The following is a 62,337-nucleotide window of genomic DNA, read 5'->3' as shown; positions in this document are numbered from 1 at the left end:
AATTTGTCTTTGAAATGTCTTTCCACATATGGTATCATGTTACAGTTGCCTGGCTTTACCTCGTATTTAAATGATGTACAGATGAATAGAAACCGGATTGTGCCGGGGTACTCACAGACCAGCACAAACGAGCACTTATTTGTTTCTACAAAGTGTATCTCCTTGTCACAGTGCCTAAGCTCTTGGCCTGTATTCACAGAGCCTCAGAGTTGGTGTGCTGATATACAGTAGCATTAGTTTTAGATTATGTAGAAAGAGAGCGCTGATCTAAGATCAGGTCCTCTTCTCCAATATGCTTTTTGGATGTGGGCCCTGGTATGAGTTAACAACTCCAGATCTTCACGAAGTGTCGTGAATGAATACCAATGAATCTTAATGTCCTGTGTCACGAAACATTGTTACACCAGTGTAATGCATCATGCATTGTTACACCAGTGTAATGCATCATGCATTGTTACACCAGTGTAATGCATCATGCATTGTTACACCAGTGTAATGCATCATGCATTGTTACACCAGTGTAATGCATCATGCATTGTTACACCAGTGTAATGCATCATGCATTGTTACACCAGTGTAATGCATCATGCATTGTTACACCAGTGTAATGCATCATGCATTGTTACACCAGTGTAATGCATCATGCATTGTTACACCAGTGTAATGCATCATGCATTGTTACACCAGTGTAATGCATCATGCATTGTTACACCAGTGTAATGCATCATGCATTGTTACACCAGTGTAATGCATCATGCATTGTTACACCAGTGTAATGCATCATGCATTGTTACACCAGTGTAATGCATCATGCATTGTTACACCAGTGTAATGCATCATGCATTGTTACACCAGTGTAATGCATCATGCATTGTTACACCAGTGTAATGCATCATGCATTGTTACACCAGTGTAATGCATCATGCATTGTTACACCAGTGTAATGCATCATGCATTGTTACACCAGTGTAATGCATCATGCATTGTTACACCAGTGTAATGCATCATGCATTGTTACACCAGTGTAATGCATCATGCATTGTTACACCAGTGTAATGCATCATGCATTGTTACACCAGTGTAATGCATCATGCATTGTTACACCAGTGTAATGCATCATGCATTGTTACACCAGTGTAATGCATCATGCATTGTTACACCAGTGTAATGCATCATGCATTGTTACACCAGTGTAATGCATCATGCATTGTTCAGTGTAATGCATCATGCATTGTTACACCAGTGTAATGCATCATGCATTGTTACACCAGTGTAATGCATCATGCATTGTTACACCAGTGTAATGCATCATGCATTGTTACACCAGTGTAATGCATCATGCATTGTTACACCAGTGTAATGCATCATGCATTGTTACACCAGTGTAATGCATCATGCATTGTTACACCAGTGTAATGCATCATGCATTGTTACACCAGTGTAATGCATCATGCATTGTTACACCAGTGTAATGCATCATGCATTGTTACACCAGTGTAATGCATCATGCATTGTTACACCAGTGTAATGCATCATGCATTGTTACACCAGTGTAATGCATCATGCATTGTTACACCAGTGTAATGCATCATGCATTGTTACACCAGTGTAATGCATCATGCATTGTTACACCAGTGTAATGCATCATGCATTGTTACACCAGTGTAATGCATCATGCATTGTTACACCAGTGTAATGCATCATGCATTGTTACACCAGTGTAATGCATCATGCATTGTTACACCAGTGTAATGCATCATGCATTGTTACACCAGTGTAATGCATCATGCATTGTTACACCAGTGTAATGCATCATGCATTGTTACACCAGTGTAATGCATCTAATTGTTACACCAGTGTAATGCATCATGCATTGTTACACCAGTGTAATGCATCATGCATTGTTACACCAGTGTAATGCATCATGCATTGTTACACCAGTGTAATGCATCATGCATTGTTACACCAGTGTAATGCATCATGCATTGTTACACCAGTGTAATGCATCATGCATTGTTACACCAGTGTAATGCATCTAATTGTAATGCAAATATTTTCTTTGGTTCATGTTCCCTTCTCATTTACATTTTTTTTTTTCTTCACTGCGTTTCAAACTATTTGTTCATCTTTTCTCGAGGAAAAAGGTCTTCATTACTGTGTTCGTAATCCTAACTAGAGGCCCGAAGCACTCACTTTGGGTTTGAATAAATACATGTTTTTGGATCACAACAGCGTCTACGTGATCTCTAACGTCAGACTTGATAAAGGTCTTCATTACTGTGTTCGTAATCCTGTAGCAGATGCTAGGCTTGGGCGATATATCAGGTATTTTGAAAAACTAATGGAGTTTCAATATCATTTAAGCTGTTAGAGGAGTTGATCCTGGTTCGATAACACTGTCTTCCTTGAGCTCGGTAATAGTAGAATGTTAATATGTTAATATCTGAAGATGGCAGAAAGGCTTGTCTCTTTTTGGCAAATGACAGGGAGTGGAATGTTAGCTAAGAAGACTGGTACCCAAACAAGACAGTCAATCCACTCCTGGATCAAGATCCCCGTTGCCTAAAATTGTGTGCTTCCAGTAATACCGTTTACCCCAGTATTGTACAGAAATGCTACGACTATTAAATTCTGGATACTGCCCAACCCTATCAGATGCCATAATGTGATTTTAGTGACCCATTGTGGGGTTAGGTTATGGGCAGACATTGAACGTTGCTACGTTGAAGAGGAGTGGGACAACATTCCACAGGCCGCAATTAACAGCCTAATCAACTCCATGCAAAGGAGATGTCAAATCAAATTGTATTTGTCACATACACATGGTTAGCAGATGTTAATGTGAGTGTAGCGAAATGCTTGTGCTTCTAGTTCTGACAATGCAGTGATAACCAACAAGTAATCTAACTAACAATTCCAAAACTACTGTCTTATACACAGTGTAAGGGGATAAAGAATATGTACATAAGGATATATGAATGAGTGATGGTACAGGGCAGCATACAGTAGATGGTATCGAGTACAGTATATACATATGAGATGAGTATGTGGACAAAGTAAACAGAGTGGCATAGTTAAAGTGGCTAGTGATACATGTATTACATAAGGATGCAGTCTATGATATAGAGTACAGTATATACGTATGCATATGAGCTGAATAATGTAGGGTAAGTAACATTATATAAGGTAGCATTGTTTAAAGTGGCTAGTGATATATTTACATTTCCCATCAATTCCCATTATTAAAGTGGCTGGAGTTGGGTCAGTGTCAATGACAGTGTGTTGGCAGCAGCCACTCAATGTTAGTGGTGGCTGTTTAACAGTCTGATGGCCTTGATAGAAGCTGTTTTTCAGTCTCTCGGTCCCAGCTTTGATGCACCTGTACTGACCTCGCCTTCTGGATGATAGCGGGGTGAACAGGCAGTGGCTCGGGTGGTTGATGTCCTTGATGATCTTTATGGCCTTCCTGTAACATCAGGTCCTGGAGGGCAGGTAGTTTGCAGGTAGTTTACCTCACTACCCTCTGGAGAGCCTTACGGTTGAGGGCGGAGCAGTTGCCGTACCAGGCGGTGATACAGCCCGCCAGGATGCTCTCGATTGTGCATCTGTAGAAGTTTGAGTGCTTTTGGTGACAAGCCGAATTTCTTCAGCCTCCTGAGGTTGAATAGGCGCTGCTGCGCCTTCTTCACGACGCTGTCAGTGTGAGTGGACCAATTCAGTTTGTCTGTGATGTGTATGCCGAGGAACATAAAACTAGCTACCCTCTCCACTACTGTTCCATCAATGTGGATAGGGGGGTGTTCCCTCTGCTGTTTCCTGAAGTCCACAATCATCTCCTTAGTTTTGTTGACGTTGAGTGTGAGGTTATTTTCCTGACACCACACTCCGAGGGCCCTCACCACCCCCTGTAGGCCGTCTTGTCGTTGTTGGTAATCAAGCCTACCACTGTTGTGTCGTCCGCAAACTTGATGATTGAGTTGGAGGCGTGCGTGGCCACGCAGTCGTGGGTGAACAGGGAGTACAGGAGAGGGCTCAGAACGCACCCTTGTGGGGCCCCCGTGTTGAGGATCTGTGGGGAGGAGATGTTGTTGCCTACCCTCACCACCTGTGGGAGGCCCGTCAGGAAGTCCAGTACCCAGTTGCACAGGGCGGGGTCGAGACCCAGGGTCTCGAGCTTGATGACGAGCTTGGAGGGTACTATGGTGTTGAATGCCGAGCTGTAGTCGATGAACAGCATTCTCACATAGGTATTCCTCTTGTCCAGGTGGGTTAGGGCAGTGTGCAGTGTGGTTGAGATTGCATCGTCTGTGGACCTATTTGGGCGGTAAGCAAATTGGTGGGTGTAGGGTGGAGGTAATATGGTCCTTGACTAGTCTCTCAAAGCACTTCATGATGACGGAAGTGAGTGCTACGGGGCGGTAGTCGTTTAGATCAGTTAACTTAGCTTTCTTGGGAACAGGAACAATGGTGGCCCTCTTGAAGCATGTGGGAACAGCAGACTGGTATAGGGATTGATTGAATATGTCCGTAAACACACCGTCCAGCTGGTCTGCGCATGCTCTGAGGGCTCGGCTGGGGATGCCGTCTGGGCCTGCAGCCTTGCGAGGGTTAACACGTTTAAATGTTTTCCTCACCTCGGCTGCAGTGAAGGAGAGACCACATGTTTTCATTGCAGGCCGTGTCAATGGCACTGTATTGTCCTCAAAGCGGGCAAAAAAGTTATTTAGTCTGCGTGGGAGCAAGACATCCTGGTCCGTGACTGGGCTGGGTTTCTTCTTGTAGTCCGTGATTGACTGTAGACCCTGCCACATGCCTCTTGTGTCTGAGCCGTTGAATTGAGATTCTACTTTGTCTCTGTACTGACGCATAGCTTGTTTAATAGCCTTGCGGAGGGAATAGCTGCATTGTTTATATTCGGTCATGTTACCAGACACCTTGCCCTGATTAAAATTAGTGGTTCGCGCTTTCAGTTTCACGCGAATGCTGCCATCAATCCACGGTTTCTGGTTAGGGAATGTTTTTATCGTTGGTATGGGAACGACATCTTCAACGCACGTTCTAATGAACTCGCACACCGAATCAGCGTATTCGTCAATATTTTTATCTGACGCAATACGAAACATGTCCCAGTCCACGTGATGGAAGCAGTCTTGGAGTGTGGAGTCAGCTTCGTCGGACCAGCGTTGGACAGACCTCAGCGTGGGAGCCTCTTTTTTAAAAGTTTCTGTCTGTAGGCAGGGATCAACAAAATGGAGTCGTGGTCAGCTTTTCCGAAAGGGGGGCGGGGCAGGGCCTTATATGCGTCGCGGAAGTTAGAGTAACAATGATCCAAGGTTTTACCACCCCTGGTTGCGCAATCGATATGCTGATAAAATTTAGGGAGTCTTGTTTTCAGATTAGCTTTGTTAAAATCCCCAGCTACAATGAATGCAGCCTCCGGATAAATGGTTTCCAGTTTGCAAAGAGTTAAATAAAGTTTGTTCAGAGCCATCGATGTGTCTGCTTGGGGGGGATATATACGGCTGTGATTATAATCGAAGAGAATTCTCTTGGTAGATAATGCGGTCTACATTTGATTGTGAGGAATTCTAAATCAGGTGAACAGAAGGATTTGAGTTCCTGTATGTTCCTTTCATCACACCATGTCTCGTTAGTCATGAGGCATACGCCCCCGCCACTCTTCTTAACAGAAAGATGTTTGTTTCTGTCGGCGCGATGCGTGGAGAAACCCATTGGCTGCACCGCCCCGGATAGCGTCTTCCCAGTGAGCCATGTTTCCGTGAAGCAGAGAACGTTAGTCTCTGATGTCCCTCTGGAATGCTACCCTTGCTCGGATTTCATCAACCTTGTCAAGAGACTGGACATTGGCAAGAAGAATGCTGGGGAGTGGTGCGCGATGTGCCCGTGTCCTGAGTCTGACCAGAAGACCGCTACGTTTCCCTCTTTTACGAAGTCGTTTTTTTGGGGGGTCGCTGCATGCGATCCATTCCGTTGACCTGTTTGTAAGGCAGAACACAGGATCCGCGTCGCGGAAAACATATTCTTGGTCGTACTGATGGTGAGTTGACGCTGATCTTATATTCAGTAGTTCTTCTCGACTGTATGTAATGAAACCTAAGATGACCTGGGGTACTAATGTAAGAAATAACACGTAAAAAAACAAACTGCATAGTTTCCTAGGAACGCGAAGCGAGGCGGCCATCTCTGTCGGCGCCGGAAGTTACGCTGCATGAGGCAAATGGTGTTCTGAGCCCTTACCTTTTTTTAAAGGTATTTTTAAGGTATCTGTGACCAACTGATGCATATCTGTCTTCCTCGTCATGTGAATTCCATAGGTTAGGGCCTAAAGCATTTCAATTGGCTGACTGACTTAAGAGCAAAATATTTGACATTTTTGCATATTGTGATTTTGTTTTTTGTGCAGTATACTTATGCATAAGTACTCTGTATAGTGATTTACTCCGACAAAGAGCACATTGAATAAGAGAACTGTAGTGCTTTGAAGAAACTAGGGACTTCAAATGCTACTTTGTCAAAAGGTTGTATTTAATTTTGCATTGGCATTCGGGTTACTATATCTTAATAGAGGTTTCATTGATTGGTTCCCTCACAATGACTTTGCTTGAGACATTGTAGCGGCATTGAATTTTCCCTTCCCACAAGTCCCAGAGATTAAAGACAAGGCAGGAAGGAAGCGGTCTACATGTATCCTATTGTGTGTATTTCACAAGGCAAGACATTGAGATATAAATTAATTTTGTAGAACATGGTTTTCTGTCATGAAGAGTAGACAACCTTGTTGTTAAATTATTATTATTATTTTTTAAATATTTGATTTAACTGGGCAAGTCAGTTAAGAACAAATTCTTATTTTCAATGACAGCCTAGGAACAGCGGGGGCAGTTCAGGGGCAGAATGACAGATTTTTATCGTGTCAGCTCGGGGATTTGATCTCACAACCTTTCGGTTACAAGTCAAACGCTCTAACCACTAGGCTACCCGCTGCCCCTACATGTTATTTCTATCTGCAAAGTCCTGAACATTTTGCCTCACTGAATACACCCATGGTGTTCTGTTCTCGTTCCTCAACTGAGAATTAGCGAGTACTCTTCGGGGTGGTTACAAACGGGGGATAAGGGCTCTCTACAGAGTTCCTCTGTAGAGACGGGAGAATCTTCCAGAAGAATAACCATCCCTGCAGAACTCTACCAATCAGGCCTTTATGGTAGAGGGGCCAGACTGAAGCCAATCCTCAGTAAAACGCACATGACTGCCCGCTTGGAGTTTGCCAAAAGGCACCTAAACGACTCTCAGACCAGGAGAAACAAGATTCTCTGGTCTGGTGAAACCAAGATTGAACCATGGCCTGAATGCCAAGTGTCACGTTTGGAGGAAACCTGGCACCATCCCTACGGTGAAGCATGGTGGTGGCAGCATCATCCTGTGGGGATGTTTTTCGTTGCCAGGGACCGAGACTAGTCCGGATCAAAGGCAAGATGAACAAAGCGCCGAGAGATCCTTGATGAAAACCTGCTCCAGAGCCCTCAGGACCTCAGACTGGGGCGAAGGTTCACCTTCCAACAGGATAACGACCCTAAGCACACAGCCAAGACAAGGGAGGAGTGGCTTCGGGACAGGTATCTATTTGTCCTTGAGTGGCCCAGCCAGGGCCCGACTTAAACCCGATCTAACATCTCTGGAGAGACCTAAAAATTACTGCATACTTATGTAAATGTGATATTTCCATTTGAATTTTTTTATAAATTAGCAAAGAAAAATCTAAAACCTGTGTTTTGGTTTGCCGTTATGAGGTATTTATTGTGTGTAGATTTATGAGGGGGAAAAACGATAATGTATTTTAGAATAAGGCTGTAACGTAACAAAATATGGATAAAGTCAAGGGGTCTGAATACTTTCTGAATGCACTGTAGGTGGTGGGCTGTAACAAGCTATCTGCTATAGTTTTTCAGATTGATCTCGGTCAAGGGAGGAGCTTGTTTTTACATATAGTGTATTTATTTCTTCTGAACATACTTCTATTTGTTGGCCATGTCGATTCTTGCAAATCTTTTCAAAATACTTACTTTTATGGCGAACGCCGCCGAGTACTCGACTGTAAACCAATTAAATCTTGTGTACTATCCTCTCTGCTGATCACGACTGATAATCACGTTATCCGTATCTAAGGTAGTAGACAGCTGGTGACATCTCGAGAGGGATCTCCGTCCAACAAAATACTATCAAGTTAAGAGATTTATCACTAGCTACTATATCATTCCGGGAAAAGAAGCATTTTAGCTTTGTTTATTCCAAGTAATAATTTAAGACGACAAAAATGTATAGGACAAGTAGTGTAAATGTGATAGTCATCAAGGCAGGGCCCAAACATTTCAGTTCCTACTGACAAATGAGAAATGCCACATTATCCCTGTCAATAGTTGAGCACCCTGCCTCTAGCTCGCAAACCACATTCCTTTTGCTCAGCTCTCCGGTGTCCTGCTCCCAGAGATCAACTAAGTGCTATTAACCAATAATGGGCTGATTCACTCACCTGTGAGGAGAACCATCCTACTGCAGTGTGAACTAGCCCATCTTGTCTCTTTTTAGACATTGGGACCACATTTGCATTAGCCTGTTTTTCATTTTCTGGATTTGATCTTACACAGTCTAGTGCATTTTAGAGTTGAAGAGCACCCACTACAGATACACATGCTTGATTGAGCATCCTTATTCGTTGTCTCTCACTTTTGTCTCCAATGACCTATTCACCAAGTCCTGCAGTTTGAACTAGCCCTTACCTCCCTATTTAGACATAGAGACCACATACAATACCTTCAGAAAGTATTCACACCCCTTGACTTTTCCCAAATTCGGGAATGCTGTCATTGGCAAAAACCTAGGGAGTTTTAAAAATTTAAATAAATGGAATAGAGCTAAGCATAGGCAAAATCTTAGAGTAAAACCTGGTTCCGTCTGCTTTCCGTCTGCTTTCCACCAGACACTGGGAAACAAATGCACCTTTCAGCAGGACAATAACCTAAAACCCCAAAAGGCCAAATATATTCTGGAATTGCTGACCAAGATGATGGTGAATGTTCCTGAGTGGCCAAGTTACAGTTTAAATGAAGGTGACTCAATGCATTCTGAAGATGAGACATTGAGGATTATAATAAATGCAAGGCTCTGTTCCGAACACAACTACAAGTGTAATAATAATAATAGTGTACTTAAGGCACAGCTAGGAGAGCTATAGTTGAAGACTTCATACGCTGATTAAAACGGCTGTTTTTCTGAGCATTCTTTCAAATTATTAGGACACGTAAACAGTTTAATCGACATTTCAGGGGTGTATTTGATCTGTGCATTTGCTAGCACCGGTTGCGCAAGCCTCCATCTCTTTGTTGTGAGTTCTGAAAGTATGCATCTTAGAGTTTTCACATACAAACTTTATATGTTTCGATCTCCAAATCAAATAGGCTTTGCAAAAATAACATGGTCACTCACTGTGGTAGAACATTTATTTCGATTGGTGATTTTCTGCATTTATCAAGTCTCATCAGGTAGCCTGATTTCAGATGTATCCATGTAAACAGGATTATTAGGGAAATCGTCAAATAGCATAGCTAAACAGGGCTGGTCTTGGTTAACCCTGGATGGGAGGCCAAAGGGTATCTGTAGATCAATTATTTCAGTAAGAGGTGCTGCCCAGCCTATAGTTTTTTTTCTGATAGTGGTTATAACGTTGAAGATCTGATGTTTGTAAGTTACAAATTCAACATATTTATACAAGGTTTGTCTATGTTGACATAATTCTGTAGTTGAAAATTCACCCCCAAACAACAGTTGATTACTTTTCTCAAATATGAAACAGGAAGTACCCGCAATTCACTCCATTGAGAAATGGTCACCAGAATCAGAGGGTATGCTATAGGACTGCTTGGCTGGCGCTGATTAGAATATGTTAAGAGACTCCCGCCAAAAACATTGATTAGCTAACCACCTCCGTCACCGGCTTCATTAGAAAATACATTGGCGACGTTGTACCCACGGTGAGGGTTTCCTGCTTCCCCAATCAAAAGCCCTGGATTAACACAGAGGTTGGTAATAAACTAAAGAACAGGTATGGGACAATACCGGAATAAGTACAAGAAGTCCTGCTATGGATCTGCCCGATGATGCCTCTACCAGACAAACTCAATGCATTTTATGCTATGCCAACAACATCGAGCCTGCATTTCAAATAACAGGTGTGCCTTGTTAAGTTTATTTGTGGAATATCTTTCCTTAATGCGTTTGAGCCAATCAGTTTGGTATATAAAAAAATAGCCCTATTTCGTAAAAGACCAAGTCCATATTAGGGCAAGGACAGCTCAAATAAGCAGAGAGAAACGACAGTCCATCATTACTTTTGGACATGAAGGTCAGTCAGTCTGTAAAATTTCAAGAACTTTTAAAGTTTCTTCAAGTGCAGTCGCAAAAACCATGAAGCGCTATGATGAAACTGGCTCTCATGAGGACCATGAAAGGAAGACCCAGAGTTACCTCTGCTGTAGAGGAAAAGTTCATTAGAGTTACCAGCCTCAGAAAACTGCAATTAACTGCACCTCCGATTGCAGACCAAATAAATGCATCACATTGTTCAAGTAATAGACACATCTCAACATGAATTGTGAATGTTGTGAACTGTGAATGTTGACCTGTCTAAAGGTCTTACTCACGCTCTCTGCAGCCGATGTAAGTCCTATAGACATCAACATTCACAATGCCGCATGGCCATACGCATTACCAGGATGTGTACTGTGAGTATGCGCTGACCAACTGGCAAATGTCTTCACTGACATTTTCAAACTCTCCCTGTCAGAGTCTATAATACCAACATGTTTTAAGCAGACCACCATATTCCCTGTGCCCAAGAACACTAAGGTAACCTGCCTAAATGACTACCGACCTGTAGCACTCACGTCTGTAGTCATGAAATGCTTTGAAAGGCTGGTCAAGGCTCACATCTACACCATCATCCCAGAAACCCTAGACCAATTCCAATCTCTATTGCACTCCACGCTGCCCTTTCCCACCTGGACAAAAGGAAAACCTATGTGAGAATGCTATTCATTGACTACAGCTGGTGGTGAGGGTAGGTAGCAACACTCTGATCCTCAACACTGGAGCTCCCCAGGGGTGCTTGCTCAGTCCTCTCCTGTACTCCCTGTTCACCCACGATTGGGAGTGGGCCTCCACAATCACCTGACCTCAACACAATTGAGATGGTTTGGGATGAGTTGGACTGCAGAGTAAAGGAAAAGCAGCCAACAAGTGCTCGCATTATGTGGGAACTCCTTCAAGACTGTTGGAAAAGCATTCCAGGTGACTACCTTATGAAGTAGGTTGAGAGAATGCCAAGAATGTGCTAAGCTTTCATCAAGGCAAATGGTGGCTACTTTGAAGAATCTAAAATGTAAAATGACACTTTTTTTGGTTACTACATGATTCCATATGTGTTATTTTATAGTTTTGATGTCTTCACTATAATTTTACAATGTAGAAAATAGTACAAATAAATAAAAACCCTTGAATGAGTATTAAGTATCCAAACGTTTAACTGTTTTGTACAGATAATTATCAGACTTGGGTTGTAAACACTCAAATACATTTCGTTAAAAACAATCGACAAAAGTAGTGCATTGGGCCTTTACTAATCTTTTAGTAGAGGACCAATTTACATGTCTTCAAGGCAATCGTTATTTTATCGTTGCAATGTTTAGAATCCTGTTGACCTTGAACGTGGAGATTCATTTCCGGGTTATGTTTTTTAATGGCCTTCAAAATAAATGCCCTCTAATTGAAAACTTGTATTTATTCAATAAATAGGCTAAAATATTTGTATGATGAATAATGTTATTGTAACTATAAGGTAGAAATGCATTTTGTGTGGTTGATCGCTTTTTAATTTGATTTCCGGAAGTAACTTTTTTTTCTGCCTCAAACTTCCGACGAATTGTTTACCGCTTTTGTCAAATTCACGTCAGAGTTGATTTTTCGTCGCAAAAAAAAAAAGGCAAACTTACGAAGCAGTTTATGAAAATTAACATAGCAGGTTAGCGTATTGACATTGTTGTGCTTTTTACTTACATTTTCCAATAACTGAATCCCTTCTAACCATTACCAACTGTTTTGTTTTTATATATGATATGGCGCTACCGGCTGTCAATCGTGCGCTTTTTGCTAATAGGAGTCAAATACAACTATTTAGTTCAGAGGTCTTACGCAACCTGTCATTAAGTAGCCGATTCAATTTTAAGACACAATCATTGCGATGTCTGAAAACGGTGACTTCTCAATCTAATGCTGTTACGGTGCACAGAAGGTCACAGCTATACCGGCGGATATGCGAAAGCAATGGGGATGAAAATAGTCGTGCTACGAGTAACTGGACTTATGCAATGTGGAGTGCAATTGGTAAGTAAGTTATTGTCATGTTAGATATCAAATCAAATGTATTTATATAGCCCTTCGTACATCAGCTGATATCTCAAAGTGCTGTACAGAAACCCAGCCTAAAACCCCCAAACAGCAAGCAATGCAGTACTCTTCCTTAGTGTAACTGGACTTATGCAATGTGGAGTGCAATTGGTAAGTAAGTTATTGTCATGTTAGATATGTTACAGTACTCTTCCTTCGTGGGTGTCATTGTCAGTATTTTAACTTGCAGTCAAAAGGCTATCATCAATTATCTTTTCCATTGCTGTGCATATGATTAGTTATGAGTGCTTCATGAAATGCAATTACAAGAACATGTATTTGTATTTCTACATGTGAATAACCGGCCATTTACGTCATTAAGTGTTTTATAATGCATCTCTCCCTCTCCTTCGTAATAGCGTTTTCTCTCTTCAGCAAAGCTGAGGAGGATACCAGAACTGAGGCTCAGAAGAAAGAAGATGAGATCATTTTACTTTTGAAGAGAGCCAAGGTAGTTAATTGTCATCGCTGTAGGCAACTCCTCAATTTAGTTTTTTTAGCAGTCATCTAAACGAGAGGGCTACAGTAGCACGTAGCCCTTGATCACGACTCTGTTAAATTACATTACACACAAGTCATTGGACTAAGGTGTCTTATGTATGAGGGAGTTATGTTAAGATCCCAGACGCTCAATCTGAACATTAACACACGCCGCTTGCGGTACGGTTTTGGGAGCATAAGGACCTTATAAAAAAAAAATACCCAAAGGTTAAATTGATACACTCCTTGGTAGTGTCAAATCAAATCAAATTTTATTTGTCACATACACATGGTTAGCAGATGTTAATGCGAGTGTAGCGAAATGCTTGTGCTTCTAGTTCTGACAATGCAGTGATAACCAACAAGTGTTCTCCATGTTACTTGTTCATGAAAACAGACATAAGATGAGGTAACCACCTGTACTAATTAGCTATCTAGCTTGCTCCGAACATTTGTCTGTAAGCCAACTCGGGAAGTGTAGTGGAAATGTACACTGAACAAAAATATAAACCCAACATGTAAAGTGTTGCACCCGTGTTTCATGAGCTGAAATAAGAGATCCCCGAAATGTTCCATGCGCACAAAAAGCTCATTTCTCTAAAATGTTGTGCACAAACTTGTTTGTATCCATGTTAGTATTTCTCCTTTGTCAAGATAACCCATTCACCTGACAGGTGTGCAATAGATGTCTCAAGTTTTTAGGGAGTGTGCAATTGGCATGGTGGCTGCAGGAATGTCCACCAGAGCTGTTGCCAGAGAATTTTTGTTTCTCTACCATAAGCCGCCTCGTCGTTGTTTTAGAGAATTTGGAAGTATGTCCAACTGGCCTCGCAACTGTAGACCACGTGTATGGCACCATGTGGGCGAGTGGTTTGCTAATGTCAACCTTTGTGAATAGTGTGCCCCATGTTGGCGGTGGGTTTATGGTATGGGCAGGCATAAGCTACGGACAACGAACACAATTGCATGTTATCGATGGCAATTTTAAAGCATTAAAAATACAGTGATGAGATCCTGAGGCCCTTTTTTTTGTTTTATTTATACACGGTATTTTTGAGTATCAGATGCATATCTGTAATCACGGCATTATGAAATCCATAGATTAGGGCCTAATGAAATAATTTCAATTGAGTAATTTCCTCATATAAACTGTAACTCCGTAAAATCAATTAAATTGTTGTGTGTTGCGTTTTTATATTTTTGTTCGGTGTAGTTTCCTCAGATGGAGGCAACCATAGCTATATGGACCTGTGCAAAACTGCAATAGTAAGTGTATTTTTTATTTTAATTGAAGGATTCTTTCTCACTGATGAAAGATAAGGACCATATGTTTCGAAAGCTGTATCGCAAGCGATTTTATCATTGATGTTTCTAAATGTTAAAACACAGATTCAGAATTGTAGTTCACATGAGCCAGTTGTGGGGGACGCTAATGGCTGAAATGCCACCTAGAGTTTGAGAGCTGCACTACCGGTCAAAAGTTTTAGAACACCTACTCATTCAAGAGTTTTTCTTTAGCTTTACTATTCTCTACATTGTAAAATAATAGTGAAGACATCACAACTATGGAATCACGTAATAACCAAAAAAGTGTTAAACAAATCAAGATATTTGAGATTCTTCAAATTTGTCTTTAAACCTTTTTTTACTAGGCAAGTCAGTTAAGAACAAATTCTTATTTTCAATGACTGCCTAGGAACAGTGGGTTAACTGCCTGTTCGGGGGCAGAAGGACAGATTTGTACCTTGTCAGCTCGGGGATTCGAACTTGCAACCTTTCGGTTACTAGTCCAATACTCTAACCACTAGGCTACTCTGCCGCTGTCTTGATGACAGCTTTGCACACTCTTGGCATTCTCTCAACCTGCTTTGAGGTAGTCACCTGGAATACATTTCAATTAAAATATGTGTGCCTTGTTAAAAGTTAATTTGTGGAATTTCATTCCTCCTTAATGCGTTTGAGCCAATAAGTTGTGCTGTGACAAGGTAGGGGGAGTATACAGAAGATGGCTCTATTTGGTAAAAGACCAAGTCCATATTATGGCAAGAACAGCTCAAATAAGCAAAGAGAAACGACAGTCCATCATTACTTTAAGACATGAAGGTCAGTCAATTTCAAGAACTTTGAAAGTTTCTTCAAGTGCAGTCGCAAAAACCATCAAGCGCTATGATGAAACTGTTTCTCATGAGGACCGCCACAGGAATGGAAGACCCAGAGTTACCTCTGCTGCAGAGGATAAGTTCATTAGAGTTACCAGCCTCAGAAATTGCAGCCCAAATAAATGCTTCAGAGTTCAAATAACAGATACATGTCAACATCTGTTCAGAGGAGACTGTGGATCAGGCCTTCATGGTTTAATTGCTGCGAAGAAACCACTACTCAAGGACACCAATAATAAGAAGAGACTTGCTTGGGCCAAGAAACACGAGCAATGGACATTAGACTGGTGGAAATTAATAGATTTTTGGTTCCAACCGCCCGTGTCTTTGTGAGACACAGTGTGGGTGAATGGATGACCTCCGCATGTGTATTTCCCACTGTGAAGCATGGAGGAGGAGGTGTTCTGGTGTAGGGGTGCTTTGCTGGTGACACTGTCTTTGACTTATTTAGAATTCAAGGCACACTTAACCAGCATGGCTACCACAGCATTCTGCAACGATACGCCATCCCATCTGGTTTGGGCTTAGTGGGACTATCATTTGTTTTTCAACAGGACAATGACCCAACACACCTCCAGGCTGTATAAGGGCTATTTGACCAAGAAGGAGAGGGATGGAGTGCTGCATCAGATGACCTGGCCTCCACAATCACCCAACCCTGACCAAATTGAGATGATTTGGGATGAGTCGGACCACAGAGTGAAGGAAATGCAGCCATAAATGGCTCAGCGTATGTGGGAACTCCTTCAAAACTGTTGGAAAAGCATTCCAGGTGAAGCTGGTTGAGAGAATGCCAAGAATGTTCAATGCTGTCAAGGCAAAGGGTGACTTTTTGAAGAATCTCAAATATAACCTATAGTTTGATTTTGTATAGCACTTTTGTTTACTACATGATTCCATATGTGTTATTTCATAGTTTTGATGTCTTCACTATTCTACAATGTAGAAAATAGTCAAACTAAAGAAAACCCCTTGAATGAATAGGTGTTCTAAAACTTTTGACCGGTAGTGTATGAAGCATGATACTCTTTGCCAAAAGATGATATGCAATCTCATGAACCAAAAGTGTCAAGTCAATGACATAATTTTTATTGCATCAATTCAGAGTGAACTGTTTATTTGTCAATGGCATTTGTATAATGTCTTTCTTTACATTATGTCCGAGTAACATTGATGTGTCTTCTGTCCCAGCTCAGTATAATGCGTGGGCAGCTGCATGGAGCCAATGGATTCCTTCACCAGGCAATTGCGCTGGCCCACCAGTCTCGCAATACACAAGCAATCATCTACACCTACAGCCTGGTAAAGCCTTGATGATAAAAACAAATGTTTTTAAAGTCTCTTCTGTGCTCATGTTGTCAAGATGGAATAAGGTGTATTTTGCTTACGGAGGAATTTTTGTAAGGGTTTTTAAATTGTCATAGCAAAAAGGTTTGCATGAAAACTCTGCAGTAGATAATTTTATTTTCCCCTGTCTCTACAGATGGCAAACCTTGCCTATGTCCAAGGTGAGCTGGATAATGTAAGTAATAGCAGAGGTTGCCATCTTTCTCGTTTCAGTGCACTATTTGCTCTCCCACTTTTGGTATTTACTTTGAAAGGCAATATAACGATGTCAGTCACTGCATGGTAACTTCCTGCTGGTCGAAATCAACAACAAAGTTTTTAAATCTGGCAAGAAGACTGTCACTATTTGCGCTTCCCTGTGTATTTATGCTTCAAAGGAGGGCAGAAATTAAGAGCCAATAGAGGAAGTCTTGGAATTTATGTGTTGTCGATGTCTGTTAGCTAGAGGTCAAGGTGATGTCATATTGCGGAGTCTACCGTAAAAATAAATACGAATACATTTATTTTATATACAGTTGAGGTCGGAAGTTTACGTACACTTAGTTTGGAGTCATTAACTTGTTTTTCAACCACTCCACAAATTTCTTGTTAACAAACTATTGTTTTGGCAAGTCGGTTAGGACATCTACTTTGTGCAGGACACAAGTCATTTTTCCAACAATTGTTTACAGACAGATTATTTCATTTGTAATTCACTGTATCACAATTCCAATGGGTCAGAAGTTTACATACACTAAGTTGACTGTGCCTTTAAACAGCTTGGAAAATTCCAGAAAATGTTGTGGCTTTAATAGGCTAATAATTGACATCATTTGAGTCAATTGGAGGTGTACCTGTGGATGTATTTCTAGGCCTACCTTCAAACTCAGTTCCTCTTTGCTTGACATCATGAGAAAATCAAAAGTAATCAGCCAAGACCTCAGAAAAACAAATTCTAGACCTCCACAAGTCTGGTTCATCCTTGAGAGCAATTTCCAAATGCCTGAAGGTACCATGTTCATCTGTACAAACAATAGTACACCATGGGACCACGCAGCCGTCATTCCGCTCAGGAAGGAGCGGTGTTCTGTGAACTGAACGTACTTTGGTGCGAAAAGTGCAAATCAATCCCAGAACAACAGCAAAGGACCTTGTGAAGATGCTGGAGGACACTGGTACAAACGTTTCTATATCCACAGAAACAAGTCCAATATCAACATAACCTGAAAAGCCGCTCGGCAAGGAAGAAGCCCCTCTTCCAAAACCACCATAAAAAGCCAGACTAAGGTTTGCAGTTGCACATGGGGACAAAGATTGTACTTTTTGGAGAAATCAGCTCTGAAACCAGATTGCATAGCGGAGAAGGTATGGTCGGTAATCTGTTTGTTGACTTGGCTTTCGAAGACCTTAGAAAGGCAGTGTAGGATAGATATAGGTCTGTAGCAGTTTGGGTCAAGAGTGTATCACCCTTTGAAGAGGGGGATGACCGCAGCTGCTTTCCAATCTTTGGGAATCTCAGACGACACGAAAGAGAGGTTGAACAGGCTAGTAATAGGGGTTGCAACAATTTCTGCAGATAATTTTAGAGAGAAAGGGTCCAGATTGTCTAGCCTGGCTGATTTGTAGGGATCCAGATTTTGTAGCTCTTTCAGAACATCAGCTGACTGGATTTGGGAGAAGAAGAAATGGTGAAGGCTTGGGCGAGTTGCTGTGGGGGGTGCAGTGCTGTTGACCGGGGTAGGGGTAGCCAGGTGGAAAGCATGGCCAGCCGTAGAAATATGCTTATTGAAATTCTCAATTATAGTGGTGACAGTGTTTCCTATCCTCAGTGCAGTGGGCAGCTGGGAGGAGGTGTTCTTATTTTCCATGGACTTCAGTGTCCCATAACTTTTTTGAGTTTGTGATGCAGGAAGCAAATTTCTGCTTGAAAAGGCTAGCCTTGGCTTTTCTAACTGCCTGTGTATAATGGTTTCTAGCTTCCCCTGAAAAGTTGCATATCACGGGGGCTGTTCGATGCTAATGCAGAACACCATAGGGTGTTTTTGTGTTGGTTAAGGGCAGTCATGTCTAGAGAGAACCAAGGGCTATATCTGTTCCTGGTTCTCAATATCTTGAATGGGGCATGCTTATTTAAGATGGTGAGGAAGGTATTTTTTTTTTTTTTAGCCAGGCATCCTCTACTGACTGGATGAGATCAGGATACCCCGGCCAGGTCGATTAGAAAAGCCTGCTCGCTGAAGTGTTTCAGGGAGCGTTTGATAGTGATGAGTGGAGGTCGTTTGACCGCTGACCCATTACGAATGCAGGCAATGAGGCAGTGATCGCTGAGATCTTGGTTGAAAACAGCAGTGGTGTATTTAGAGGGCAAGTTGGTTAGGATGATATCTATGAGGGTGCCCGTGTTTACGACTTTGGGGTGGTACCTGGTAGGTTCATTGATAATTTGTGCGAGATTGAGGGCATTAACCTTAGATTGTAGGATGGCCGGGGTGTTAAGCATGTTCTAGTTTAGGTCGCCTAGCAACACAAGCTCTGAAGATAGATGGAGGCAATCAGTTCACATATGGTGTCCAGAGCACAGCTGGGTGCAGAGGGTGGTCTATAGCAGGCGGCAACGGTGAGAGACTTGTTTTTAGAAAGGTGGATTTTTAAAAGTATAAGTTTAAATTGTTTGGGTACAGACCTGGATAGTAGGACTGAACTCTGAACTCAGAATTTAAAGGCAATGCTACCAAAAACTAATTGAATGTATGTAAACTTCTGACCCACTGGGAATGTGATGAAAGAAATAAAAGCTGAAATCACTCTATTATTCTGACATTTCACCTTCTTAAAAAAGTTGTGATCATAACTGACCTAAGACAGGGAATTATTAGGATTAAATGTCAAGAATTGTGAAAAACATTTTAAAATGTATTTGGCTAAGGTGTATGTAAACTTCCGACTTCAACTGTAGCTCTTTTCATTACAAACAATAATGTCAAAGTCGCTTGAAAAACAAACATATGTATGGGTTTGGCAGTTCATAGTTGGTCTTCCACAGCTTCAGATGTCTAGGCAGTTTGGAAAGGCATTAAGTCAGTTGGTGGCTTGAGTGGAGGGAGCATCGATGATACAGACGGGTAGGGAGACAACGTCAGTCAGATAATGGTAGACGGGCCCAGAGCTCTTCATCAGGCACCTTGTCTCCTTTTCCAGAAGTAGGCTCGGTCATCCACTAGCGTAGCACCCACCTGGGTAATGTTTTGGCGACTGTAAAAGCGGCAGAAAAGACCACCACACTTAGTCTGGAACAGGCAAGCCTCTGCCATTGCCTCGCATCACAGTCCCCCACATTCTTCCAGGAACAGGTGGAACAAAAAGCCAGTGATGTGAAGCCATTCAGTTTTACTAAGCTCATAATGCATTAAATATATTCTTAAATAATCAATGGTATATAATTAATTGAAATGACCATTGAGCAGAGGTAAATATGCTAGATTGTACCGTTTTGCCTACTTCCAGTGGTCACCCCTGTGCTCTTCTCCCCCAGGCAGAGAAACTGTTCAAAGCGGCCATGAGTTTCATGTTGTCCGGAGGAACACCAGAGGTGAGGGTTGGTCATGTGTTTAAGTAATAGGTTAATAGAAGAGGAATGTTCTGACAACTGGACAGTAGAGTCACTGGGTACTGTGGCATCTTTCTGATTTTGAAATGAAGAGGATAATCTGTCATTTTACATATTTTGTCAATCTGAAGAAAGGAAGACTGTCTGGAATAAATAGGCTTTAGCTCATTCTGTTTCAAAACCATTGGTGTTGTTGTGGTGTATGTTGCGTTGTTGTCTAGACACTCAAAGCTACTTCAGTTTTTTTTCCTGTTCCTTCTTTTCAAAGGACGACAATGGGGTCATTGAGATGTCCTTGAAGCTTGCTACCATATATGCCGGCCAGAATAAGTAAGTGGACTTCGAAAGTGGAGCAATTGAATCAATTTCGTTCTTTTACAACCAAACGTTCAAAAGTTTGGGGTCACTTAGAAATGTCCCTGTTTTCCATGAAAACATACACGAAATTAGTTGCAAAATTATTAGGAAATATAGTCATGATGTTGACAAGTTTATAAATAATATTTTTTTTATTGAAATAATAATTGCTTCCTTCAAACAGCAGTTACAGCCTTGTAGACCTTTGGCATTCTAGTTGTCCATTTGTTGAGGTGATCTGAAGACATTTCACCCCGTGCTTCCTGAAGCACCTTCCACAAGTTGGATTGGCTTGATGGGCACTTCTTACGTACCGTACCATAAGGTCAAGCTGCTCCCACAACCGCTCAATAGGGTTGAGATGCAGTGACTGCTGGCCACGCCATTATACACACCAGCTGACTGCTTCTTCCCTAAATACTTCTTGCATAGTTGAGCTGTGCTTTGGGTCATTGTCCTGTTGTAGGAGGAAATTGGCTCCAATTAAGCGCCGTCCATAGGGTATGGTATGGCGTGGCAAAATGGAGTGATAGCCTTCCTCCTTCAAGATCCCTTTTACTCTGTACAAATCTCCTACTTTACCACCCCCAGACCATCACATTGCCTTCACCATGCTTGTCAGATGGCGTCAAGCACTTCTCCAGTATCTTTTAATTTTTTCTGCGTCTCACGAATGTTCTTCCTTTGTCCAGTGTCTGTTATTTTGTCCATCTTAATCTTTTATTTTTATTGGCCAGGCTGAGATATGACTTTTTCTTTGCAACTCTGCCTAGAGGGTCAACATCCCAGAGTCGCCTCTTTACTGTTGATGTTGAGACTGGTGTTTTGCAGGTACTATTTAATGAGGCTGCCAGTTGAGGACTTGTGATGCGCCTGTTTCTCAAACTAGACACTCTAATGTACTTGTCCTCTTGCTCATTTGTGCACCGGGGCCTCCCACTCTTTCTATTCTGGTTAGTCAGTTTGCGCTGTTCTGTGAAGGGAGTAGTACACAGCGTTGTACGAGATCTTCAGTTTCTTGGCAATTTCTCGCATGGAATAGTCTTCATTTCTCAGAATAAGAATAGACTGATGAGTTTCAGAAGAAATTCTTTGTTTCTGAGCCTGTAATCAAACCCACAAATGCTGATGCTCCAGATACTCAACTAGTCTAAAGAAGGCCAGTTTAATTGCTTCTTTAATCAGAATGACAGTTTTCAGCTGTGCTAACATAATTGCAAAAGGGTTTTCTAATGATCAATTAGCCTTTTAAAATGATAAACGTGGATTAGCTAACACAACGCGCCATTGGAACACAGGAGTGATGGTTGTTGATAATGGTTACAACATTAACAATGTCTACACTGTATTTCTGATCAATTTGATGTTATTTTAATGGACATAAAATGAGCTTTCTTTCAAGAACAAGGACATTTCTCAGTGACCCCAAACTTTTGAACGGTAGTGTATATATTTTGTAAATGGAAGGTTTTGTGTCCAGACACTTTTGTTGTTGTTGATGTCACTTGTTTTTGACCAACTTATTGGCAACCAGCGATTCACTTCCTCATCCTCGTTGTGCAGTACGGGGGCTCGGAAAAACCCTGAACAAACGCGCCACAAAACACCCAAATACATCCTTTTAGAAAATCAACATTTCTTCATACATTGATACAGGTATTTACATATGAAATGGTGTCATTCTGAACTTTATCCGCAACGTTATATTTCATTTTGTGGCACCCGGAGTTATACCTTTCCGTCTATTCTAGCAGCAGGCTACACGGATAATGAAATAGCTGGATAGGGAAAACCCCTTGAGTTGTGCCCAAATTGAACATTAGGAGGTACATTTGCTTCAAATTCCATTTAATAGATGTAAATACGTTTTGGATAGTAGCTAGCTAGCTTAGTTGAAGAGTGCCGTATACACCATTAAATAGGCTTTCAAGCCAAAGCCAAGCTTTTAAGTTGAGAAATCATTTTCTGTGGTTGGCTATAGTCAGATGGGCAGTATTTCTATTGTATGTATTTGAAATAATTATTTGAATTACTTCTGAGTATTTTGTATGTTGTATTACACTGGAATTAACTATACTCAAATGTATTTTGTAACAAGATACTTTCGAAAGCTTTAATTTGCTTTTTCAAAATAGTTGTATTTTCTCTTTTTTTTTTTTTTTTTATAGTGGTTCTCAATTTTGTGGCCCCCTTTCACCCTACATTGGTATCGAAAGTCTGATGGCATGATGCTGTGTGTGGTAAGAGAATCTGCTAAATGAACTCAATTTAAGGACTATCCATTGCGCACTACAAATGAAGGTAATTTACATTTGAGCTGACATGGGCAGCGTTTACCGTGTGCTTTGCAGTTGATCTATTTTTTGGGTCATTTAGCAGACACTCTTATCCAGAGTGACAGTGAAAGACGTTTATGTAACCGTTACTGAGAACGTTGCTGCTGTTCGGCCGGCAACTTGCAAATGTATTTTAAAATACTTAAATACATGTATTTTAAATACAATACTTTTTCAAAATTATTGTATTTATTAAAAATATTTTATTTTGATAAATTGGTCATTTGGGTATTTTGTAGTTGTATTTTGTCATTTTATGCCCATCCCTGGTTATAGTCCTGTAGTAGTATAATTATAATATGACTACATTTCACCCCAAATTCTACATATCACAGTTCACCATGTATGATGTGTAACATTAAATGTATGTTTTTCTTTCTTCTCAGGAATGACCTGGCAGAGACTGGTTTCCAGTTTTGCACTGAATCCCTTGAAGCCAAGTTAGAGAAATTCAAGGCACTTCCCGCTGAGGAACAGTCAGGTATCTAATGACCATCAATTTGTTGTTTTTTGCTGTAGTAGCATAAGATTCTGTGTGTGTGTGGCACAACTTCCTAATGGTCCGCCACACTGATCCTCAACAGGGGGGCCCCACAGGGTAGCGTGCTCAGCCACCTCCTGTACTCCCTGTTCACCCACATCTCCAACTCGATCATCAAGTTTGCTGACAATACAACAGTGATACGCCTGATTTACCGACAATGACGAGACAGCCTACGGGGAGGTGGTGAGAGCCCTGGCGGAGTGGTGCCAGGAAAATAACCTGCACCTTCAAGACTGCTGTCTTATCTACATAGTCATTGAACACTGGTCACTTTAATAATGTTTACATGCAGTTTTACCCACTTTGTGTAAATGCTGTATTCTAGTCATGGCTCATCCTATATATACACTACTGCTACTATTCACGTACTGTCCATACTGTATACTCACATTTACATAAGTACTCAGACCCTTTACTCAGTACTCAGTACTTTGTTGTACCACCTTTGGCAGTGATTACAGCCTCAAGTCTTCTTGGTATGACGCTATAAGCTTGGCACCTGTAGTTGGGGAGTTTCTCCCATTCTTCTCTGCAGATCCTCTCAAGCTCTGTCAGGTTGGATGGGGAGCGTTGTTGCACAGCTATTTTCAGGTCTCTCCAGAGATGTTCGATCGGGTTCAAGTCCGGGCTCTGGCTGGGCCACTCTAGGACATTCAGAGACTTGTCCTGAAGCCACTTCTGCCTTGTCTTGGCTAAGTGCTTAGAGTCGTTGTTGGAAGGTGAACCTTATCCCTAATCTGAGGTCCTTAGTGCTTTGGAACAGGTTTTCATCAAGGATCTCCCTGTGGTCTGCTCCGTTCATCTTTCCCTTGACCCTGACTAGTCTCCCAGTCCCTGCCATTGAAAAACATCCCCACAGCATGGATGCTGCCACCACCATGCTTCATTATAGGGAGGGTGCCAGGCTTCCTCCAGGCGTGACACTTGGCATTCAGGCCAAAGAGTTCAATCTTAAACTTGTTTTTCATGGTCTGAGTATCCTTTTGTTGCCTTTTGGCAAACTCCACACGGGCTGTCATGTGCCTATTTTACTGAGGAGTGATTTCTGTCTGGCCACTCTACCATAAAGGCCTGATTGGTGGCAAGCTGTGGAGATGGTTGTCCTTCTGGAAGGTTCTCCCATCTCCACAGAGGAACTCTGGAGCTCTGTCAGAGTGACCAGGTTCTTGGTCACCTCCCTGACCAATGCCCTTCTCCCCCAATTGCTTAGTTTGGCTGGGCGGCCAGCTCTAGTGTTAGGAATCCCTTTGGCCCGGCAGTCTAGAGGGGATGGTAACGAGACCCGTAACATAACTCATGCAAAGTGTAATAGTGACAGTAACGGTACGAACAAAAAAAACACAGACAACTTAATTACCGTCAAACACTCAGGGCTTATTTGAAAACACACTAAACCTGTTTTTGCTATGTTATTCCGGACATTGTGTGGAGATTGAGGACATTTATTTCTTTAATATATTTTACAATAGGCTGTAACAAAATGTGGAAAAGGTTAAGGGGTCTGAATAACTATACATACAGTTGAAGTTTACATCACTTGGTTGGTCATTAAGGTAGGGGGGCAGGAAAAGGGGCTGAGTCAGTTTAGAACAAATTATTATTTTAAATGACGGCCTAGGAACAGTGGGTTTACTGGTTACTCGTCCAACGCTCTAACCACTAGGCAACCCTGCCGCCAAATTCCAGTGGGTCAGAAGTTTGCATACACTGAGTTGACTGTGCCTTTTTAAACAGCTTGGAAAATTCAGAAACTTTAGCTTTTGATAGGCTAATTGACATAATTTGAGTCAATTGGAGGTGTACCTGTGGATGTATTTCAAGGCCTACATTCAAACTCAGTGCCTCTTTGCTTGACATCATGAGAAAATCAAAATAAATCAGCCAAGACCACAGAACAAATATCCGTAGACCTCCACAAGTCTGGTTCATCCTTGGGAGCAATTTCCAAATTCCTAAAGGTACCATGTTCATCTGTACAAACAATAGTAATCAGGTATAAATTCCATGGGACCACGCAGCCGTCATCCGCTCAGGAAGGAGCGGCGTTTTGTCTCCAAGAGCTGAATGTACTTTGGTGCGAAAAGTGCAACTCAATCCCAGAACAAAAGGACCTGGTGAAGATGCTGGAGGACTCTGGTACAAATCATACTTTTTGGAGAAATGTCCTCTGGTCTGATGAAACAAAAATAGAACTGTTTTGCCATAATGACCATTGTTATATTTAGAGGAAAAAAGGGGAGGCTTGCAAGCCCAAGAACACCATTCCAACCGTGAAGCACGGGGGTGGCAGCATCATGGGGGTGCTTTGCTGCAGGAGGGACTGGTGCACTTAACAAAATAAAGGGCACCATGAGGAAGGACAATTAAGTGGATACATTGAAGCAACATCTCACGCCAAAATTCACACCACTTATTGTTGGAAGCTTGTAGAAGGCTACCTGAAACTTTTGACCCAAGTTAAACAATTTAAAGGCAATGCTACTAATTAGGTGTATGTGAACTTCTGACCCACTGGGAATGTGATGAAAGAAATAAAAGCTGAAATAAATAAATCTTTCTACTATTATTCTGGCATTTCACATTCTTAAAATAAAATGGTGCTACCTACGACAGGGAATTTTTACTAGGAATAAATGTCAGATTGTGAAACTGAGTTTACATGTATTTGGCTACGGTGTATGTAAAGTTCCGACTTCAACTGTGTACATACATACATACATACATACATACATACATACATACATACATACATACATACATACATACATACATACATACATACATACATACATACATACATACATACATACATACATACATACATACATACATACATACAATAGCATTCAAAAGTTTGGACACATCTACTCTTTCCAGGATTTCTTTATTTTTACTACGTGGTAGAATACGTGGTAGAATAATAGTGAAGACATCAAAACTATGAAATCACATAGTAACCAAAAAAGTGTTAAACAAATCCAAATATATTTGAGATTCTACAAATAGCCAGTATCGCGATACTCGTTAGTATCGTTGCAAGGAAACGAAACACGATGCCCATTTAACATCTTTAGGAAAACATCCCTAATGTTGTCATCCACAGTCACGTGTTTATTTTCCAAGCTATAGCACACAATGCTTTACATTCAGCAGATTTTTAAAGGACCAAAGAATTTGGTCTGCGTCATGTGACGTGATCTTCTGAAAACTTGTGAAATCTTGCTTTTGTATGTGCATTCAACTTTCGTGACCCTTCCTTTTGATATTGAGCTTGCTCGCTGACTGCATCCCTCCTTGTGTTTCTCCCTCTTTTCAGAGGAGTTGCGGATGGAGACCCGGCTGCTGCTGGGCCTGACCTTGGACTCCCACGCTCGCTACATGGCCGCCACACACCGCCTGAGCCGGGCGGCACTGGACTACAAGCGAGCCCTACTGATCTGCCAGGAGGAGCAGGGAGAGACCCACTCACAGGTACCAGTTGTTAAATGTTTAGGCATTTTAGATAGAACGCCTGTTTTTGTTCTCTCCACAAAGTTTAATGGATTATTTTAAAGTATATATCCGAGTTCAAATGTTTTATTTTGTTTATTGAAACGTCACTGAAATGAAGAAACAATGTTTATACAACCTATTGGAACGTAGTGGGTTGGGACCTAAAGACTTACCGTCACCTCTACTGTGGTGTTAGACAACCTATTGGAACGTAGTGGGTTGGGACCTAAAGACTTACCGTCACCTCTACTGTGGTGTTAAACAACCTATTGGAACGTAGTGGGTTGGGACCTAAAGACTTACCGTCACCTCTACTGTGGTGTTAGACAACCTATTGGAACGTAGTGGGTTGGGACCTAAAGACTTACCGTCACCTCTACTGTGGTGTTAGACAACCTATTGGAACGTAGTGGGTTGGGACCTAAAGACTTACCGTCACCTCTACTGTGGTGTTAAAGACAACCTATTGGAACGTAGTGGGTTGGGACCTAAAGACTTACCGTCACCTCTACTGTGGTGTTAAAGACAACCTATTGGAACGTAGTGGGTTGGGACCTAAAGACTTACCGTCACCTCTACTGTGGTGTTAGACAACCTATTGGAACGTAGTGGGTTGGGACCTAAAGACTTACCGTCACCTCTACTGTGGTGTTAGACAACCTATTGGAACGTAGTGGGTTGGGACCTAAAGACTTACCGTCACCTCTACTGTGGTGTTAGAGACAACCTATTGGAACGTAGTGGGTTGGGACCTAAAGACTTACCGTCACCTCTACTGTGGTGTTAGACAACCTATTGGAACGTAGTGGGTTGGGACCTAAAGACTTACCGTCACCTCTACTGTGGTGTTAAGACAACCTATTGGAACGTAGTGGGTTGGGACCTAAAGACTTACCGTCACCTCTACTGTGGTGTTAGACAACCTATTGGAACGTAGTGGGTTGGGACCTAAAGACTTACTACTGTGGTGTTAGTCACCTCTACTGTGGTGTTAGACAACCTATTGGAACGTAGTGGGTTGGGACCTAAAGACTTACCGTCACCTCTACTGTGGTGTTAGAGACGTAGTGGGTTGGGACCTAAAGACTTACCGTCACCTCTACTGTGGTGTTAGACTAACCTATTGGAACGTAGTGGGTTGGGACCTAAAGACTTACCGTCACCTCTACTGTGGTGTTAAAGACAACCTATTGGAACGTAGTGGGTTGGGACCTAAAGACTTACCGTCACCTCTACTGTGGTGTTAGAGACAACCTATTGGAACGTAGTGGGTTGGGACCTAAAGACTTACCGTCACCTCTACTGTGTTGTTAGACAACCTATTGGAACGTAGTGGGTTGGGACCTAAAGACTTACCGTCACCTCTACTGTGGTGTTAGACAACCTATTGGAACGTAGTGGGTTGGGACCTAAAGACTTACCGTCACCTCTACTGTGGTGTTAGAGACAACCTATTGGAACGTAGTGGGTTGGGACCTAAAGACTTACCGTCACCTCTACTGTGGTGTTAAAGACAACCTATTGGAACGTAGTGGGTTGGGACCTAAAGACTTACCGTCACCTCTACTGTGGTGTTAGACAACCTATTGGAACGTAGTGGGTTGGGACCTAAAGACTTACCGTCACCTCTACTGTGGTGTTAGACAACCCTATTGGAACGTAGTGGGTTGGGACCTAAAGACTTACCGTCACCTCTACTGTGGTGTTAGACAACCTATTGGAACGTAGTGGGTTGGGACCTAAAGACTTACCGTCACCTCTACTGTGGTGTTAAAGACAACCTATTGGAACGTAGTGGGTTGGGACCTAAAGACTTACCGTCACCTCTACTGTGGTGTTAGACAACCTATTGGAACGTAGTGGGTTGGGACCTAAAGACTTACCGTCACCTCTACTGTGGTGTTAGACAACCTATTGGAACGTAGTGGGTTGGGACCTAAAGACTTACCGTCACCTCTACTGTGGTGTTAGACAACCTATTGGAACGTAGTGGGTTGGGACCTAAAGACTTACCGTCACCTCTACTGTGGTGTTAAAGACAACCTATTGGAACGTAGTGGGTTGGGACCTAAAGACTTACCGTCACCTCTACTGTGGTGTTAAAGACAACCTATTGGAACGTAGTGGGTTGGGACCTAAAGACTTACCGTCACCTCTACTGTGGTGTTAGACAACCTATTGGAACGTAGTGGGTTGGGACCTAAAGACTTACCGTCACCTCTACTGTGGTGTTAGACAACCTATTGGAACGTAGTGGGTTGGGACCTAAAGACTTACCGTCACCTCTACTGTGGTGTTAGACAACCTATTGGAACGTAGTGGGTTGGGACCTAAAGACTTACCGTCACCTCTACTGTGGTGTTAGACAACCTATTGGAACGTAGTGGGTTGGGACCTAAAGACTTACCGTCACCTCTACTGTGGTGTTAAAGACAATTGACAAGAAAGTAATATTGTTCTTGTTCTTCTACAGTCGCTGGTGTCCTACTGCACAATGGTAAGGAGGGCTAAAAATCAGGACTGGAATTCTAGGAGTGCCTTGGTTTCCTCTTCCCTCAACACAAGTCGGTTTTCAATGTCAAAACATTAACTTTTTACTGAGAATGACTAAATGAATGTAGGTCAGTTGGTAGAGCATGGCTTTTGCAACGTCAAGATAGTGGGTTCGATTCCCAGGACCACCCATATGTAAAAAATGTATGTATGACTAAGTCACTTTGGATAAAAGTGTCTAAATGGCATATTATATTTCTCTATGCACGTTATCCTTCTGGCACAGGTCAGTTTTATAATTTGGTGCAGCTGCATAAGTAACTGTACAGGCATTAACATTAATGGATAACATTTTGTTCAAGGAGGTACTGCGAAGTCTTGTTAATATCAGAGAATATCTCTGTCGTGTTCATTATGGCATGCAACAGAAAATGTTTAACTATTTGTAACAGAAAATAAAACTGAGTTTCTTATTGGAGAAACCCAATTCCTAATTCAGTCTGTTTTTGTTCATTTCATGTCAAATGAACACAATCTGTGTGTGTTCCTCCTGGTCCAGGTCTGTTTGAGGAGTCAGTGAAGCTGTACAAGGAGGCCCTGGCTCTGGCCCAGTCTGCAGGAGATGAAGAAGCAGTAGAGCAGATACGGGAGGGGCTGAAAGAGGTGGACAACAGGAGGAAAGCCAAGAAGGCAGAAACAGAAGCCCCCAAGACTGAGACCGACTGACCAGTTGGATCAACCAAACAAATATTAACACAACCCCAAGCCATCTCTGAACATTTCTGTTTGCAAATCTGAAGGGACTGAAATTAGATGGGTCATGTATGCGGAGCACATGGCTTATACAGTAGCTCAGGAGGAGAAGGAGAAATGCAACAATCTCATCTGTGAAACCCTGTAATGTTTTGTCTGTATTGTGTGACATCTGACTCCAATGAGGTGTTGTTTTGTTGTCAGATTGGCTCAAGATCTAAAGGGAAAGACTCTGAGCTAAAATGAGTAAGACAAAGCCGGAATTCAGTCAAAGGTATGTTGTTCGACAAGCGTATTGCACATTTACTTTTAAATTGCCGCTCCTTTATATTTACGCTCGAGACAACATCCGCAGCGTTTATCATGAATGTCTTTACGAGCGCCGGGGAAAATGCCATTTGTTGACAATCCGCTTTTGATTGAATCCCAGCCTGAATAATGGCATCTTAGGAGAAGTCATGTGAATGACTATAAATAAAACTGTGTACGACATGTACAATTTATGTGTATTACAACACAATAATTTCATACAGGCTTGAAAGTGACATGGGACTTAACTGTCAGCTTCAAGAGTGAAATGCCAAATCAGTAATTGTATGGTTTTCCCTTTGTGTGAACAACCAAGATATACAATAAGGCCGAGGCTGCGGGTCCGACTTTTCTGAACCCCGCTTTCCAGCGGCTGGGGTCCCGTGGCTTGTGTGCATGTGGGGGATTCTGTACTTTGCCCACACAATCTCTGCTCAACTCGTTGATAACCTCCCTTCTCATTTCGCACTGTCAATCGTGAATGATAATTCTTAAAATTTTACAGGTGAAATGTCCATGCTGCATCTGCATACTGACGATTTGGTGTAAATCAGTTTCACGGGGATACAGTGCATTCGGAAAGTATTCAGACCCCTTGACTTTTTCCACTTTTTGTTACGTTACAGCCTTATTCTAAAATTGATTAAAAAATAATCATCATCCTCAGCAATCTACCATCAATTCTCCATAGTGACAAAGGAAAAACAGGTTTTTAGATTATTTTTGCAAATGTAAAAAATATACAACTGAAATAACCATTTGCATAAGTATTCAGACCCTTTACTCAGTACTGCGTTGAAGCACCTTTGACAGCGATTACAGCCTCAAGTCTTGGATATGATGCTACAAGCTTGGCACACCTGTATTTGGGGAGTTTCTCCCATTCTCTCCATATCCCCTCAAGCTTCCATTCTTCTCTGCAGATCCTCTCAAGCTCTGTCAGGTTTGACGGGGAGCGTCGCTGCACAGCTATTTTCAGGTCTCTCCAATAGAGGTTGACTGATTTTTCAACGCCGATACTAATTATTGGAGGACCAAAAAAAGCCGATACCAATTAATCGGCCATTTAAAAAAATAAATAATAATATATTTATTTGTAATAATGACAATTACACTGAATTTAACTTAATATAATACATAAATAATGAAACATGCTCAATTTGTTTTAAATAATGCAAAAACACAGTGTTGGAGAAGAACGTAAAAGTTCAATATGTGCCATAGGCTTGAAGTCATAAACAGCGCTGTGATTCAAGCATTGCTAACAGCTGCTGGCAAACGCAGTAAAGTTTGAATGAATGCTTACAAGCCTGCTGCTGCCTACCACTGCTCAGACTGCTCTATCAAATCAGACTTAATTATAATATAATAAACTCAGAAATACATGCCTTAGTTTCTGGATTTGACCATATTAATGACATATCATTTTCGAAAACAAAACGTTTATTCTTTCAGTGAAATACAGAACGGTTCTGTATTTTATCGAACGGGTGGCAACCCTAAGTCTAAATATTGCTATTACATTGCACAACCTTCAATGTTATGCCATAATTATGTACAATTCTGGCAAATTAGTTCATTATGGGGTATTGTGTATAAATGCAGCAAAACAAGAAATGGCCCTTTTTCAGGACCCTGTCTATCAAATATAATTCATAAAAATCCCCAAAACTTCAGATCTTCATTGTAAAGGGTTTATACACTATTTCCCATGCTTGTTCAATAACCAATTAATGAACATGCACCTGTGGAACGGTCGTTAAGACACTAACAGCTTACAGACAGAAGGCACTTAAGTTATGAAAACTTAGGACACTAAAGGGGCCTTTCTACCTACTCTGAAAAACACCAAAAGAAAGATGCTCAGGGTCCCTGCTCATCTGCGTGAACGTGCTTTAGGCATGCTGCAAGGAGGCACGAGGACTGCAGATGTGGCCAGGGCAATAAATTGCAATGTCTGTACTGTGAGACGCCTAAGACGCGCGACAGGGCGGACAGGTGAATGTCCTCGCAGTGGCACACCATGTGTTACAACACCTGCACAGTATCGGTACATCTGAAAATCACACCTGCAGGACAGGTACAGGACGGCAACAACAACTACCCCGATTTACACCAGGAATGCACAATCCCTCCATTAGTGCTCAGACTGTCCACAATAAGCTGAGAGAGGCTGGACTGAAGGCTTGTAGGCCTGTTAGGCAGGTCCTCACCAGACATCACCGGCAACAACGTCGCCTATGGGCACAAAACCCACTGTTTGTGCCCATAGGCGACGTTGTTGACGGTGATGTCTGGTGAGGACTACCAATTTGCTTTTTTAATGTTTAATTTTTAATTTTTGCTTACACGTGGTCTGCGGTTGTGAGGCCGGTTGGACATACTGTAAAATTCTCTCAAATGACATTGGAGGCGGCTTATGGTACAGAAATTAACATTCAATTCTGTGGAAACAGCTGTGAATAGATGTGATGACTATTATTTATCTAATAATTACCTACTGTGTTTAACTGGATTAAATTAATCATGCAACAATTAACGCATTAGCACCACAGGAAAAGTTGTTTACCGGTAGTCTCCCGAATGAACTCAAGTCACATATTAATCATTTCCTCATATCAGTCTCATTCTGAATGTCACAGACATCTTGAATCAACACAAACCTGAGTCTTACTGATTATTCCGTGCCGCACATTGATTTGATTATTTATTTACTAACAAACTAAGTGAAAACACAGGATACACACACGGTATAGGTTATTGATTAGAAACTTAATACAATGACAACAGGTCCATAGCGGACTAACACAATATGACACTTGTTACACAAGATGGAGAGTTAAAGAGAAGCAACACTTGGATCAATTTGGGAACTACGCTCACAGTAATCCTAATACCTTGCCCCAAACTGCCGCTCTTATGGGTATTTACGTGTTGAAGGTCTTCATGGGTATCTGTTGGATCCAGGCCTTCGTGGAAAGGGTTCCGCTTGGTGAGAAGGGCTCGATTGGGCCGCCGCCTTTGAATGGCCTTCTCCTTCATTCTATGGTGTAAGTCTCTGGTTGTCCACGAGGTCACAATGTCCTTCTTAGTTGTCTGTTTACTTGCACTCGTTCTAGAAGAGTGGACTTCTGAGCATGGTTAATCAGTGTCGATGATCCCCAGAATGGTGAAAATGATTTGAAGGGAATAACAGGATGGTCCTACTCAAAGTCACTTTCTTAGATACAGTACTTAGAACAGATACTCAACCGTAACATTGAATGTTAGAGGCTACTTCGTCTTCTTCAACCTTGTGTTGATTTCCAGGGTCGTGACTAATGTAGACCTAGCTGCAGCTTGTGGTCCATTTAATCTGGTATGTTTATTCTTAACACAATCGTTTATACCCTCGGGTAGAAAGGGAGTGTTTTCGTCATGCTGACACGCTTTCTGGGCTCCCTGGCACGTGGCTCGTTACGAGGCAAAGTATCATAATTACTATGAACTCATTAGAGAACCAAAATCACAATACTATCGTCACAAAAACATTCTTCATCCTTGATATTTTCTACACCACGTAAAGGATATACACAGTTTAAAAGTTCAAGTTACAATGTTTTCATTATAACATCTTTAAACCATTTTTAATGACATCCCAAAATACATATTCCATCTCTCATCATTCTCAACATTTGGATGTTGAAATATATTGTCCCAATGTTCATTGTTGGATGTTGAATTTTTGGGCGGCAAAATCTTCTGTAACAAAGAGTCATTCCATTCACCCATACTAGAAACCAAAGGAATCGTCTGCTGCCTAAAAGGCACCTAATGACTCTTAGACCACGAGAAACAAGATTCTCTGGTCTGAAGAAACCAAGATTGAACTCTTTGGACTGAATTCCAAGCGTCACGTATGGTGGTGGCAGCATCATACTGTGGGGATGTTTTTCACTAGTAGGGACTGGGAGACTAGTCAGGGTCGAGGGAAAGATGAAGGGAGCAAGGTACGGAGAGAAAAACCTGCTCCAGAGCATTCAGGACCTCAGACTGGGACGAAGGTTCACCTTCCAACAGGACAATAAATCAAATAAAATGTTAATGGTCAAATACATGAGTTTAGAAGACGTTATTGTTGATATTATTATTATTGCGGGTGTAGCGAAATGCTTGTGCTTCTAGTTCCGACGATGCAGCAATATCTAACAAGTAATATCTAACAATTTCACAACAAATACCTAATACACACAAATCTAAGTAAAGGAGTGGAATTAAGAATATTTAAATATATGGATGAGCAATGTCAGAGCGGCATAGACTAAGATACGCATAGATGAGTAATGCAAGATCTGTAAACATTATTAAAGTGACATTATTAAAGTGAATAGTATTCCATTTATTAAAGTGGCCAATGATTTCAAGTATGTGTATGTATGCAGGTAGCCTCTCTGTGCTAGTGATGGCTGTTTTAACAGTCTGATGGTCAGATCAGCGTTAAATCGTCCACAGCATGGGTACTTCCTGTTTGAGATTCTGCCTATGGGAAGGGAGGAGCAAAATGGAGTTGTGGTCAGATTTGATGAAAGGAGGGCGGGGGACTGCCTTGTGTGCATCCCAGAAGTTGGAATAACAATAGTCAAGTGTTTTTCCAGCGCGCGAGTAATACAGTCGATATGCTGATAGAATTTAGGTAGCTTTTTACTCAAATTTGCTTTGTTAAAATCCCTGGCTACAATAAATGCAGCTTCAGGATATATGGTTTCCAGTTTGCATAATGTCCAGTGAAGTTCCTTGAGGGCCGTCGTGGTATCGGCTTGAGGGGGATATACACGGCTGTGACAATAACCGAAGAGAATTCTCTTGGGAGATAATACGGTCAGAATTTGATTGTGAGATATTCTTGGTCAGGTGAACAAAAGGACTTGAGTTCCTGTATGTTATTACAATTACACCATGAGTCGTTAATCATGAAACATACACCCCCCTTCTTCTTCTTCCCAGGGAGATGTTTATTCCTGTCGGCACAATGAACTGAGAATCCATATGGCTGGACCGACTCCCGACAGTATATCCCGAGAGAGCCATGTTTCCGTGAAACAGAGTGTGTTACAATCCCTGATGTCTCTCTGGAAAGAAACTCTTGCCCTGATCTCGTCAACTTTGTTATCTAGGGACTGAACATTAGCGAGTAATATACTCGGAGGCGGTGGGTGGTGTGCGCGCCTTTACATCTGACTAGAAGACCGCTCCGAGTTCCTCTTCTTCATCGGTGTTGTTTTGGGTCGGCCTCTGGAATCAGTTCAATTGCTCTGGGTGGTGCGAACAAAGGATCCACTTTGGGAAATTCATATTCCTGATCGTAATGCTGGTAGTGCTGGTGAGTTACCACTGCTCTGATATCCAATAGATCTTCCCGGCTGTATGTAATAACACATAACATTTTCTGGGCTAACAATGTAAGAAATAATACATAAAAAATAAAAAAAATACTGCAAAGTTTCCTAAGAACTAGAAGCGAGCCAATAACCCTAAGTACACAGCCAAGACAACACAGGAGTGGGTTTGTCTCTGAATGTCTTTGAGGGGCCAAGCCAGACCCTGGACATGAACCCGATTGAACATCTCTGAAGATATCTGAAAATAGCTGTGCAGCTGCGCACCCCATCCAACATGACAGAGCTTGGGAGGAACTGGAGAGAAGAATGGGGGGAACTCCTCAAATACAGGTGTGCCAAGCTTGTAGGGTCATACCCCAGAAGACTCAAGGCTGTAATTGCTACCAGAGGTGATTCAACAAAGTACTGAGTGAAAGGTCTGAATACTTATGTAAATGTAATATTTTAGTTTTTTTTTAAACTGTTTTTGATGTGTAATTATGGTGTATTGTGTGTAGATTGATGAGGGGGAAACCTAAAAAAAAATAAAGGGGTTTGAATACTTTCCAAATGCACTGTACCTCTTTCCCTTTGTCTTTTACACTCTCTCATACCTCTCCCCACCACCTCTTTCTTCCTCTGTTTTTATAATGCACACTGGATGTGCATTGAAGTACAGATTGAACTTGTATTTGTAATATAATATTACAATTATAATATTCATAATGCATGTCTGATGTATTTATAACAGTTGGATAATGGACTTCTTTCAGTAAAGCGTTTTACATTCTCTACTGGTTGAAATTAAGTCTCTCATTGGATGAAATGTTACACATATCCTGTGTCCTCAGATCGGTGCAGATGAAGGAAGTTAGATATTGAGATGAACTTTTACATGATGCATAGGAAGGGTAGTGTTCTGTTTTTAAAATTATGTTTTTGTATATGAATTACAAATCAGCCTTTAACTAGTTAAATCATGTTTCTAGTCTGTTGCATAGTTACAATGTGTAACTTTTGATGTCCCAGGATCAGGATTGGTAAGCATAATTGTAAAAGACACAGCATCATTCAAAGACTGGAGTTTGATACTCATTCATTCATACCTGAACCGGATCTTTATTTGGCAGGTAGAGTACATGCTCAGCAAATATATACAATGTACAGGCTACAATGTGGGGATCATGCTTGGTAATAACTATATATATACACAACTTGCATCCTTGGCACAATAAAGTTATATTATATTCTACTCATCCATAGGCTTCATGAATGCCATTCAGACTGTTTTGAAGTCAATACAACAAGCTATGATAGCTGAGGTTCATAGCTAGGTTCTGAACTAATATGTATACCAAACGTTTTAGCTTCCACACACAGATCGGCTACGTAGCTAGCCACACATACATTTTAGAGGAGTGGTCTCAACACTCTGTCGACAGAGCTCATTCAGTAAAGAGAATGTTAAAAAGTATATTTTCTGTGTGCTTGTGTTTGTTTCCTGGGGTCTTTATCTTTTACTTGATAATGAAGTCATTTGTAAAACATGCAGGTAATAAAGCATATAATGTTGCACCGGAAATATTGAGTATATAAATAGACTAATAAAACATCTGCTATAGTCAAGTTTTCCTAGCCACCTTCTACATCTGCATTGCTCACTGTTTGGGGTTTTAGGCTGTATTTCTGTGCAGCACTTTGTGACATCTGCTGATGTGAAAACGTCTTTATAAATTGGATTGAAATTGAATTGATTAGACTGCCCTGGTGCAGGGTTAAGAACGTCCCTTGGAGGAAAAAAACCATAACACTATCTCCAAAATGTTAAGGGACTTATATGAAGGACAGAGTGTTATGGATTGTCGTTATTAATTACACCATCATAAACAAATAAAATGATAAATTATGTGCCCAAGCATTTCTTCAACACATTGTACTTTGCTGTGATATTATTGTCATCATTGTTCGATCTGACACTTTACACCTGAATGTGAAAATTAACAACAATGTACACGGTGTAGTAGAGTATTAGTTTATATCATCTCTATAAATACAATTTCAACTGAAGTCCATCTGTAGATTTGCAGATAGGTTAAACGACTACAGCCTGCCAGAGACATGATCCCATGTTCCCCCCCTCACCCTGTTCTGACTGAATTTGCACAGATAGTGATGCTCTCATAATGTCCCTTTTGAGTACACTTCAGTAAATTAGCAGATAGCTAGATCTGGATCTCAATGCGGAGAACAGGTACAGTTGTCTTGCCATTTTCACAGATAAAAACCTTGTGCATGTTGGATCTAATCATATTCACAAACAAGTCAGACGCCTCTCGCAAATCTAATCAGATTATCTTAAATTACACCTTGAAAGAAGCTTGTCTATTAGTCTGGAAGGAATGCTGACATCAGCAGAAGAGCAACTGCATTTCTCAAATAAAGGGAGAGCTACAGTTTTCATTTGATTTCATGTTAATCGTGGTCAAATATGATTATTGATGTTGACAGTTAAATGCTGGCCCTTACTCAGAGGGAAAGAATAACGACTTAGCTATTTTGTAGTAACACAACATTTAATTTTACAGTAGCCTATGCTTTCATACCTAACCCTTCAGAGTTTATTGGCAATTGAAAATGTGCGCTCTTACTTGCTTGGTGATCGTTCGACGCATTACATTAAAGTATCTCTTTCAAAGAAGAAACAGATGTGAAAGACCTTCATATACAAAATGATGTTATCAGTGAAAACTGATACTTTTATTTGGTCTTCACCCACATCTTCAATCACAAATAAATACTATTTGTTTTTATCTTCTCCAACAGATTGTTTTTACTGTAGGGGAAAGGGCACCTTCATCAAAAAAGTCAGGTTCTGATGGAAGCTGTTTTCAAACATCAAAAGATTTTAAAAATAAATAAATAAGAATAAATAAGAAAATACAATTGATTGATTGAAGGGAAACTTTCCAACATTTCCAAAAACTCCTTGGAAGTGCTAAATACAAGGTTACAACTGGAAAATAACCACTTCAACAACTGTCCAACAACTCCTTGGAAGTGGGAAATACAAGGTTACAACTGGAAAATAACCACTTCAACAACTGTCCAACAACTCCTTGGAAGTGGGAAATACAAGGTTACAACTGGAAAATAACCACTTCAACAACTGTCCCAAGTTTGAATTCCAAGGGGGAAAGTAAGAGATAACGTTGATACCCCGAGTTTACAAGTTGTGACATTTCATCACTGACCTTTCACCTTTTCAACCAAAAGATGATCAAGCAAATCCATTGACTGTGTCAAACTTATCAATGTGGATATTGTAGCTAGTGTGACCATACTCTCAACGTTAGCTAACTTTATCACGAGCAACGTTAGATAGCTCATCTACCGAGCTAAAATCTCTTTGGTTGAAATCATTTTTTAAAACTTGAACACAATCACGAAAATGTATGACTCATAACTGGGAGATTTCCCAGTTCCGATGAGCATTTGAAGACAGCATTAATGTGCTTGCTGAACGCCACACCGTTAGTGATATTCCTTAGCCAATCTGAAGCACGACCAGTACTGGTACCTCGAAAAACTAAATAGGACACATCAAAGTAACGATATACTGTAATGATCGGCTAAAGGTAGATGGTGTTAAAACAACATTCAATACTTATCTAGAATGCAAAGCATGCCTACCAGCTAACACTTTTTCAGCAGCTAAATAATTCCCCAAAAATGTAGGGGCTAATTAGTCACTACTATGAACGAAATTCAGAGGAACACTTGGCCACCAAAAATCAAATGTAACTTTAAAACCGATTTGATCTTTTAAAAGATTATCACAAGACCAGTTCAAAACAAGTATTTAGCACCCTCAATGTGTCCAGCCAGATCCACCAGCTGAAGATGATTAAAGTCTAATCTAGGCAATCTAATCCAAACTATGAAAGCATCTTATTTTTCAAGATTCCAGTCCAATTAATTACCACACGTTTTACTGGGTTCATGGGTGTCTTATGCATCTCAGTGTCCATTCAGCCATGAAAGAAACCTGTATTCTGCTTCAATCTCCTCCTCCACTCTCTCCATCTTGCTCTCTTCTCCGTGGGTATAAAAAGGACAGTCCTTTACCAGCTTCACTTCATCTGGATCCTCCAGCCTCATCAATCCAAACTACTGAACCACACACGGCCTGTGAGTATCATAAGGGGGGTTTACCAACTTAAGTATCTGGGTATAGCATGTATCCTGCTAAATGTTGTATTACGGGAGATAACGCCAAGCAGTGATTTCAATCATCTAAAAACAGAAATGTCTTTGAAGGTCAAAACTGTCAAAATGACTCATGTGAAGGGTGCTATTCACCTTTTGGAAGGTGGACCACTGAATGGCCCATTGCCTCATGTGAAGGGTGCTATTCACCTTTTGGAAGGTGGACCACTGAATGGGCCATTGCCTCATGTGAAGGGTGCTATTCACCTTTTGGAAGGTGGACCACTGAATGGCCCATTGCCTCATGTGAAGGGTGCTATACTTATTATTTACTTATTCTTTATTTCAGAATCATGAGCAGGAATTACATGTCCAAGTATGATGAGATGCGTAAGGGAGACATCTTATGGTCCAATAACAAGGAATACAAGGCAGTTTTCCAGGTAGGTTTAAAGTGTCTTAAAAGCTGCTATATGAATACATTTACAGAGAGACAGACAATGTGTCATCTGTTAGTCAGCTGAACTAGGGTAGTGTCTCCCAAACAGTTTGTGTGTTTGCACCTACCTAAAACCTTTCAAATTGCTGTGCATACCACAATCGTTTATCTCTCGTCTACACAGGAGGACGGCAACTTCGTCATCTATGGCTGGAGGCAGATGTGGTCCTCTGACACCGCCGGCCAGTGTGACGCCTACCGCCTGTGCATGCAGGACGACTGCAACTTTGTCATGTACAAGAGGGACAACAAGATGATGTGGCAAACCAAGAGCCAGGGTCAAGGGTTCAAGATGTGCCGCATGTACCTGCGCAACGACGGCAACCTGGTCGTTGAGAAGGACGGAGAAGAAATGTGGAACTCTTCTTCCTCCAAGGGCCACAGGCAGTGAATGTCCTGACCTCAACTGGCTCTGTCCTAAGGGTCATCAAGGAAGATGACTACTCACACTTTGTACCATAAATCAAATCCCTGTGTTCCAATATCCACATTAACATACCACTTAGAATGAAGTGATGTGCTGTGTATGAGTTATAAGTGGTATGCTAGTGTGTATATCAGAACATAGCCTGAAGGTATCTGACTCACAGTGAAAAGATTATGCAATAAACATTTTAAATGCCCCAAAACTTTCTTGTGAATCATATGTTTTTCAGTTCCTGATGCTTGTCCACATGATTGTTGAGCCAGATGAGAAATGAATCCTTCTATCCATTAAGTAATCATTGGTCTGAAAAAGTTGGCAAGAGGAAAGCCTTAGGTTGCTAAGTTGGTCACACTTTGTTTTGATAGTTCCCTATAGATTATCTCATTTGTTCACTTGTAGCTTGCTGTTTGGACAGTCAGTATTCCAAATACAGATTTGAAAAACAAAACTGATTTGAGCATTAAGGCCTGCAGTGTGAACACAGCTTTGGACTCCCCGTGTCCAATCACTGTGGTTCAAACCAATTAAATACATCAAGGAAAAGAAACAAGCTCTCTCTCGATGGTCCCACCTTCATGAAGTTGAATTTCCAGCAAAGATCCAAATATGACAAGGAAGGAGCTTCCAAAAGAACAGAGTTAAGGTTCTTGAAAGCTGTAAAACAAGGCAGGCTCTCTTAACCTGACTGGCCTTCAAACCTGTCAATCACTTATCAAAATTTCAACCAATCAGGGTGGTTGGATGCACACCAGGGCTCCACCCCACACACCTCAAGAAGATGCAAATTGTGTAGTGATGGACTCTCACATGGTGGTTTTCTATGAAGTGTTGTGCATCCATCAAACATAACCACAATCATATGAAACATCTTCAAATGGAAACAGGTGTGTGTGTGTGTGTGTGTGTGTGTGTGTGTGTGTGTGTGTGTGTGTGTGTGTGTGTGTGTGTGTGTGTGTGTGTGTGTGTGTGTGTGTGTGTGTGTGTGTGTGTGTGTGTGTGTGTGTGTGTGTGTGTGTGTGTGGTGGTGACTATCAAAAGTACAGTGATGGGCCTCAACATCATGTTCTAACCGGACAGCACTATAGTGGGCAGAACCAAACCAATCAGCATTAATTATATAGTGGGTAAGGGAATATCCATCCAACTGCTCAGACGAGCTCCAGCTAGCCGTTGGTTTTCATGGTCCTAGGTCTTGCCGGATTTAGCGACCAACAGTTTTTTCATGGTCCTTTGTATCGTCGGATTCTGACCTGCTATAATTGATATGTTGAGGTGCCTCAAAGAAGAGTCATGAGACAACTGTAACCACCCGCCTCAGCCCACACCGCCACACAAACCCATCATGCACCTGAGGAAGGCCCTAGACAACTCTCTCCTCTAATAGACTACCAGGCCTTCTCTAGTTGGATGCTGCAGAAGGAATAAACAGGAAGAGCTCACGAGGGCGTACTCTAGGCCCTCGCGGCCTGAATAACCACCGTGGGAGCACCATTTCTACCGCTACTCTCCTGACTGTCACCTCTCTAGGCCCCCTTGGCTAGAGCCATCGTCATCGTCGCCGGAAGTGCCACCACAGCCGATACTCCCTTAGTTGGCCCGGTTACTCCTCTGAGAGACACTACTCCAGGCATCCCCGGACAGATTATTTGCCACATCCACAGGACCGTTGGGACCGTCAACTACATCCTGAGCTTGCCCAGCTATAAACTAAATCGTCGTGGCCCAGCTGCCCCCCCCCCCCCACCCCACCAGTCTAAGACACTTGAGCACCTGGTCAGCTTCTGCTCTCCAGAGATGTCTCCAGAGATGTCCGGCTTCCCATCAAATCAACACAACTCCAGAGTGGACAGTCCACCACACCAAGGTCTGCACCCCCCTCAGCCGGAGCCTCGACTAGCCATAGTTAAGGAGCCTCCCACTCCAGTTGTGGAGACAACCATCTGCTGCCATTGGTCCTGTACTGGTTGCCGTTGCAGAGTCGTCCTCTCCTCCTAGTGGGGATCCCCTGCTGCTCGAGCCAGATGCTTGGGTGCCCAAGGTTCAACTGTCTGCTACCCTGGAAACTTCAGCCACCTGCTCTCCCTCATGAGCCTCTCCCTGTTCCTGGCCCAGAGCCCAAGCCTGTGATGGATTCTTCGCCCGCTCCTAGCATGGAGTCACAGCCTACAGCTACTGCAGAGGTAAAGTACAGCCCAGACGTTGGGGCTCCTCCAGTCACAGCCTGGTTGGATCAGCCCCTTCCAGTCTTTCAAGTTCAGCCTGCGCCACAAGGACTCAGCCTGCTCCTGCTGGCCTGGCCCTGCCAACCCCTGCCTGGTGGGACATACCGGTCCCAGGCCTGTGGTCCCTGCAGTCCCCGCCTGCTAGTGTAGCATGGTTCGTTCTGCGTTGTGTACTTTTAATTAGGACGCTGCCACAACTGGAGGTCTGCTAGTTGAATTATTTTTATTTGCCCTGCACAAGAAGAGACAACACACATTATGTTAACCCTTGGCGCAGTCCTAGCTCTCAGGCACCTTGCTAGCTGGACTTCATATGGTTGTTCCACCTCACTTCCATCAGCTGGGACTTCACCATCCTCTTGGAGAATCCTCCCAGAAAACTGATTATAACAGAACATGGCCAAGATGTTCAAATGTTCATAAATGACCAGTATGGTCGAATAATAATAAGGCAGAACAGTTGAAACTGGAGCAGCAGCACGGCCAGGTGGACTGGGGACAGCAAGGAGTCATCATGTCAGGTAGTCCTGGGGCATGGTCCTAGGGCTCAGGTCCTCCGAGAGAGAGAAAGAAAGAGAGAAGGAGAGAATTAGAGAACGCACACTTAGAATCACACAGGACACCGAATAGGACAGGAGAAGTACTCTAGATATAACAAACTGACCCTAGCCCCGACACATAAACTACTGCAGCATAAATACTGGAGGCTAAGACAGGAGGGGTCAGGAGACACTGTGGCCCCATCCGAGGACACCAACGGACAGGGCCAAACAGGAAGGATATAACCCCACCCACTTTGCCAAAGCACAGCCCCCACATCACTAGAGGGATATCTTCAACCACCAACTTACCATCCTGAGACAAGGCTGAGTATAGCCCACAAAGAGCTCCGCCATGGCACAACCCAAGGGGGGAGCGCCAACCCAGACAGGACGACCACATCAGTGAATCAACCCAGTCAGGTGATGCATCCCCTCCAGGGACGGCATGAGAGAGCCCCAGTAAGCCAGTGACTCAGCCCCTGTAATAGAGTTAGAGGCAGAGAATCCCAGTGGAAAGAGGGGAACCGGCCAGGCAGAGACAGCAAGGGCGGTTCGTTGCTCCAGAGTCTTTCCGTTCACCTTCCCACTCCTGGGCCAGACTACACTCAATCATATGACCCACTGAAGAGATGAGTCTTCAGTAAAGACTTGAGGCCGAGTTTGCGTCTCTGACATGGGTAGGCAGACTGTTCCATAAAAATTGAGCTCTATAGGAGAAAGCCATGCCTCCAGCTGTTTGCTTAGAAATTCTAGGGACAATTAGGAGGCCTGCGTCTTGTGACCGTAGTGTAGGTGTAGGTATGTACGGCAGGACCAAATCAGAGAAATAGGTAGGAGCAAGCCCATGTAATGCTTTGTAGGTCAGCAGTAAAACCTTGAAATCAGCCCTTGCTTTGGCAGGAAGCCAGTGTTGAGAGGCTAGCACTGGAGTAATATGATCACATTTTTTGGTTCTAGTCAGGATTCTAGCAGCTGTATTGGGCACTAACTGAGGTTTATTTAGTGCTTTATCCGGGTAGCCGGAAAGTAGAGCATTGAAGTAGTCTAACCTACAAGTGACAAAAGCATGGATTAATTGTTCTGCATCCTTTTTGGACAGAAAGTTTCTGAATTTTGCAATATTACGTAGATGGAAAAAAGCTGTCCTTGAAATGGTCTTGATATGTTCTTCAAAAGAGAGATCAGGGTTCAGAGTAACGCCAAGGTCCTTCACAGTTTTATTTGAGACGACTGTACAACCATTAAGATTAATGGTCAGATTCAACAGAAGATCTCTTTGTTTCTTGGGACCTAGAACAAGCATCTCTGTTTTGTCCGAGTTTAAAAGTAGAACGTTTGCAGCCATCCCCTTCCTTATGTCTGAAACACATGCTTCTAGCAAGGGCAATTTTGGGGCTTCACCATGTTTCATTGAAATGTACAGCTGTTTGTCATCCGCATATCAGTGAAAGTTAACATTATGTTTTCGAATAACATCCCCAAGAGGTAAAATATATAGTGAAAACAATAGTGGTCCTAAAACGGAACCTTGAGGAACACCGAAATTTACAGTTGATTTGTCCGAGGACAAACCATTCACAGAGACAAACTGATATCTTTCCGACAGATAAGATCTAAACCAGGCCAGAACTTGTCCGTGTAGACCAATTTGGGTTTCCAATCTCTCCAAAAGAATGTGGTGATCGATGGTATCAAAAGCAGCACTAAGGCCTAGGAGCACGAGGACAGATGCAGAGCCTCAGTCCGATGCCATTAAAATGTAATTTACCACTTTCACAAGTGCCGTCTCAGTGCTATGATGGGGTCTAAAACCAGACTGAAGCATTTCGTATACATTGTTTGTCTTCAGGAAGGTAGTGAGTTGCTGCGCAACAGCCTTTACTAGAAATTTTGAGAGGAATGGAAGATTCGATATAGGCCGATAGTTTTTTATATTTTCTGGGTCAAGGTTTGGCTTTTTCAAGAGAGGCTTTATTACTGCCACGTTTAGTGAGTTTGGTACACATCCGGTGGATAGAGAGCCGTTTATTATGTTCAACATAGGAGGGCCAAGCACAACAAGCAGCTCTTTCAGTAGTTTAGTTGGAATAGGGTCCAGTATGCAGCTTGAAGGTTTAGAGGCCATGATTATTTTCATCATTGTGTAAAGAGATATAGTACTAAAACACTAGGTCCTGGCAGAGTTGTGCAGACTCAGGACAACTGAGCATTGAAGTAATATGCAGATTTAAAGAGGAGTCCGTAATTTGCTTTCTAATAATCATGATCCTTTCCTCAAAGAAGTTCATGAATTTATTACTGCTGAAGTGAAAACCATCCTCACTTGGGGAATGCTGCTTTTTAGTTAGCTTTGCGACAGTATCAAAAATACATTTCGGATTGTTTTTATTTTCCTCAATTAAGTTAGAAAAATAGGATGATCGAGCAGCAGTAAGGGCTCTTCGGTACTGCTCTTTCCTAGCTAGTCGGAAGACTTCCAGTTTGGTATGGCGCCATTTCCGTTCCAATTTTCTGGAAGCTTGCTTCAGAGCTCGGGTATTTTCTGTGTACTAGGGAGCTAGTTACTTTTGATAAATGTTTTTAGTTTTTAGGGGTGCTACTGCATGTAGGGTATTGCGCAAGGTTAAAATGAGTTCCTCAGTTAGGTGGTTAACTGATTTTTGTCCTCTGGCGTCCTTGGGTAGACAGAGGGAATCTGGAAGGACATCAAGGAATCTTTGTGTTGTCTGTGAATTTATAGCACGACTTTTGATGTTCCTTGGTTGGGGTCTGAGCAGATTATTTGTTGCAATTGCAAACATAAAAAAATGGTGGTCCGATAGTCCAGGATTATGAGGAAAAACATTAAGATCCACAACATTTATTCCATGGGACAAAACTAGGTCCAGAGTATGACTGTGACAGTGAGGAGGTCCAGAGACATGTTGGACAAAACCCACTGAGTCGATGATGGCTCCGAAAGCCTTTTGGAGTGGGTCTGTGGACTTTTCCTAAATCACCAAAGATTAGAATATTATCTGCTATGACTACAAGGTCCGATAGGAATTCAGGGAACTCAGTGAGGAATGCTGTATATGGCCCAGGAAGCCTGTAAACAGTAGCTATAAAAAGTGATTGAGTAGGCTGCATAGATTTCATGACTAGAAGCTCAAAAGACAAAAACGTCTTTCTTTTTTTTTTGTAAATTTAAATTTGCTATCGTAAATGTTAGCAACACCTCCGCCTTTGCGGGATGCACAGGGGATATGGTCACTAGTGTAGCCAGGAGGTGAGGCCTCATTTACATTTACATTTACATTTAAGTCATTTAGCAGACGCTCTTATCCAGAGCGACTTACAAATTGGTGCATTCACCTTATGACATCCAGTGGGACAGTCACTTAACAATAGTGCATCTAAAACTTAGGGGGGGTGGGGTGAGAGGGATTACTTAACCTATCCTAGGTATTCCTTAAAGAGGTGGGGTTTCAGGTGTCTCCGGAAGGTGGTGATTGACTCCGCTGTCCTGGCGTCGTGAGGGAGTTTGTTCCACCATTGGGGGCCAGGGCAGCGAACAGTTTTGACTGGGCTGAGCGGGAGCTGTACTTCCTCAGTGGTAGGGAGGCGAGCAGGCCAGAGGTGGATGAACGCAGTGCCCTTGTTTGGGTGTAGGGCCTGATCAGAGCCTGGAGGTACTGAGGTGCCGTTCCCCTCACAGCTCCGTAGGCAAGCACCATGGTCTTGTAGCGGATGCGAGCTTCAACTGGAAGCCAGTGGAGAGAACGGAGGAGCGGGGTGACGTGAGAGAACTTGGGAAGGTTGAACACCAGACGGGCTGCGGCGTTCTGGATGAGTTGAAGGGGTTTAATGGCACAGGCAGGGAGCCCAGCCAACAGCGAGTTGCAGTAATCCAGACGGGAGATGACAAGTGCCTGGATTAGGACCTGCGCCGCTTCCTGTGTGAGGCAGGGTCGTACTCTGCGGATGTTGTAGAGCATGAACCTACAGGAACGGGCCACCGCCTTGATGTTAGTTGAGAACGACAGGGTGTTGTCCAGGATCACGCCAAGGTTCTTGGCGCTCTGGGAGGAGGACACAATGGAGTTGTCAACCGTGATGGCGAGATCATGGAACGGGCAGTCCTTCCCGGGAGGAAGAGCAGCTCAGTCTTGCCGAGGTTCAGCTTGAGGTGGTGATCCGTCATCCACACTGATATGTCTGCCAGACATGCAGAGATGCGATTCGCCACCTGGTCATCAGAAGGGGGAAAGGAGAAGATTAATTGTGTGTCGTCTGCATAGCAATGATAAGAGAGACCATGTGAGGTTATGACAGAGCCAAGTGACTTGGTGTATAGCGAGAATAGGAGAGGGCCAAGAACAGAGCCCTGGGGGACACCAGTGGTGAGAGCGCGTGGTGAGGAGACAGATTCTCGCCACGCCACCTGGTAGGAGCGACCTGTCAGGTAGGACGCAATCCAAGCGTGGGCCGCGCCGGAGATGCCCAACTCGGAGAGGGTGGAGAGGAGGATCTGATGGTTCACAGTATCGAAGGCAGCCGATAGATCTAGAAGGATGAGAGCAGAGGAGAGAGAGTTAGCTTTAGCAGTGCGGAGCGCCTCCGTGATACAGAGGAGAGCAGTCTCAGTTGAATGACTAGTCTTGAAACCTGACTGATTTGGATCAAGAAGGTCATTCAGAGAGAGATAGCGGGAGAGCTGGCCAAGGACAGCACGTTCAAGAGTTTTGGAGAGAAAAGAAAGAAGGGATACTGGTCTGTAATTGTTGACATCGGAGGGATCGAGTGTAGGTTTTTTCAGAAGGGGTGCAACTCTCGCTCTCTTGAAGACGGAAGGGACGTAGCCAACGGTCAGGGATGAGTTGATGAGCGAGGTGAGGTAAGGGAGAAGGTCTCCGGAAATGGTCTGGAGAAGAGAGGAGGGGATAGGGTCAAGCGGGCAGGTTGTTGGGCGGCCGGCCGTCACAAGACGCGAGATTTCATCTGGAGAGAGAGGGGAGAAAGAGGTCAGAGCACAGGGTAGGGCAGTGTGAGCAGAACCAGCAGTGTCGTTTGACTTAGCAAACGAGGATCGGATGTCGTCGACCTTCTTTTCAAAATGGTTGACGAAGTCATCTGCAGAGAGGGAGGAGGGGGGAGGGGGCGGAGGATTCAGGAGAGAGGAGAAGGTGGCAAAGAGCTTCCTAGGGTTAGAGGCAGCAGCTTGGAATTTAGCGTGGTAGAAAGTGGCTTTAGCAGCAGAGACAGAGGAGGAAAATGTAGAGAGGAGGGAGTGAAAGGATGCCAGGTCCGCAGGGAGGCGAGTTTTCCTCCATTTCCGCTCGGCTGCCCGGAGCCCTGTTCTGTGAGCTCGCAATGAGTCGTCGAGCCACGGGGCGGGAGGGGAGGACCGAGCCGGCCTGGAGGATAGGGGACATAGAGAGTCAAAGGATGCAGAAAGGGAGGAGAGGAGGGTTGAGGAGGCAGAATCAGGAGATAGGTGGGAGAAGGTTTGAGCGGAGGGAAGAGATGATAGGATGGAAGAGGAGAGAGTAGCGGGGGAGAGAGAGCGAAGGTTGGGACGGCGCGATACCATCCGAGTAGGGGCAGTGTGGGAGGTGTTGGATGAGAGCGAGAGGGAAAAGGGTACAAGGCAGTGGTCGGAGACTTGGAGGGGAGTTGCAATGAGGTTAGTGGAAGAACAGCATCGAGTAAAGATGAGGTCGAGCGTATTGCCTGCCTTGTGAGTAGGGGGGGAAGGTGAGAGGGTGAGGTCAAAAGAGGAGAGGAGTGGAAAGAAGGAGGCAGAGAGGAAAGAGTCAAAGGTAGACGTGGGGAGGTTAAAGTCGCCCAGAACTGTGAGAGGTGAGCCGTCCTCAGGAAAGGAGCTTATCAAGGCATCAAGCTCATTGATGAACTCTCCGAGGGAACCTGGAGGGCGATAAATGATAAGGATGTTAAGCTTGAAAGGGCTAGTAACTGTGACAGCATGGAATTCAAAGGAGGCGATAGACAGATGGGTAAGGGGAGAAAGAGAGAATGACCACTTGGGAGAGATGAGGATCCCGGTGCCACCACCCCGCTGACCAGACGCTCTCGGGGTGTGCGAGAACACGTGGGCGGACGAAGAGAGAGCAGTAGGAGTAGCAGTGTTGTCTGTGGTGATCCATGTTTCCGTCAGTGCCAAGAAGTCGAGGGACTGGAGGGAGGCATAGGCTGAGATGAACTCTGCCTTGTTGACCGCAGATTGGCAGTTCCAGAGGCTACCGGAGACCTGGAACTCCACGTGGGTCGTGCGCGCTGGGACCACCAAAGTAGGGTGGCCGCGGCCACGCGGTGAGGAGCGTTTGTATGGTCTGTGCAGAGAGGAGAGAACAGGGATAAACCGACACATAGTTGACAGGCTACAGAAGAGGCTACGCTAATGCAAAGGAGATTGGAATGACAAGTGGACTACACGTCTCGAATGTTCAGAAAGTTAAGCTACGTAGCAAGAATCTTATTGACTAAAATGATTAAAATGATACAGTACTGCTGAAGTAGGCTAGCTGGCAGTGGCTGCGTTGTTGACACTACACTAATCAAGTCGTTCCGTTGAGTGTAATAGTTTCTGCAGTGTTGCTATTCGGGGGCTAGCAGGCTAGCTAGCAGTGTTGTTTACGTTACGTTGCGTTAAAAGAACGACAATAGATGGCTAGCGAACCTAGAAAATCGCTCTAGACTACACAATTATCTTTGATACAAAGACGGCTATGTAGCTAGCTAAGTAGCTAGCTACGATCAAACAAATCAAACCGTTGTACTGTAATGAAAATGAAGTGAAAATGTGATACAACCTGTGAATGCGACCGGGTAGTTGAGTTCTATACAGAAGACGTTGGCTAGCGTTGGCTAGCTGTTGGCTAGCTAGCAGAGTCACCTACGTTAAGGACGACAAATAGCTGGCTAGCTAACCTCGGTAAATTAAGATAATCACTCTAAGACTACACACTCTAAACCTAAACAACACAATTATCTTGGATACGATGATACGATGATACGAAGACAGCAAAGACAGCTATGTAGCTAGCTAACACTAAACTAATCAAGTCGTTCAGTTGAGTGTAACAGTTTCTCCAGTGCAGCTAATCAGTGGACGTTAGCTAGCTGGCTAGTGAAGACTACGTTAGGACGGCGAAATACGATAATTACGCAATTATCTTTGATACAAAGACGGCTATGTAGCTAGCTGAGAAGAAATTGCTAAGATAAGACAAATCAAACCGTTGTGATATAATGAAATATAATGAAAAAGTTATACTACCCGTTGGAGCGACGTGCGACGTGCAGATGCGACCACTCGCTCCAACCGGAACCGGAACACAGTAAATTCATCAGGCTTAAGCCATGTTTCAGTCAGGCCAATCACATCAAGATTATGATCAGTGATTAGTTCATTGACTATAATTGCCTTTGAAGTAAGGGATCTAACATTAAGTAACCCTATTTTGAGATGTGAGGTATCATGATCTCTTTCAATAATGACAGGAATGGAGGTGGTCTTTATCCTAGTGAGATTGCTAAGGCGAACACCGCCATGTTTAGTTTTGCCCAACCTAGGTCGAGGCACAGACACGGTCTCAATGGTGATAGCTGAGCTGACTACACTGACTGTGCTAGTGGCAGACTCCACTATGCTGGCAGGCTGGCTAACAGCCTGCTGCCTGGCCTGCACCCTATTTCATTGTGGAGCTAGAGGAGTTAGAGCCCTGTCTATGTTGGTAGATAAGATGAGAGCACCCCTCCAGCTAGGATGGAGTCCGTCACTCCTCAGCAGGTCAGGCTTGGTCCTGTTTGTGGGTGAGTCCCAGAAAGAGGGCCAATTATCTACAAATTCTATCTTTTGGGAGGGGCAGAAAACAGTTTTCAACCAGCGATTGAGTTGTGAGACTCTGCTGTAGAGCTCATCACTCCCCCTAACTGGGAGGGGGCCAGAGACTATTACTCGATGCCGACACATCTTTCTAGCTGATTTACACGCAGAAGCTATGTTGCGCTTGGTGATCTGACTGTTTCATCCTAACATCGTTGGTGCCGACGTGGATAACAATATCTCTATACTCTCTACACTCGCCAGTTTTAGCTTTAGCCAGCACCATCTTCAGATTAGCCTTGACGCCGGTAGCCCTGCCCCCTGGTAAACAGTGTATGATCGCTGGATGATCGCTGGATGATCGCTGGATGATTCCTCCATATCATCCAGTGTTTCCCTGAGTTTTTGGTAATGAGCTGGAGAAAGCCTACGATAGGGTAATCGAAATGGGCAGTCATCAGTCAGCCGTATGCGATGGCAGAACTCTTTTGCCTCTCCACAATCCAGGCTATGTCTAGAGAACACTGTGTCATACTTCTCAATTAACCTCTTGGATTTAGGGGGCGCTATTTTAATTTTTGGATGAAAAACGTTCCCGTTTTAAACAAGTTATTTTGTCACGGAAAGATGCTCGACTATGCATATAATCGACAGCTTTGGAAAGAAGACACTAACGTTTCCAAAACTGCAAAGATATTGTCTGTGAGTGCCACAGAACTGATGTTACAGGCGAAACCCAGATACAAATCCAACCAGGAAGTGCCGCATTTTTTGAAACCGCCTCATGCCAATGACTCCTTATATGGCTGTGAATGAGCTACGAATGAGCTTACGTTTTCCACGTTTTTCCCAAGGTGTCTACAGCAGTGTGACGTCTTTTTAGGCATTTCCCTTGAAGAATGGCTGTAAGGGACCATATATGGCATTACATTTACATTTAAGTCATTTAGCAGACGCTCTTACCCAGAGCGACTTACAAATTGGTGCATTCACCTTATGACATCCAGTGGAACAGCCACTTTACAATAGTGCATCTAAATCTTTTAAGGGGGGGGGTGAGAGGGATTACTGTATCCTATCCTAGGTATTCCTTAAAGAGGTGGGGTTTCAGGTGTCTCCGGAAGGTGGTGATTGACTCCGCTGTCCTGGCGTCGTGAGGGAGTTTGTTCCATCATTGGGGGGCCAGAGCAGCGAACAGTTTTGACTGGGCTGAGCGGGAACTGTACTTCCTCAGTGGTAGGGAGGCGAGCAGGCCAGAGGTGGATGAACGCAGTGCCCTTGTTTGGGTGTAGGGCCTTATCAGAGCCTGGAGGTACTGAGGTGCCGTTCCCCTCACAGCTCCGTAGGCAAGCACCATGGTCTTGTAGCGGATGCGAGCTTCAACTGGAAGCCATTGGAGAGAGCGGAGGAGCGGGGTGACGTGAGAGAACTTGGGAAGGTTGAACACCAGACGGGCTGCGGCGTTCTGGATGAGTTGTAGGGGTTTAATGGCACAGGCAGGCATGTGGCCACATGGTGTCTCCCATTTTTCCAATCGCTTCTAATGAGAAACCAACTGCCTCAACGGATATATTATCGAATATATATGTTAAAAACACCTTGAGGAAACAACGTTTGGAAACAACGTTTGCCGTGTTTATATGCATAGTCAAGCATCTTTTCGTGACAAAATATCACGTTTTTCAATCCAACTGGTTAACAGTTCATCCAAACGATCCTGTACCTCACTGGCTGTCCAGTCACGAAGGGGTTTGCATTTGAACACTTGGGCCAACTCTTTATCAGGACAGTTGCGTACAAACATGACTGCCAACTCTGAACACTGATTGGGCAAGGTTCTACCCTCACTTACAAGGTACTGTTCAGATGCCTCTGCAGCTTTGTTAAGCCTAATCCAGAAATCTAGTGGGCCCTCATTAGCATATGGTTTGATTGAGTAGAAATCAGCTAATGGCATACCTGAACAGACAGTATCCCCAAAGTGTTGCTTGAGAACACTGCCTTAACTTCTGTGACAACAGGGTTGTTACACATCCAGACATTGGTCACATCCCGTGCCCTCCCCATGAGCCTAGACATCATCCCCCCCCCAAAATTCTCAGACCCAGTGTAACCCCTCTTCTCTAGGTAGACTCCCATCAGCTCCTCCCACTCCAAGACAGAGTACTTATCTGAGCCATCACCCCTAAAGAAAGGTGGAGCACTAACATCTGACTTCACAAACAGATTCAGCTTGGATGCATCAATAAAAGTTGACCCACATTGCTCAGCCAGGGGAAACTGCTGGGGTTGTTGAGGGGAATGGGCAGGAGAAAGACTGTGATAGATTCTGATAGATTCTCAGCCAATCTGCTTAATGAGGTCACTAAACTGACTCAGAGGTGTCCCATTATTACTGAGGACTGGGGGTGATGGTACATCAAAAGACAGAGGTGGGATACCCTGGTCAGGTGGGGTAAACAGCCTACCCCTCCCATTGCTTGTAAACTCAGGACTAGCAAACACTCTACTCCCAGGAGCTGACTGTACAATTGGTGTAAATGCAAGGACATCCCCTCACTCTACTCACACTAAAATCCCCAGCATCTTATGGACTTGAGTCTTCCATGCCTCAATAGAGCACTAAAATACAATGTAATTTACTGCATACAAATACATTTTTTGTTGTTGTTGCAATAAACAAATTCCTTCAAAACAAGCAAATAAACACAAATACCCTTATCTAGTGAATATGCTACATTCACCTTCACTATTTACAGTATAAATTCACTTATAGCAAACCATGAACAAATGTACATTTGCATCTCATTTGCATCTCATCCACATGCACAGCTCCGGTGGTCGGCTTGAGCTGACAGTCGGCAAGTCGCGGCACCAGTTTGTAGCGTGGTACGTTCTGCGTTGTGTACTTTTAATTAGGACTCTGCCACAACTGGAGGTCTGCTAATTTAATTATTTTTATTTGTCGTGCACACGAAGAGACAACACACATTATGTTAACCCTTGGCGTGGTCCTATCTCTCAGGCACCTTGATAGCTGAAGGTCAGGCAAAAGAGAACAATAAGGGGGTATGGAAATGGACCAAACCAAAATAAACAAACATTTTACAATCACATGTATGTACAATATTGATATGAAAAAGTGTTTGTACACCAAAGAATAACATTAGCTATGCAGCTGTAATTAAATAAAATACACACTGAAATATTATTATTATCAAATTATTAACATCCTCGCTTGACCTGGCCTATTTGATTTGGTCCTTGTGTGCGACTTGGTGCATAATCGCCTCAGAGGACCCTTCAGTCCATGGGGGACCCGATGGACAGTCTCCAACTGGTCGTCAGTCTCCAACTGTACTGGGTCTGCTGTCTCCAGCAGTAGTCGGCCCTCAATCCCTAGCATTAGGTCCTCAGTCTCCAACTGTACTGGGTCTGCTGTCTCCAGCAGTAGTCGGCCCTCAATCCCTAGCATTAGGTCCTCAGTCTCCAACTGTACTGGGTCTGCTGTCTCCAGCAGTAGTCGGCCCTCAATCCCTAGCATTAGGTCCTCAGTCTCCAACTGTACTGGGTCTGCTGTCTCCAGCAGTAGTCGGCCCTCAATCCCTAACATTAGGTCCTCAGTCTCCAACTGTACTGGGTCTGCTGTCTCCAGCAGTAGTCGGCCCTCAATCCCTAGCATTAGGTCCTCAGTCTCCAACTGTACTGGGTCTGCTGTCTCCAGCAGTAGTCGGCCCTCAATCCCTAGCATTAGGTCCTCAGTCTCCAACTGTACTGGGTCTGCTGTCTCCAGCAGTAGTCGGCCCTCAATCCCTAGCATTAGGTCCTCAGTCTCCAACTGTACTGGGTCTGCTGTCTCCAGCAGTAGTCGGCCCTCAATCCCTAGCATTAGGTCCTCAGTCTCCAACTGTACTGGGTCTGCTGTCTCCAGCAGTAGTCGGCCCTCAATCCCTAGCATTAGGTCCTCAGTCTCCAACTGTACTGGGTCTGCTGTCTCCAGCAGTAGTCGGCCCTCAATCCCTAGAATTAGGTCCTCAGTCTCCAACTGTACTGGGTCTGCTGTCTCCAGCAGTAGTCGGCCCTCAATCCCTAGCATTAGGTCCTCAGTCTCCAACTGTACTGGGTCTGCTGTCTCCAGCAGTAGTCGGCCCTCAATCCCTAGCATTAGGTCCTCAGTCTCCAACTGTACTGGGTCTGCTGTCTCCAGCAGTAGTCGGCCCTCAATCCCTAGCATTAGGTCCTCAGTCTCCAACTGTACTGGGTCTGCTGTCTCCAGCAGTAGTCGGCCCTCAATCCCTAGCATTAGGTCCTCAGTCTCCAACTGTACTGGGTCTGCTGTCTCCAGCAGTAGTCGGCCCTCAATCCCTAGCATTAGGTCCTCAGTCTCCAACTGTACTGGTTCTGCTGTCTCCAGCAGTAGTCGGCCCTCAATCCCTAGCATTAGGTCCTCAGTCTCCAACTGTACTGGGTCTGCTGTCTCCAGCAGTAGTCGGCTCTCAATCCCTAGCATTAGGTCCTCAGTCTCCAACTGTACTGGGTCTGCTGTCTCCAGCAGTAGTCGGCCCTCAATCCCTAGCATTAGGTCCTCAGTCTCCAACTGTACTGGGTCTGCTGTCTCCAGCAGTAGTCGGCCCTCAATCCCTAGCATTAGGTCCTCAGTCTCCAGCTATACTGAGTCTGCTGTCTCCAGCACTAGTTTGCCCTCAGTCCCTAGCATTAGGTCCTCAGTCTCCAGCTATACTGAGTCTGCTGTCTCCAGCACTAGTTTGCCCTCAGTCCCTAGCATTAGGTCCTCAGTCTCCAGCTAAACTGAGTCTGCTGTCTCCAGCACTAGTTTGCCCTCAGTCCCTAGCATTAGGTCCTCAGTCTCCAGCTATACTGAGTCTGCTGTCTCCAGCACTAGTCTGCCCTCAGTCCCTAGCCCAGTTTGGTCATCAGGCTCCTGCCCGGCTAGGCTCAGAGTTACCAGTTCCTCTAGTAGGCCCAGAGCTCGACTGCTCTCCAGCTCTCAGCCAGTTTCCCTGTCAGGTACAGAGTTAGTTTCTCTGGTATGTCCAGTGCAAGTTTCGCTGTCAGGTTCAGAGTCAAATCGAATCAAATCCAATTGTATTTGTCACATACACATGGATAGCAGATGTTAATGTGATAATTCCACAACAATGACCTTATACACACACACAAGTGTAAAGCGATAAAGAATATGTGCATAAAGATATATGAATGAGTGATGGTACAGAACGGCGTAGGAAAGATGCAGAAGATGGTATCGAGTGCAGTATATACATATGAGATGAGTAATGTAGGGTATGTAAACATAAAAGTGGCATTGTTTAGTGGCTAGTGATACATGTATTACATAAAGATGGCAAGATGCAGTAGATGGAATAGATTACAGTATATACATATGAGATGAATAATGTAGGGTATATAAACATTACTAGTGATACATTTTTTACATCAATTTTCCATTATTAAAGTGGCTGGAGTTGAGTCAGTATGTTGGCAGCAGCCACTCAATGTTAGTGGTGGCTGTTTAACTTGTTATGGCTGCAATCTGATAATTGTCAGCAACAACCACTGAATTGCATAGCGCTACATTCAATGAATATTACTAAAAATATTTATATTCATGAAATCACAAGTGCAAAATAGGAAAACACAGCTTAGCCTTTTGTTAATCGACCTGTCGTGTCAGATTTTGAAAATATGCTTTACAGCGAAAGCAGTCCAAGCGTTTGTGTAAGTTTATCGATCGCTCGACAACATATTATGTACACTTAGCATCAAGTTGCTTGGTCACGAAAATCAGAAAAACAATCAAATTAATCTTTTACCTTCGATGATCTTTTGATGTTTTTTCGCTCACGAGACTCCCAGATACACAATAAATGTTCCTTTTGTTACATAAAGATTATTTTTATATCCAAAATACTTTATATACTTTATATATAATTTGTTTGGCGCATTATGTTCAGAAATCCACAGGAAAGAGAGATCACCACAACGTAGACAACATTAAAAATAGTTTCCGTAATGTCCACAGAAACATGTCAAACGTTTTTTATATTCAATCCTCAGGTTGTTTTAAAAATATATAATCAATAATATATCAACCGCAAATGTCTTTATCAGTAGGAGAGGGAAAAGTAATGGCTGTCCAAACTCTGTTGCGCGAGCAAAACTCATGCGACCACTTGACACGATGTTATCTTTCTGGCTCATTTTTCAAAATAAAAGCCTGAAACTATGTCTGAAGACTGTTGACACCTTGAGGAAGCGATAGGAAAAGGAATCTGGTTGATATCCCTTTAAATGGAGCAAAGGGAGGCTATGGAACACGGAGTTTTCAAAATAGAAGCCACTTCCTGGTTTGATTTTCCTCAGATTTTCCTCAACTGCAATATCAGTTCTGTTATACTCACAGACAATATTTTGACAGTTTTGGAACGTTTAGATTGTTTTCTATCCGATACTAATAATAATGTGCATATTCTGTTCGTTTCCCTCTGCTGGTCTCTACTCTCTCGCTCTCTCTTCTCTCTATCGTTCCGTTCCTGCTCCCAGCTGTTCTATTTAATATTAGCAACTGAGACTGAGGAGCTGGCCGTTGACAATGGGCACCTTTTCATCCAAGCCCCTGCAGCCATAAGAAGTTTGATGGCCTTGAGATAGAAGCTGTTTTTCAGTCTCTCGGCCCCTGCTTTGATGCACCTGTACTGACCTCACCTTCTGGATGATAGCGGGGTGATCAGGCAGTGGCTCGGGTGATTGTTGTCCTTGATGATTTGTTAGATTAATTTAATTCCTATATGTTCATTAACCAATTCAATTTCAACAAAGCAAAACACTTTGTCCATTTCTAAGAATTTGTAAGGTTCTTATTTGGATAAAATAGACAAAGATCAGTCTCAAAATTAATCAATAGCATTTATTCCCGAGAGCTCTGGTCATAATACCATGTACATTGGTTTATATACCTCACATTTCATCATAAATGTCTCTCCTCCTCTCAGATACAATGGAAATATAGTTCACAAGCCTTCTCACATTGTCTGCCACCTGTTAAACACTCTACTACAAGCCCAAGGTCTCTCCCCTCCCTGGGTAGAGACAGAATGTCCTGTAAGGAACACAGTATTCCAGCCGGTCTGACGATGGCTCCGTTTGTTTCTAACAAGGAACAGAAAGTCCTTGTTCTAATTCTTGAGTAAAACTACACACATTATATTCAGTATTATGATTATAATAATATTCATACATTCATACAGGAACATAGTAGTATTCTGTTTAGTTATAGTTCTAAGTTAAATGTATACATAATTTAGTCATTATTCATAAAAATCCCACAACATATCCACCCTATGATTAAATATTATACATCCAATCACACCTCTATTTTTATTCGAATGTTAAAAAGCACACATCTATTTTTATTAGAACTATCTCGTTATCCAAATACAACCGAACAAAGACCAACATATGTATTACATTGACTGTTCCAGGCCTACATCAGAATCATAACTCTTCTTATCAGGATTTTCGTTATAATCTTCATCAAAGAAACAGTCTAAACATCAAAACAAGAAACAACCTAAAATGCCTAAACATCAAAAATGGCCCCATCCAACTTAGGCTCCTCGTATGTGAAGGAGCTGGATCCATCCGCTAGGTCTGGGGGCATGTATTCATCATTCCACTGGTCAGAGCTTGGAATCGGTCCGTATCTCACCATCTGTTGTGTCATCGATTTCTCCAGAGTCCTAGAAATGAGACCTCCCACACAAGGAATAAGACAACAGCCGCACAAAACTAACTTTGTCACACAGGTGAAGGTTGCCCAAAACACAGTGATCATGACGTTTATTCATTTCCCAAACACACTATCAAACCAATTTCTTAGAGCATTATCTACCCCAGAGTTCTCTGCCAGGGCCTTGGTCACTGATCCATCTGGAGCTGTGTTATTCCAGGGGGAAACCTCACCCCTCCTCCCCACCCTTTTCAGCCAGTAACATATCCAAGGCTATTCTATCCTGACATCCCATCAACCTAGTTGTAGCTGTTATCACCAGAAGATGCTTGATTCCAATCCAGAACTCATCAGGTAAGATCCTAACGGAGCACTCCTTCTCTCTCTTCTACCTGGCTCTGGGTAAGGGTAAAGAGCATGCCTTGCTGCACTAGTGCACAACTACCAGTCTTACACCTCCAAAAACCAGTAGACCTCCACTCTAGGCCTTTCATCTGCCAGTCATGTCCCTCATTGTCTTGTCGGTTGTAACATTCTCTGTCCTATTGCATGTTCTTACTTCCCCTATGTCCCATCTGTGTGTGATGTAGCGAGCCATACAATAATAATGTCCTCCTGTAATCTGTGAAAGGGGGAAGTCTGGATGCAATGGGCACATGGGGATACAGATAACACAGATCAATGCAACTGTCATTGTCCAGCTTCCCTGCCCTCATGAACAGCTTTACCATACAGGACATTCCCCTGGCTATATCAATTCCATCAAATGGTAAGAGAATGGTTGTCAACTGAGGTTTTGCTGTGGCGCAGGCCTAACATTCTTCTTTCGCTACTGATCTGGCTTTATACTGAATCCATTCTAACCATAGGTTAGAATCCCCATAACCCGTTTCCACCTCAATCACTTCCTTAAGATCTTTCGTCTGCACTATCCTCACCGGCCCTTGGCTCTGGATGACTCCACGGTCAGCATCTGCTTTATCAGGGGCTCTGCTTGTATTCTGGCTGACTATAGAGCTATCATCTGTCCTAACTTCTTCTACCCGGAATGGCACTAGGGTGTCAACCGAAACCTTTACCTTCACTACACTCCCTGTTTATCCAGATCAAGTGATCTTTTATGCTTGGTTAATACAAAATCCTCATCGTCTAACTATGGATCACGTTACTACCTTCTAAATTCTCGGATGGGTCCTGGTATATTAAGGAATATTGCTCCCACAATAAGACAGCTCAGAGCAATCAGCACTCCTGTAAAGCTCCAAACCCTCCCAGAAAACATATCATCAGCCAGAGGCCAGCGCACACTTTCACTTCTATGAACGCTCACAGTGGGGAAAAGACTGGATCAGGGAACCTTCATTAGAGAGATGACAGCCGAACCCTGTTGGTTACGGTTCTCCTCTCTAACACTGTGATTGTTTGACAGTGTCAAGGTGTCTTACCCTTTTGCAGTGTGTGATATGAACCCAGGTAACTCTTTCAGCTATTCTCACCGCGAAGGCTGTCACCAGGAGTACTTGGTATAGCCCCTCCCAACGGGGCTGCTTCCTGTCTATTCTCCCCAGGGGCTGGATTGAGTGAATCACCTTCTCCTGTAATTAACCTGTAGTGCATAAAATCTTGGACATACAGGTTTGGTTAACAAACAGTTTCTCATTTGTTCTATCTGATTATATCTTCAACTTCTATGCCTACTTGTTAGCTAGAATTGTATTTATTTATTAGTTTATTATCCCTAGACCACAACTTACCCATCCCCCCTTTGATACCTGGCTCTGCCCAGGTAACAACTTTGTGGCAATATCTAAACAATGACTTAGGTAAGATTAGTAAATTATCCTTGTCTGACATGTAGGAGCGCCCCTTTCATTCTCCACATGTCCAATTCTCCCTCGGGCATCCATTCATGTCTATCCTGTATCAATTCTTTGTCAAGTGTCTTATTTGTCAAGTGTCTTTAAGAGTTATCTGCGCTGCTTTGTATGTTCTTCCTGTAGATGTGTTTGTCTATTTAAACAGTAACCTTTCTTTAATTTCTTATTTCACAGACACTAGTTGATGCTACTATTTCGGCCTGATTGTGCAGAATAATTTCTGGGCAATGCTTCCGTGTTTAACACCTTAGTTCCTGAAACCAACTAAGCATTCATTCCCCTTTTTACTCCACTCAGTAACAGTTATCTACCCATTCTATGTCACTCCTATCTTGCTCATTTCCTGGCTCCCCTTCTCTCTGCTCTCAAACCTTCAAGGTCTCAGCAGCGCTGGGAGGGCTCCTCCGTCTGCCTTTTCCCCTATCTGTCTGTAGCTCTTTTTCTCATAACAGTCAGTAACAACTATGTGTTGTTTCCAAATATTAACTAAATGTCTCACTGTTTGGCTTTATCTAAACTCATGGATCTTTGGGAAAAACATGTCTATGGTGGCAATTTCTAAAGTGCTTACATAGGTTAATTAAGGTCATCTCGGTCATCTCGATCCTTATGATGTCATAAGGTGAATGCACCAATTTGTAAGTCGCTCTGGATAAGAGCGTCTGCTAAATGACTTAAATGTAAATGTTAAATGATCAATAATCCTGAATCACCACAGATGTCATATGTCCCTGTCCACTTTATACTATTTAAATAAAAAATATTCGAATGATCAAATAAAGCCAAACCGAATGCTAACCACATCATATCCTTTCTGTACTAATGAACTCTCTCCTTCAGGAGCCCACTGTATTTTATCTAACAATAACATGGGTTAACCTTAAAATCAGTCTCATCAATAATTTAATATATGTTGCATAGTGTGGGATACCTTATCTACAGTAATTTACCATCCCTAAGAACTGCAACTTATTTATTTTCAGAAATCATTTTAATGCTTATAAAATCACTATTTTTCTATGTATTTTCCTGCCCTATTTGCTTAAAATTTGTCCTGTCCAAACCTCAATGTACCATGTCTTCCCCTATTTATTATCGATGATAAGTAGGATTTCTGTTCCTGTTGTAATACCAAATCAATAGTAGCCAATTCGAAACCTTCACAGTGTTTACAACAGAATCCTGAACCTCTTTCTTATCCTCACTAGAGTCTATTCCCCCGCTCTCCATAATTTGTCCTGCCTCAATTCCACT

General features: G+C 42.9%; 2 protein-coding genes and 1 long non-coding RNA gene across 3 annotated transcripts; all 3 read left to right on the top strand.

The window, feature by feature from the left end:
• The first annotated feature begins 9,925 nt into the window (after positions 1-9,925).
• Positions 9,926-27,100, top strand: LOC124010240 (tetratricopeptide repeat protein 19, mitochondrial-like). The gene is made up of 9 exons (XM_046322690.1): positions 9,926-10,247; positions 12,879-12,970; positions 16,350-16,460; positions 16,642-16,680; positions 20,017-20,073; positions 20,360-20,421; positions 23,171-23,265; positions 26,645-26,799; positions 27,017-27,100. The coding sequence occupies exons 1-9, from the start codon at positions 10,160-10,162 to the stop codon at positions 27,098-27,100; spliced, it is 783 nt and encodes a 260-aa protein (XP_046178646.1). The 5' UTR covers positions 9,926-10,159.
• Positions 27,101-29,283: 2,183 nt separating this feature from the next.
• On the top strand, positions 29,284-31,041 carry LOC124010098. Its single transcript, XR_006834362.1, has 2 exons — positions 29,284-29,317; positions 29,873-31,041. It is a non-coding gene; the product is annotated as an uncharacterized LOC124010098 (long non-coding RNA).
• An 8,824-nt stretch (positions 31,042-39,865) lies between these two features.
• LOC124010214 (mannose-specific lectin-like) lies at positions 39,866-41,060 on the top strand. Its single transcript, XM_046322642.1, has 3 exons — positions 39,866-39,920; positions 40,288-40,381; positions 40,562-41,060. Exons 2-3 carry the CDS (start codon positions 40,292-40,294, stop codon positions 40,826-40,828), a joined length of 357 nt encoding a protein of 118 aa, XP_046178598.1. The 5' UTR covers positions 39,866-39,920; positions 40,288-40,291; the 3' UTR covers positions 40,829-41,060.
• The last annotated feature ends 21,277 nt before the right edge of the window (positions 41,061-62,337 follow it).

This window comes from Oncorhynchus gorbuscha, linkage group LG22, assembly GCF_021184085.1.
Source record: "Oncorhynchus gorbuscha isolate QuinsamMale2020 ecotype Even-year linkage group LG22, OgorEven_v1.0, whole genome shotgun sequence".
NCBI classification, from domain to species: domain Eukaryota; kingdom Metazoa; phylum Chordata; class Actinopteri; order Salmoniformes; family Salmonidae; genus Oncorhynchus; species Oncorhynchus gorbuscha.
Note: the sequence above shows the minus strand (reverse complement) of the source record. Positions and strands in the feature narration are given on the sequence as shown.

Bases quoted from the DNA above. Each gene is read 5' to 3' on its own strand.
- LOC124010240 (XM_046322690.1), top strand. From the start codon at position 10,160: ATGGATCTGCCCGATGATGCCTCTACCAGACAAACTCAATGCATTTTA. The intron at 12,971-16,349 runs GTAGTTAATTGT...CTTCTGTCCCAG, and splicing joins TACTTTTGAAGAGAGCCAAG to CTCAGTATAATGCGTGGGCA. The intron at 16,461-16,641 runs GTAAAGCCTTGA...CTGTCTCTACAG, and splicing joins TCATCTACACCTACAGCCTG to ATGGCAAACCTTGCCTATGT.
- LOC124010214 (XM_046322642.1), top strand. From the start codon at position 40,292: ATGAGCAGGAATTACATGTCCAAGTATGATGAGATGCGTAAGGGAGAC. The intron at 40,382-40,561 runs GTAGGTTTAAAG...TCGTCTACACAG, and splicing joins AATACAAGGCAGTTTTCCAG to GAGGACGGCAACTTCGTCAT.